This window comes from Meles meles, chromosome 2, assembly GCF_922984935.1.
Source record: "Meles meles chromosome 2, mMelMel3.1 paternal haplotype, whole genome shotgun sequence".
In the NCBI taxonomy this organism is placed as follows: Eukaryota; Metazoa; Chordata; class Mammalia; order Carnivora; family Mustelidae; genus Meles; species Meles meles.
The window spans coordinates 203,731,704-203,803,229 of record NC_060067.1 but is presented as its reverse complement, the minus strand read 5'-3'; the positions used below and the strand labels follow the sequence as shown (position 1 = coordinate 203,803,229).

General features: G+C 45.4%; 1 protein-coding gene and 1 long non-coding RNA gene across 3 annotated transcripts; one reads left to right on the top strand and one right to left on the bottom strand.

The window, feature by feature from the left end:
• Window positions 1-25,368: 25,368 nt before the first annotated feature.
• On the top strand, window positions 25,369-28,315 carry LOC123930131. Its single transcript, XR_006815997.1, has 3 exons — window positions 25,369-25,406; window positions 25,882-25,972; window positions 28,182-28,315. It is a non-coding gene; the product is annotated as an uncharacterized LOC123930131 (long non-coding RNA).
• Window positions 28,316-56,823: 28,508 nt separating this feature from the next.
• Window positions 56,824-69,852, bottom strand: LOC123929136 (beta-defensin 103A-like). Of its 2 annotated transcripts, XM_045984446.1 has the most exons (5): window positions 69,752-69,808; window positions 64,003-64,139; window positions 58,383-58,470; window positions 57,886-58,059; window positions 56,824-57,001 (listed from the first exon to the last, which is right to left on the bottom strand). In XM_045984446.1, the coding sequence occupies exons 4-5, from the start codon at window positions 57,941-57,943 to the stop codon at window positions 56,856-56,858; spliced, it is 204 nt and encodes a 67-aa protein (XP_045840402.1). In that variant the 5' UTR covers window positions 57,944-58,059; window positions 58,383-58,470; window positions 64,003-64,139; window positions 69,752-69,808; the 3' UTR covers window positions 56,824-56,855. The 2 variants fall into 2 exon arrangements, with proteins under 2 accessions (XP_045840402.1, XP_045840395.1); XM_045984439.1 differs by lacking the exon at window positions 64,003-64,139 and having other exon boundaries at window positions 69,752-69,852.
• Window positions 69,853-71,526: the final 1,674 nt, after the last annotated feature.

Here is a 71,526-nt window from a genome sequence, read left to right as displayed (position 1 = left end):
TTTATTTAAGATTTTATTGACTGATTTGAGAGAGAGCACGAGCCAAGGTAGGGGCAGAGGGAGGGGGAGAAGCAGGCTCCCTGCTCAGCAGGGAACCGGACACAGTAGGGGTCGGATCCTAGGACCTCGGGATCATGATCTGTGCAGAGGCATAACCGACTGAGCCACCCAGATGCCCCTGTGCTTGGATAGAGCCGCAAAACTAGAACCCCAGCCCCTGCCCTCAGGGAACTTGGAGCCTGTGGAAGAAAGACCATAAGCAAGGAACTGTGTAAACAGGACTGTTTCAGATGTGCGCCGAGGGTCTCGAAGGAAAGAAACAGAGCAACAGGACACTAAATGCTGGGTGTGCATGCACAGGGCACTTAGGATCCCACGAATTTAAGTCAGCAGGCAGAGAACGCCTTACTAAATGAACAGCTGGCTGGCAGGTTGAGGGAGGGGATGTTTCAGGGGAAACCACTGGGCACAGGTGGCCAAGGACAGGAGTCTTCATTCCACAGCAGGAGATACATACATTTCAGTACCCATTGTGGTCCAGGAACTCCAGTGAAGCCCCGATCCGTCAGCAGAGTCCCAGGCCCTTCTTTCCAACACTACCAGTGGTTTATACCTTGTCCACAGGCTGCTCTCACAGCATGCCCAAACCCGAACCAGCCTCCTACCTCCAAAACCTCCTGCCTCCCTGAAGCCCCAGGCGGATGCTGGCGTGATCACTGCCTGGACAGGGTCACTGTCAATGCCCTTCTCTCTCTCACCTCCACGTTCAAGCCACGGCTGCTTCCTGGTCATCTTGTCTCCCCATAGTTCCAGGATCTGTCCCAGCTTCCCCACCTGTAAGGGACTGACTCTACCACATAGTTTGGAGGTTTGTCTTGTGAGAACTGTGGAGCTCTGTGGCACAGCTCAGGACTGCCTCTGGATCAAAGACTTAAATAATGTTTGTCTCTCACTGTAGAACTTACAAAAAGCATTTGAGGGGTAGGAGGGATGGAGGCGAGGCAGCCTTCCCTGCAAGGATTTTCGGGAGAGACTGTGGTAGTGGTGTTGACCTGCTTCATGAGACCTGGAAAGGAGGCACCTTTAAATAGCACCACCCCTTCACGTCTCACACACACTGTCGGACTACAGACTCTTGCTGAGGAATTTGCTCTTGTCCAAAGCCAGGGCCAGGGCTCTGAGCTGAGTGCTGGGTCCCTAAGTGATGACTTTTGGATTAGCTGGCAGAAACACATAACAAAATCCCAGAGACTGAGGGGTCTTAAAAACCAGAAATTTATTTTCTTGAAGTTCTGGTGGAAGTCTGGGATCATGGTATTGGCAGGGTTGTTTCCTTCTGAGGCCATTGAGGGAAGGATCTATTCCTGCCTCTCTCCTTGGCTTATAGACAGCTCTCTTCCCCCCTGAATCTTCAAATGCTCATCCTTCAGAATGGGTCAGTGTCTTAATCTCCTCCTAGAAAGACCCTAGTCATATTGGATCAGCACCCACCCCGATGGCCTCATTTTAACTTAATTCCCTCTTCAAAGACTCTCAGTAGCCACATTATGACGTCCTGGGGGTTAGGACTTCAACATAGGAATTTGGGAGGAACACGGTGTAGCCCCCAAGCGTCTCCTGCAGGAAAGCTGGGCAACTTTTCCGCAGGGTGTGGCAGGAACAGAGTCCCTGAGGCAGAGCCGTGGGAGGTGAAGACAGAGGTAGTTACGGGCCAGTCCACAGTCCCTGCGGATCGTGGTAGGTACTTGAGATTTTAAGTGGGACGGGAAACCCTTTCAGCGCTTTGAGAAGGAAGTGACATACGATTCTGTGCCCGCTGAGTGAGAAAAGGGACAGCAGTGACCCCAAGAATCAGCTGGGAGAGCAGCCACGGTAATTATGTCAGAGCCAGGTGAGAAGTGACGGTGGCGACAGGAGGTCCAGTTCGGAGTTTATTTTGAAGGGAGCGGCAACAGCGTTTGCCGATGGAGATCGTGGGATGAGAGGAATTAGAAAAATGTTTCTGGTTGCACCCAACTGTGGGAGCCGTGGCTTCATGTTCGGAGATGCGCCCTCTAGAGGAGGGGCAGGCTGCAGGGACGCAGGGTCAGTTCTGGACACGAGGGGTGAGATTCTGGGGACCGTATCCAGGAAAGATGTGCTTGAGTCGGGGCTGGCTGGAGCGGAAGGTGTAGATGTGGAGGTCATTCCGAAGTGGACAGTCCTTAGCACCCGGCATTTGAAAGATTCCTCAGGGAATGAGACGTGTTACAGAAGACGGACACTTGATGATATTTAATCAGTGCCTGAATGCCTTGTGTGGGCTTTGGGGTGAAGAATTTCACACTCGAAGGCACTGTGGAGCCTGGAGAGCGTTGGCAGGCGGTTAGAAGTCCTCAGCGGTTGTCATCTCCGCCCGGTTCCCTGTCCCTGCCCATGGAAACACATACTAACAACTTGCTGGAACTCTCTTTCCACACCGTTCCTGCCCGGCCAAGTCTCATCTAGGTAGACCAAGGGCAGCACCCTAATTCTGAGAATCCTCCGAAAATAGCTCTTCTGGGTGACACTGAGTCCGAGCCCAAACAGCCCACAGACTGACTGCAAAGTGGAGGCAGGCACTTTCCCCATTTTTTTTCCAGTCTGCTTCTTGGTGTCGTAGCCTCCTTCTGTCTCCAAGGGAACATACCGCAGCGACTAGAGGGATTTGTCCCTGTTTGGATTGGAGCAATCTTGTTTGCATCTAAACTCAGTGTAGGTGGGCAGGGAGGAGACTTCTCCCTGACCTTTCCTGGCTCCCTGCCCCCCATCCCCAAGACTTTACGAGAAGTTGCCGGAGCAGAGCATGAACCTACTCATGGGGGAAGACCTCAGGGGTTATCCCGTAGCCCTACTGAGGCTCAGAGAGGGGGGCCAACCTGCCAGATCCATTATGGGGAGCAGGCAGTGAGTGACACGGTCAGCATCCCAGCGCTGTGCATGTGAAGTCGGCTTTGTCATGGACTAACTTTGAGACCCCGGACAAGCCACTTAACCTTACTGCTTCCTCTGTTTACAAATTCTCAGAAGAGGGACAGTGATGGGCCCTTCGCAGGATCAGTGAGGATCGAAAGAGATAATGGCGGGACGTTCTTACCGCAGTCCAGGCATCCAGAGGGCAGCCATGGAGCACGAGGCATCATTTTTAAATGACTTTTGAGGTCTTCCGACTCCAGCTCGGATGCTCTTGCCCACATCATCCTGTTCACACCGTCCTCGGTGGAAATGCTGAGCCAGCTTCTGGGGGTCTTATTTCAATCTATACGTCAAGGCAGGGCTCACCAGACATGTATTCTGGTGGCATGCTGGCCATTGACCCTGCAGGTGGCCGGGCTGGTGCAGATGTCCTACATTGTGGAAAGGACACTCGTCACTTTTCCTTATGACAGAACCATAAACAACGCTTGCTAACGGAAGTCTAGCGTGGGCTCTAGATATTGACTTGGGGCTTTGGGAAGTCCAGCAAAATTCACCTAACTTCAGGGACACATCTTTACTGAAATACCAGACCCTGGGTCACACTAAGAATGATACGGCAGAAAAAAGAGCTATTGTCTCTGCTCTTGGTTGATTCACTATTTGTGTTTGTTTGGGCTTTCCAAAAACCTTAGGGGATCCAATCATTCGGATGTCAAGGATTTTTGGGTAGATGAAAGCCTGTCCCGAAGAATTGAGTTTCGAAGAGTTATCTGAAACATTTTAGTATGGAAAACTCCTGGGTGGATTATGGTTCATGTCAATCTCTTCTTAAATAGACCCCCACTATGCTAATTCAACTTTTTCTTGCACAGTTAAACAATTCATTGTGATTATATTATCGTTCTATCGATGCATTGGGTTCTGTGTCCCTATAAAAACAGGCTCACGAGAAAGTACTTGCCTTTCTGAGTGCTTATGTCCATTCTGCTTATTTTTCTGTTTCCTTCTTCATGACCATGCTTATAGACATCACTTGCTTTAGGTGCTTAAAATCTGCTTAAATGCGCTATAAAGGAGTTTTTGAAATTGTACGTTGTCCAAATTCTCTGTTTCTGTGGTTCCTGATACTTGTGATATTCTGAGAACATTCTATCTTATATCAAAATCACAATTATATTTTAATTGATATCATCTACTCTGTGATAGAGTATATTTTGATATAAGGAATGCATTGGAGATCACGTTTTGTTTTTCCCTGTCAAATGTGTACTCTGTTTCCTTAAACTAGTGATTATCATGTCTGAAATTACCTCCTTCCTTTAAAATGCTAAATTCTCACCTACACGGTTCGATTTCTATTCCTTTTAGTTGAACTAACGTGCTTCTTTCTGCACTGTTCCTCACTGTTTAACTTCTCTACTGTAGCTGTTTTTTTAAAATATATCAGGGCAAATCTCATCACTCTCCTTGTCAGTTGCGCTCCCGGCTGGGGTCAGATGTTTATATAGTTCCCAGTGAACTAAAAGAAACGATACTTGATCTGTTTTTATCAAGTTCATTAGGATTTTGATTGAACTGAATTAAATTTATATATTCAAACAGAGAATAGGCAGCTTATAATACTGTCTTTTATTTATTTTTTTAATATTTTATTTATTTATTTGACAGAGAGAGGTGACAAGTAGGCAGAGAGGCAGGCAGAGAGAGAGGGAGAAACAGGCTCCCCACTGAGCAGAGAGCCCGATGCGGGGCTCGATCCCAGGACTCAGATCGTGACCTGAGCCAAAAGCAGAGGCTTAAACCACTGAGCCACCCAGGCGCCCCATACTGTCTTTTAACATCGAAGATATCATACACCTGACGTGAAAGTGTTCTGTATTCTTCGGAAGACAGTTGTATCCTTTTCTCCATCTAACGTATACAAACATATTTTATGATTTTTCTAGGTGTCTTATGGATTTCGTTGTTGTAGTTACATGTGGTACCATAGTTTGCTTTGAGGTTTTGTTGCTACTGTGACTGGGATCTTTTGCTGTGTATGGAAAGAGGCTACACACACACACACACACAGAGATTTAAATATTTGATTTTTAGAAAAATTTTCAATCTCTGTAGATTCAGACTGGCTAAGTTGGAAAAATTTGGCAAGACCTAGTTTTGGTGGGGGGGCGGAACGTGGAGAAAGGGAAATGTTAATGGTGTCTTGGTGGGACTGTGAGTTAGTACAGATTTTCCTGTGGAGCATTTAACTATATACAGATTTAAAATATATATACTTTTTGACTTAGCAATACCAATTCTAGAAATTCATCCAAAGGAGTTAACTGGACAATTCACAACAAATATGTCCAAATATTCATCATGTTAGTACTCATAACAGTTGAAATTGGAGTCAATGTAAATGTGTGTTATAGGAGATTTCCTAAATAAATCATGATATATTCCGAGGGTGCAATTTCTTGCAGCCAAAGACACGGTAATGTATCCAAATGTATGTGCATATGTTTACCTGTTGTCGTAGAGAATTGTCCTTGCCTGGCTCTTGAATAAATAAAGCAGGTAGTGATCAGCACATATTCCGGGTACCGCTGAGGAAATGTGTGAGGACATTCCGTGTCTGAAAGGATGTTGAACATTTAACTGGGATTTCACGTCACTTACGCTTTTTCCTTATTCCCTGTCCTTTTTTATTTTTTAAAAAAAGCATGAATCATTTGAACTCCCTTCCTCCCCACCACCCCCAGAATTAGGCTGAATCATTGTAAACAACAGTAAAAAATTAAAGAGATGCTAATGTGTCTGAACACAAAGTGCTGGAAAGGAAGCTGTTCAAATAGCACTTGGGTCACAATGGGTAGTCCTAGAGGGCAGTTTTTGCCCTAATTCACAATAGCTATTGTTTAACCCTGGGTTCTAGGAAGTGTGCTGACGACTTTATTTTTTATTTATTTATTTTCTCTTATTTATTAATTTATTAATTTATTATTAGTTTCGATTAGCCAACAGAGAGTACATCATTAGTTTTTGATGCGGGGTTCAGTGATCCGTTAGTTGCGTGTAACGCCCAGTGCTCAGCACATCGCGCGTCCTCGTTGACGACTTTAGATGACTGATCTCATTCAGCCTCACTGCAAATTGTTTACGCCAGCAGGAGCTGGAGGGTGTCACCAACTTGGGAAGAGCGCTGCAGGCACCCAGAGCAACCTTGCCTGAGAGCGGCTCCTTTCAAGGAACGGGGAGGCCTCCCTCCTCCTCCCTGTCCCTTTCCACACCCACTTTCCCTACAGCCCAGCTCTCCTGCTGCTCCTGTCCCCCAAGCAGCCTTCATGTCTAGCGGCAAGAGATTTAGGAAAGCATGTTACAGAGATGAATAAGTTATATGTCCAGTTGACCTGTAAAAAGTCCTAGGAATTGGATACTTGAAAATTTTTTTTTTTGGTTACCATTTTTTTTAAATATTTTATTTATTTGTCAGAGAGAAGGAGAGAGAGAGAGCGCGCACACAGGCAGGCAGAGAGGCAGGCAGAGGTGGAGAGAAAAGCAGGCGGAGGTGGAGAGAGAAGCAGGCTTCCTGCCGAGCAAGGAGGTCATGCGGGACTCCATCCCAGGACCCTGGGATCATGACCCGAGCTGAAGGCAGCGGCTTAACCCACTGAGCCACCCAGGCGTCCCTGGTTACCAATTTTTAAAATTGAAAAATCTATGCAAATACTGCCCGAATAGGCAGAGCAGACCAATCTGGGTTTGAAATATTAAACGTATCCTGGATATAGCCCAGATCCTTCTTTTCATTTTTCCTGTTTGCTGTTTTATGGCTCCTCGTTTTTTGTTTTGTTTTTTATCACAAAAACAATTCACATTTAACATAGGGAAAAAAATCTGAAAATACAGATTACAAGAGAATCCGGAGAATCATGTGTAACCCATCCCTTCCCAGAGGATCAGTATTGACTTATATTACTTATACTATTTCATGAATATTCCTCTGGACCCTCTTCTGTACATATTTACCATATTTCAATAAAATGATGTCTTGCTATTTTTACTGTTTGGGGACCAGTGATAATTTATCTGTTGCATTTTCTGTGTGGATGCTTGGTTTGTGTCCTTTTCTAAAAAATTGCTGTCATTACGCTAGCACAGGGAAGACTGGAAGAAATGAAGAACGAAAGAAGCAAAAGAGCAAAGGGCAAGAAAAAAGAGGAGACCATCTTAGCACTCTGAAAAACGGACAAAAATGGTTACAACCCAGATAAGACTATAAAACTAGTCGGTAGTACACCAAGATTACCAAGCCCGGATAAACCAGGCACTGGGCGTATTTGTTTCTGACAAATTATTTAAACCAGCTCGGTTTTGCTCACATTGTTTCTATCTGTCGGTCCCTACAATATAGGTATTATATACAATATATGTAAACATATGCACGAATATACATGATATATATTTAAGTGCATTATCTTGCTCCGGAAAGTGCAGAGTCTATCTGGCGGGAAGACTTGTTTTCCAGGAGGGGTCCCCCAGCTTCCTAAAGTCAAACCCCCCTCATGTGTAACTGATGAGACCAGGAGCGTCTCCTTTCTCCTGTGGCCCATCCTCTCCCCACTCTGGCCTTTGGTGTGACAGCCAGCGTCGTCTGGTTTGTTTGGTTTTGTGTTTAGCACAATTCTCTGTTCTGGGAAAGTGCGGCCTTCTCCAGGGCGTATGCGCTGAACTCAGTCCGGTTTGGGGGCTCTGGAGAGAGCCGGCTGTGCCCTCTGCGGTGTCCCGAAAGGAAGGACACCCTCCCCTCTTCCCACTCAGGCCTGGCCTCTGAGGAAGGACCCAGAAGAGAAGTAAAAGGCCATTGCCCAGTCTTGCACAGTGCGAGGCAGAGGCTCCCCGCCAGGGAAGGCTGGAGAAGGCAGCGAGGGAGCCCGGAGGCCTGTGAGCCACACGGAAATGCAAACATGGGCATGGCCACATGGGGGGACCTCACAGACGTGAACATCTGTGGCACCCTGAAGGGGAAAATGGCTCATGACCAGCCCTGTGGTGTGTTGGGGGGCATCGAGGGCTCTGGTTGGGCTGTGATGATGCTCACAGAACCGTTTCCAACACGTCTGCCTCACTTTCTCCCGGGGCTTGACTCCCAGCTTCCCAGGGGTGTGGAGAGACGCTGCTAATGGTCACGTGTGGCGCTGGAGTTCCCGGCAGGAGGTCCCAGCAAACACCCTGCCTCCACAGTATCACGATCCGAATTTGGTATCTGGCCACCACCGACAGGAGCAGTGTGCGAAGTAAGGGGGTCTTCCCAGCTCCTTACTGCCTTGGAGAATTCTGGAATCCAGAAAGTTGGAATCTGGTTTCTCGGACATCTAGCAGCAGGCACCTGGCCCCTGGGAGTGGGGCCAGACCTCCCATTTCTGGAGGTGAGCGGGCGGGTGTAGAGAAAGGCTCAGGTTTCAAGACACAGCGGAAAAGATCCAAGAGTGAACTTGAGGGCTGGTTTGGTGGCAAGCATGACGTGACTTTGAGCCCCAAAGATTGGGGTCTGAGGCTTTTGAAAATAACGTTTAGAGGATGTTTTTTATTATAAGGGAAGTAAACACAAAGGCAATAACTTACCCTTAAATCTAACCGTTAGGTAGCTCTGTGGGCGAGTCAAGAAAAAAGGAATCATATATCCCTTCAACAAATGCGTACTGAGTTTCTGGTTTTTTCTATAGTCCAAACACAGTTCTACACACTGGGGATAGAACAGAGGACAAAAATTCCTGTCAGCACAGGGCTTACACAGTGTGGGGGGAGAGAGAGAGATAGGAATAAATACATAGATGACAGGATTCTAAAATAATGTTATGGGATGAATGGTGTCCCCGGAAGGCATGTGTTAAAGTCCTGACCCCCAGGACCTCAGAAAGTGGCTGCATTTGCAGCTGGGCCTTTAAGGGGGCGAGTCAGCTAACATGAGGCAGCAAGACTGGGCCTGACCCAGTTTGGCTGACGGAATGGCGGACATGGGAGACGATACCTCGCACAGAGGGAAGGCCGAGGAGGACACAGAGAAAAGGCAGCCATCTGCAAGACAAGGAGAGCAGCCTCGCGGGAAGCCAGTCTGGTGACACCGTCATTTTGCATTTCTAACTTCCCAAACTGTGAGAAAGAAATTCCTACTGTTTCAGTCACGTGGTCTGTGGTATTTTGTTATGACAACTCTAGAAAACAAATGCAGAGAGTTTGTAGGCTCTTAAGTGCCATACAGCACAGTAAGTCAGGGCCCGCCGCTTGGGGCCAGGCCCATCCATGGGGGAGGGGCATTCCAGGCAGAGGATGGTGCCAAGGCCCTGGGGTGGGAGCAGCCATGAGGCAGCTGAGAGGGTGAGCCTAGCCACATCAGAGTTGTACGTGTGAAGATTTTAGATTTACTCAGAATGAATCCGTTTTCCTAATGAATAAAAATCTTTGGGGTTTTCTTTGTTGGGTTTGTGAGATAGGAAGCTAGCTAGCTAGATGATAGGTTTAGGAAAATTTGACTTCAGGTGATTTGGGGTTTCTCAGTCTGTGAATGTGGAATCCCTCTGAATTTGTTAACATCTTCTTTTAGTCCTCACTGCATTTTAAAAGTTTTATTCACCTAGTTCTTACACATCCATTATTAAGCTTCTAAATATTTTCTGTGCTGATATCGTAAGTAGTATCTTTTCCACTATAAATTTTCTCCCACTATAATTTTGAAGGAATCAGTCGACCTTTCTCTCTTTCGGTTCCATAGTGCAGTGACCTAATTAACAATGTTCGCTTCCTCCCCACTCCCCTTTACTACCCACTTCTAGTTGAGAATATCACTTTTCTTTTACTTCAGTATGTGTTCATTGATTTCTCATGTTTAAATGATTTTTTCTGATTTCCAGCTATGGACGCAGAGGGGGAGAACACCAGGTGGCATTTTCTCCCCTTTCTTGCGGTCATCGGCTAGTAGAATCCCACATTTTGTCTCGGTGATGTTTGTTGGGTTCTGGGTCCGCCATCGCCGAAGGCTCCTTCCAGCCTCCCAGCTCCACACCACCTCCCAACACCTGCGGCCTACAGCAAAGCATTCTTGGCAGTCAGTCCCCCACGTACTTCCCCAAGCCGACCTCCTCACTGGAGCGATACTCCTTCAGGTCTTGCGTGGAAAAATGCCGTCGCATTTATGGGCTCGCATGTCTTGTTCTTGAGGGCTGTGCGGGCACTGCTCATTGTCTTCTAGCGTTGAAGGCTACTTCGTACGGCACGGAACCTTCCCGATAGTATCAGCAACTTGATTGTCTCGCCTGGCCATTTTGAAGATTCTTTACACTAAAAATCCAGAAACTTTATGGAGATATTGGGAAAGAATTTGTTCTTGATTGTTCTGTGCCAAATTTTCTTGGGATACCACTTTGATTTGTAGACTGGAGTCTTCTTAACACCAGAAAATGCTTTTTAAAATTTTATCGTTAAAGCTTTCTCGATGATATTTTAGAGACCCGATTCTGTGAATGGTGGCTTTCTTTTGTCTGCCGTGACTGTCATTCCTTCTGCTCACCCACAGGAACTCTGATGTATTGCCACTACATTTTACCCACTCTTTTCCGTCCTATCTCTGTCCTCTGCTCTGTCTCCAAACCCGTTGGTTCAGTCTCTCCTGTGTGTCTCCATTCTGTCGCGATTATGCTTCCTTCTTTCACTTCCTACCCGGCTCTTTAAGCTCAGCTATCTTATCTCTTCTTATCTCTAAATATCTTTTCTGAGTCTAGGCGTCTCTGACCCGTGCTTGAGCTCTGTTTCAAGACAAGCTCTTGCTTCGCATCGTCATCAACTTAGGCACTCCACTGGGTCAGAATTTTTGTCCATTTCACAGCAATATTTTCAGCTGGGGGTTTCTCGTCTACCAACTGTTTCTCCTGTTCCTCCATCACTTAGAAACATGTTTTTGGGTAATACCTTCGGAGAGCTTCTGTTTGGTTTCTGTTCGGTGATGACTCATCTTTGTCCAGGTGAAAAATCCCTGGACAATCTATTTTTAAGAAGTTTTAGTAGGGAGTGAGTAGACAGAAGTGGGTTTCAGGCTGCTAGGAATCCTCCTGATGAGCCAGGCTTCTAGGTACCGACGCAGTCTTTTAATGGCTAATCGACAGGGTGACATGCCATAAGCCATCTTCCTTCTCATAACCAGACTCAGTACTGTTGCCTTGTGACCTGACTGCTTCCTATGCCTACGGACTCTTGTGTGGTTGCTTTTTCCGTACGTCCTTCCAACTCCCAGAAACTCAGAGCCATCTGGGCTCAGAGACTCTCCTGCTACCCACTCACTCACCTGATCCCACTGTTTTTGATAAGGCACTGTTGGTTTTTCCCTTAGGGTGAAGACATGATTGTGCACAACTCTGCTCGGGCCGCGTTGCCTGGGACCCTCGCACACGGGGAGCCCTTCTCGTCTCCTCCCACTGGGCCCCGTCATGAATGTGATAACACTTCCTTCTTATTTATCCTGTTCTGGAGTAGAAGATATCTACTACTTGTACAGATAATGAAGTTTACACCTTTCCCATCTTTATTTCTTCTTTCTCTCTTTCTTCAGTTTTAGGGAGTTCCTGAGAGAAGAGGAGGAGAATCCCCATCTTCACTTTCCCACTTAAAAAAAAAGTTTCTGGTCACAGTCCTTTACCTGGGCGTCCTGAATCTGTCTTATATACTGCCACCAAGTTATTTCTAAATTGCAGATCTGACAATGTCATCTTCTGGTTTGAAATCCTTCAACATCTTCTCTTTGCTTACAGGACAAACTCAACCATCCAAGATCTGATTCTACATATCCTGTGACATTTCCTTTTTCCTGGGCCTTAGCCGAAGGACATACTTGTGATTTCCCAAATTCACACTTATCTTTGCCCATAGTCTTCCTCTCTCCTGGTCTAGCTTCACCACGGAGCCTGCCTCATAAACGTCAACTCATCTCTTAGGACATAGGTCAAGTGTTAACTCCCTAGCAAGCATTTCCTAGTTTCTCTGCCCCTGCCCCCCACTCCCACCACACAGAAAGAGCAATGACTGTTCCTTCCTGTAAGATCCCTTGGGCTTCTGGTACTTTATAACCATGAACTATTACAGAATTAATTTATTTAATCAAGCCCAAGGCCCCTCATGTTCTGAGATCATATGTTGTTCATTTTGTGCCCTGGTTCTGGATAAGTAACTGGCAAATTGCAGGCGCAGAGCGACTGGTTTTCCCAATGCATGGTGCTGAGCTGAGCATACTGTGTCCTTGGAAATGGGGCGAGGAGAGAGGCGGAAATGGAGAATCAGGTAAGGGCTGGTCACATCCACCTGACTGACTTCTGTCTCTGTAATTCCTCTCACTTGACTGCTGGGTTACTTCTGTGAATGGGCCCAGAAATTCTAACTTTGTCTTCTCATTTTCCAGATGAGATACTAAGGCCCACAGCCAAGAAGCTACCTGCTCAGGGGGTCCCTGCTGCACAGCCCAGATATCCTGACTCTGCTGTTTCTCTTGGTGAATCCAAGCTTGACTCAATAAGGATTTATTTTCTTTAATGAGCATTCTTTTTTTTTAAGATTTTATTTTATTTATTTGAGAGAGCAAGAGAGAGGAGAGTGAGCAAGAACATGAGTCGGGGGGACGGACAGAGGCAGAGGGAGAAGCAGACTCCCTGCTGAGCAGGGAGCCCGATGCGGGGCTCAATCCCAGGACCCCAAGGTCATAACCTGAGCCGAAGGCAGACACCTGACTGACTGAGCCACCCAGGGACTTTATGAGCACTTTTGCATAATACTCCCAAATGATTTCTGTGGTTTTCAACCCAAACTGTTTTTGTCCGTTTATTTCAAGTGTGCGCCCCCGTGCACTGACCCCGTGCACTGACCAAGGCATGGAGGGTAGTAACACTCTCCACAGCTCTCAGGGGGCTGACTTCACCCCCTTCCTGCTTCACCCCTCCTTCGGTGGCTGTAGCTTTGGTCTAGCCACAGTGTGATGCTTTGTTTCAATATCTGTCTCCGGAGGCTTGATTTTGTTTTTTCTGCTCCTGGTGTGTTTCACTATTTGCCTTCAGTTTGCTCCCTTCTGCACAGAGATCTTACATTTCCCGTTTGCTGACAGTCTTAGCCCTAATGAAGTCCCACGACGTCACAGAAGTTTATTTTCCCCGTCTTCTCATATGTTCCGTGTCTCCTAGTTTCTGTCTCTGTTTCCCTTTTTGCAACCTGCTCTCTGCGGCAGCACTCTGGCCCCTGAACCCTTCGTGCCTCCTACATTGGGGTGCCTGCTCAGCTCTGGGTGCAGGCACGGAGCTCTCCCGGGGCCTTCCTGAGAAGCGGGGACACGCTGAGTCTTCTGGCACCTTCGTGGGCTCCTGTCCCCTAAAACCTCTGCTGCTTAGCTGAGCCTCCCCTGGGAAAACCACGTTCACTAATGCTGATAGGAGCACCTGTCGCTAGCCCTTGGCTCCCTGCCAGGAGTGCGCCACTCCTCTGGAAATGACCCCCTCGGTGGTTTCTCCGGTTCACTAGCGCAGTATGATCAGAACAAAGTCAGGCCATTAGGGGAACCTCCAGGAACAAGCCCTGGAGAATGAAGAGGAGCTTGAGGAAGGCACCCAGCTACCCACAGCAGGGAGAGGAGGTGAGTGAGTGCTTGGCAGAGAGCAGAATGGTGAGGACCTGGGACAGGGCTCTGTGTTCAAGGCCAAGTTCCTTTGTTCTCAGGCAGAAGGTCCCATCCATAGGGCAAGAGCTTCCCTCTCACACTTCCCTCTCTTCCCCTGGGTCCACGCATACCTCTCAGAAGTGCCTGGGACCCCCGGTCTCAGACGTGAGAATGGCCGATCTCGGACGTGAAGATGGCGTTTCGGGATGTCACCCGCCCCAATTCTGTGATTTCGTAGATGAGGGATTGGGGCAATAGGACTCGGAAGTCAGAGGCCAAGGCAGAGCCAGAACCAGAGCCTACCATCCCCGATCTGAATGTCCCGCTTATTTCTGGGATGTTCTTGGGACACCTGAGCTACTTCTGCAGAGGAGTTCAGTCTGCATGGAGTGAATTCGCACGACGGCTCTGAGCATGGGTTTGACTCAAAGCTGAGTTCAGTTCCTGCTTGGCCACTGTGGGGCCCTGTTGCCTCATCTCTAGAACTGAGTGACCGTGAGAACCTATCTGTCAGGGTTGCCTCAAGGAGGAAATGCAAGGGTCACGTAGAGCATCTGGCATAACGCTTTGCTTGCGGGGAGGCTAGATGCCTGTTACTCATCACTGGGCACATCGGGTGCTCATTCCCAGATTTACTCTGTGGTAGAAGACCGAAAGCCACCCATCTGCAGGTATAAGATGATGGAGTTCATTTAAACGGACCTAAGGTAAAATATTCGGAGCTTGAAAGGCCACCTGTTTGGATTCTCACTGGAAGCAGGGCATTAGAAAGGATGGGCAGTAATTCCCCTGCCCAAGGAGCGAAGGTCAGAGGCTCCTCAGAGAAGAGAAGGGAAGGCTCAGGAGAGCCTGGTGAACATTGGCAGACAGGTGAAAGTTCAGCCCAGGAAAAAGGTGAATTCCAGGTTTCTGTAGCTTCATGAAACGTGTTTCCTATTCCTACTGAAGCTGAAGTTGTTCTCTGTCTGGTTTGTACTGAAGAGCTCAACACCAAGGAGACAAAGCATAGACAGACCCAGTCATGAGTTTTCAAGATCTCGTGGGCTCTCTAGGAGACATATGGGTCAACAGCTAATAGGACATCCAGCTGGTTCATGATTAGGGAGATGGTTCTATTTTTCTAGTAAGAGACAGAGAAGGGTCATTCAGTGAGACTGGTCTGCTCAGGGTGGTGCTTGTCAGTTCAGACCTCCGTAGGCTCCGTAGGGAGTGGGCTGAGAACAGAGCAGCCAGTATTTTGTTTTCTCTTTGTAGAGAAGAGAACAGAAGTGCTGACCTGGGGCCATCTGTTCTGTGGCCTGACCTTCTGGAAGTCACCTACCCAGAGGAACAGACTCAGGGACCTTATTGCGCCAATACTCGGGGAGAATTTTATGAGATTCACATGATCTCTTTGTCTCTCTCTCTCTCCTTCTCTTTTCCTGTCCTCCTCCCACCCTTCATTTCTACTTCCTTTCCTCAAAAATATCAGTCCCCCTTCTTTTTGACAATTTTTCCTTCCCTTCCCTATATCCTCCAGAGATTTCTCTCAGAGCTTATAAACAGTAATAGCCAAAATTCCTAGACCCAAAGAAGAATTTCCTCTGGATCTCACTTGTCAAGTGGAAATCTTGACATAAACTAACTCATGTCAACTCTGGGCCTTGAGAGAGTGGTGGACTCAGTCTGGGGGTCACAGAAGCCTTGAATGACAGTGCTGTCCTTAAAACCCTCTCACTCTCTTCACTGGTTTCTGATTCCGCAGGGACATCTGGGCTGAAACCACAGCCTGTGCTTAATGCATGAGTTGAAATTCATAGTTAAATCCCGGAAGAAAAATCAAAGGGTTTCATGGAAGAACTCACATATGACAAGAAACTCCTGGGGCATCTTTTTTTTTTTTTTTTAACTTTTAAAATCTATTTTTGAAAAATCTTGTTTGGTTTTTGGGATTAAGGAAGTTGCTCTTTGACCCAAGAAGGGAGGAATCAGAGAACAAGAAAGAAGAAAATGGGGGAAATAAGGCAAAATTTGCATTGTGGTGACTGGGAAGAGTCCTGTGAGATGAGGAGCGTCTCTTGCAGGCTTGGTGGTGACATTATCTTGACCATAGTTGAGCATTAAGGGAGCATATCTCCGTCCCTCTGTTAAGCAAGCAGGCTGGGGAAGGTGATCCGAGGGCTGCACTGATTGTGAGTCTATGTAAGTTAATGAGAGGAGAAAAATGTCAAGTCTATACCTCAGAATCAAGGGGGCTAAATCATAATTATTGCAGGTTTACGATTTTATGCTTGTAAAACCATTGAGAAGGCACCACAAGAAGACCAATCAAAATCCAACCAGTGGGGCAAGGGACAAAATCATTGCGTGCCATCAGTAGCGTATTCTGTGCAAACGGGAACCAATTATAAAATACCAAGTGAGAGATCCCAGAGTCCTGGGATCGAGCCCCGCATCGGGCTCTCTGCTTGGCAGGGAGCCTGCTTCCTCCTCTCTCTCCCTCTGCCTGCCTCTCTGCCTACTTGTGATCTCTGTCTGTCAAATAAATTAAAAAAAAATTTGTTTTAAAAATACCAAGTGAGAAGGAGTGGTAATTATAAAATACCAAGAAGAGTCTTTGTATTTAACTCAAATACAAAGAGAAAGTGTAAACTATCAGAAATGAAGTCCCAAGAAGTGTCCTGGATCTAGATGAAGAAATGTTTGGAAGGACACAAAAAAGGCTATCTTCAAAAAAGGCATAAAGATGGAAGCTGGAACCTTGTTCTTGGAGAGACTCAATCATGTATCATCAGCTTTTCTTAAACAAAACCTGTCATTTCAATGCAGTGTCAATGAACAAAGCAATACACTTGTTTTTAACTTAAGTAGTTAAAAAGTTAGTTTGTAAGACTGACTCATTCAGAGTGACCATGCATCCCTACAAGGACTAGAGAGGAGACTTGGCTTTTTTTTTAAATGCCACGTTAAAACATTTTATTAAGAAGATTATACAGTTGATCCTTGATCCCTGCACCGCTGAAAATCAGCATATAACTTGTTTTCCTTTTCTTTTTGTTAACTTTTTATTTAAATAAAAAAATTAGTTAACACACAGTGTAGTGTTAGTTTCAGGTGTACAATATGGAGATTCAGCACTTTCACACGTCACCTGGTGCTGGTCATGACAGGTGCATGCCTTCAACCCCAGCACCTGTTCCCCCCGTCCCCCACCCACCTCCCCTCTGGGAATTATCAGTGTGTTCTCTAGAGTTGAGTCTATTTCTTGGTTTGCTTCTCTTTCCTTTTTCCTCTGGCTCCATCCACAGCATTGCAATGGCAAGATTTCACTCTTTTTATGTCTGAGTAATATTCCATGGTACTAAATGCCAGTTAACATCACGCAAGCATGGTACAAGAAGAAACACATGGAAGGGGGGACAAGAACAGAATCTACCCCACAGCCTGAGCCTTTCTGGGCACTTGATACCTGGCAAAGTTAGGATTAGGTGCTTTCACTCATATGCAACATGGCCCATCTGCTCTCTCCAGGGTGTCCCGCAGGGTGTCCCATCAGGGTAGGCCTGGCCATCGTCCATCCCTGCCCATCATGTGCGATTTTGTTTCTCTTTTGTGCAAGACTGTGTTTTAAGAGAACAAAGACATAAACTCAGACATGTGCCTTTCTTCCGAGGTAGCACAGGGTTAGAGCGTGGGGGAGTCGCGGTGGGCTCAGAAAATTCATATTTCTAAGTGGGGCATGAACCAGTCTTCATGTCACTCCTGGGAACCCACATCTGTCACAGCTTTTCAGAACAATTTCCATTTCTGAGCCAAAGAACTGAGGATGAAACTGACCGGGAACACAGATATAATTAGGTAAGCATACAGACAAAATACATCTTTAAGAAAAACCAAAGGTGAACAAATTAAAAAATAATCATTGAGAGTAGCCACAATTCTGGCTACTAGATTGGGGCAAAGCAAACAGGAAGCCGGGAACAGTTTTTGCAAGACATGTGATAAAGGATTAATGACTTTAAATAAACAGAGAGTTCTCAGAAATCAGTAAGAACAGATGAATAGGAAAATAGAGAAACAAGTGAACTATAGGAACAGGTACTGAGAGAAAAAATAACCAATGAACATGTTTAACAAATGCCTAACCTCAGAAATAATGTTAAAAAGATATGTTAAAGCAAAGAGGCAATGTTATTACTCACTCATGTGATCTGCAAAGATTGAAGCAATTGATAATGACCAGTACTGATAAGATTATCAAGAGTTAAAAGGTATTTCTACACATTGTCAGTAAGTAGATAAAGTGGTAGAGTAGTGTCTCAAGTGGGCAGGTGGGCGATGCCCATAAAACTTGAAATACTTGGGTAGGTTGATGTTCTGTGTCTAGGAATTTATAATTTTTAAGGGTCCTATGAATTTCTTTTTTTAAAAAAGATTTTATTTTATTTATTTGACAGAGAGAGATCACAAGTAGACAGAGAGGCAGGCAGAGAGAGAGAGAGAGGGAAGCAGGCTCCCTGCTGAGCAGAGAGCCCAATGTGGGACTCGATCCCAGGACCCCGAGATCATGACCTGAGCCGAAGGCAGCGGCTTAACTCACTGAGCCACCCAGGCGCCCCAGGGTCCTATGAATTTCTAAAGACATATGTCTAGTCACACAAATATGTGAAGCCAATGTATTTCAATAGACATTAAAGAGGGCCCAAGATAATATTGAAGTGGGGGAAAAAACTGCAGCAGATCCTGTTATGAAGTATGATCCTATATCTTAAAGTTAGAAATTAATATTTACATGATTTAGTTCACAAGGGAAAAGAACAGAAGTACTCTGAGGTGTAAAGAGTGGTTAAAACTGAAAGTAGTTGGAAGGCAGGGCTATGGGTTGTTTTACCTTCCAGTTTTTACATTTCTCTATTATTTGCAGTTTTCCCATGTGTATTATTTTTTATAACCAGGAACATAATTAATTGAAACGAAATTAAATGATAATACTCAAATCGTAGGAATAATGGGGCCTGTTTTCCCCCTAATTTTTAACCAGTATGAACTCTTTCTTTCCTCAACATGGATTCTCCAGGAGGGTTAGAGCCAAGCCACCGGCATTCTGGATCTTCTGGAAGGAGCCCTGGGCCATCCCGTCGGCTCGCCTCAAACTCTTTTCTGATGAACTTCCTTCCCTGTGAGAAACTCTCTTGATTCTCCTTGTTGTAGCAGCTTGGCTGTCAGCCTTCCCTCTCACCTTCAGGGGCTGTAGCTTCAGCTTTGCCTGGATAGACTCCAGCCTCGCCTGGGGAGGTCAGATAGCAGTGCCTCTAAAAACAGAACTACCGGGGCACCTGGGTGGCTCAGTGGGTTAAAGCTTCTGCCTTCAGCTCAGGTCATGATCCCAGGGTCCTGGGATCGAGCCCTGCATCGGGCTCTCTGTTCCGCAGGGAGCCTGCTTCCTCCTCTCTCTCTACCTGCCTCTCTGCCTACTTCTGATCTCTGCCTGTCAAATAAATAAATAAAATCTTAAAAATAAATAAATAAACAGAAATAGAACTACCCTACCATCCAGTCATTGTACTGCTGGGTATTTACCCCAAAATGCCCAATACTGAAAGGGATACATGCACCCCTATATTTACAGCAGCATTATTTACAATAGCCAAGATATGGAGGGAGCCCAACACATTGAATGGATTTATAAGAAGATATGGCATACATATGGAAAAAATATATATGATATACATATCATGTGCATAATAGAATATTACTCAGCCATAAAAAGAATGAAATCCTGCCATTTGCAAAGACACGGATAGAGCTAGAGAGTACAATGTTAAGTGAAATAAGTCAGTCAGAGAAAGACAAATACCATCTGATTTCACTCATATGTGGGATTTAAGAAACAAAACAATTAAGCAAAGGATAAAAGAGAGAAGAGAGAGAGGCAAACCAAGAAACAGACACTTCACTCTAGAGAACGCACTGATGGTCCCCAGAGGGGAGGTGGGTGGAGAGATGGGGGACACAGGTGCCGGGGATGAAGGCGTGCACCTGCTGTGAGGCGTCCCAGGCGACGTATGGAAGTGTTGAATCTCTATATTGTACACCTGACACTAATACCCCATTGTACGTTAACTAAACTGGAATTACAATTTTAAAAACTTAGTTTTTAAACTAAGTGCCTCAACCCACAGGCTGTGAGAAAAACAGGGCCAGCAGCTGGGGCTCGGGGAGCTGCTGTGGTCCCACCTGCTGACGACAGAGGAGGGGGGCCTCGGGCAGGGCAAGTTCTTCACGACCCCAGTCCCTGGGCTGCCGTGACTTTCTCTGACCCTGACCCTTGGGCCTCTGACTCTGTCCTCTTGCTTCTCACCATCAGGCCTTGGGAAAGCTCAGCTCCGCAGCAATGAACCTCCTCCACGTGGTCCTTCTCACTGCCATTATCATCTTCCAGGTACTGCATGGTAAATACCAGCCACGACGCCCTCCTTTCCCCAAGCCCACCGTAGTCCAAGAGTCAAGCAGCAGGGGCTGCTCAGAGGCCATCTCGACACCCCAAAATAACTTCTTGACAAGGTTAAACATTCCTTGAAGGGGATTTACAACATCCTGTGGAAAGGGCTTGCTAGGTAGTTGTCTTCTGCTCCCTTCCTCCCTGTGGATGAACTGGATGATTAGAGACAATCCACTGAATCACCTGTTGGAGACAGTGATCCTGAACACGGGCCCCGCCTGGGGAACGATTCTGCTCATGTCCCAGTGGTGACCTTGAGTCTCGCTGGGCAAGGCTTTCTTCAGACGGTTCTGTGAGAGCGGGGATGGGTGTCGGGGCATAGGGGCTGGCGGCTTGGTGAGGAGCACCCGGCAGTGGCTCCTTTTACCCTCCAGTTAATGCCCAGGTGGGAACAACTTGTCAGGAAGGACAATTTGTCACCGACGGTGATGCCTTGCAGCAGAATGAGCGTCCCGCTCTTGGAGCCAAGCTGCTGGCTGTCAGTGTTGGACTGGGAGGGACAGGGCTTCCCTCAGCGAGGTCCCCCGCGTTCCTCCCCACACCTTCAGCTTCATTCAAACACCTTTTCATTTTGCAGACAGCACCAGGGGGTTCAATTTTGAAAGACCCTGCTACCTCCGTGGTGGGATCTGCCTGAAGCAAGGGACGCCAGACTGTGAGCCCTTCCGAGGCGCCTGCCGGGCATTCACCGTTTGCTGCAAAGTAAAGAGGAGCTGACGGAGGACGTGGAGCAGCCGAGGGGCCCTGATGCCGGGATTCGAGCACGGTTCCCTTGTCCGAATAAACCAAACAATGTGGAAGTCTCACTAATCAGTTAGTGTGTCATTAGGATCGATTAAAGGAACAGTTGTCTTCCACGGAGGGGTAGTCAGTGAGAGGGAGACAATATAAGAATAAAATTTATATTATGCTTTATATTTTGCAAAGCATTTTCATTCACATAACCTGTCATTCTTAGACTGGTTTATCAGCCTCCCTTGGTGAGTGCAGAAAGGGGACTCCGTTCAGTTAAATAATAAGATGATGCCGTCAGTAAAGGAGCGTGATCGAAGACGTTTCTTTAGGCTGGTCTATAATATCTATCCACGTGGAAGGGAAGTTATGGTTTTCTTTAACAACTGTAGGAAGGCTGGATAGGAAAGGGTCCCCTAGAGTCGGGTGAGGCGATGTGAGGACAGGGCTTGGCCCTGGGATGTGCTCGTGCAGCAAGTAAAGTGCCCAGTGAGAGGCGCTGTTGAGGGAGCCCAGCGTTAGGGGTGTGGTGCAGGTGCACCGAGAGACCATCCAGAGAGGAACCTCAGCGGCAGGTCAGAAGGCTTCCACTGATAGGTGTGATTACTCTGTGTCGTCCTTGTTCACTTTTCTGATTCAGGGCATGACATCTGCTGTCGTGTCCTGAGGAAGTCACCTCTCCACTACGAATGTCCCTGTCCTCCCTCTGCAGAGGGAGCAAACCGAGGCATGGGTGTGGCTTTCTGCTATTTACAAAGCCAATCTGGACATGGTGGGGAGAGGATGCAGGAGGTCACCCAAGGTGACCGGGAAGCTGAAGGATGAAGGGGGCAGATAAGTTTTACCAACATCTTTCCAAAACCTAAAAAGTCACAGGAAAAAGAAAGGAGTGTGAGAGGAATTGTGACGACCAGTAATAAAGAGGACCATCTCTATGACCAGGTCCCCATCAATGAACAACCAAAGAAATTTAGTGCAAGTTTGTCCATGAACAGTGGACTCATTATTACCAGCTGTAAATCAGCCTTTTTAAAGATATCCAGATATGGCTACCAAGGTTAGTCTCTCTGCTGCTCTTCATTGACACTGACTTCCCAAATAGTCTGCCTACAGGGGTTACAGGACTTGAATATTCCTGGTTTGTGATGTTAGTTTTAAACATGATTTATTTGAAGGAGAGAGAGAGGGAGGGAGAGAGAGAGAGAATGAGCAGGGGGAGGGACAGAGGGAGAGGGAGAAGCAGGCTCCCTGCTGAGCAGGGAGCCCAGTGTGGGACTTGATCCCAGAACCCTGGGATTGTGATCTGAGTGGAAGGTAGATACTCAACCAACTGAGTCCCCCAAGTACCCCTGTCTCAGCAAATTTACAATAAACGTACAATATTGTTAGCTCTAGTCATGATGCCCTGTTACCAACTCCGCAGGATTTATCCATCCTGCATTATTGAGACTGTGTCTTATAAACGATATCTCCCTGTTTTCCTCCGTTTCCTAGCACCTGGTGACCACCTTTCTTTCCTGTGTTTCTGTGAGTTACAAGGAGGTGATCACAACTGACGTCTCAAGGTTCTTCTGTTGGTTGGGAGTGAGGATAATGTGTTAACTTGAGACTTTTCTAAGTGTGCATGGTAGAATTCCAAGCACAACCTCCAACACAAAAGAAACCTAGTGTGCAACTTCCAAGCCAGTAGAGGGGGAAAAAATGGGAAAAGAAAACAAAAAAAGCAAGGACTCAATTAACAAAGGCACAAAAGGAAGCAAACAGCATAGAAAAAGGAAACACGTAGTCAGAACAAAATGGTAGCAATAATCCCCATGTATTAGCAATTACAGTAACATAAGCCATGAATAGATGGGAATAATCAGGCTGGGTAAAAGAACTCACTCCAGCTGGATGCTATGGACAAGAGACACAAAGTTTAAGGGCTTGGAAAGGTTAGAAAAAAGGAGGAGAACTAGAGGCGTTGTAACGAAAGGGTAGCATAGTTGTTTATCCAGGAGAATAAACACCCCACCCTGTTGGTGAAGAGAGGGTTACTGCATAATGATAAATATTTCAATTAACTAAAAAGATGTAATCGTTTTAAACTTGTAAGCACTTGGGAACCTGGGTGTCTCAGTCAGTTGAGTGTCTGCCTTCGACTCAGGTCATGACCCTGGGGTTCTAGGATCAAGTCCTGCATCAGGCTCTCTGCTCAGTGGAGAACCTGCTTCTCCCTCTCCCTCTGCCCCTCCCCCCTGCTTGTGCACGCGCGCGCGCGCGCTCTCTCTCTCTCTCGCTTGCTCAAAAAATTTTTAAAAATTGTAAGCACTTTTTAAAAAAATTTTATTTATCTATTTGACAGAGATCACAAGTAGGCAGAGAGGCAGGCAGAGAGAGAGGAGGAAGCAGGCTCCCCGCTGAGCAGAGAGCTGGATGTGGGGCTTGATCCGAGGACCCTGAGATCATGATCTAAGCCGAAGGCAGAGGCTTTAACCCACTGAGCCACCCAGGCACCCCCCAAAATTGTAAGCACTTTCAAAAGTGCTTAACTTACAAAGTGCTTTCAAAATATGTAAGCAAAAACTCATAGAGCTACAGGTAAATTCATGAATACAGGTAAGATTTTCAGCCGTACCATCCATCATACAGATGTTAAATACTTTGTATATGGTGTGTGTCTTAGTTTGTTTGGGCTGCTGTAACGCACACCATAGACTGGGAGGAGGCTATAAATAATAGTGTATGTATCTATTTCTCACCTTTCTGGAGTCTGGAAGCCCAAGACCAGGGGCTAGAAGATTTCATGGGCGAGAGACCATTTCTTGGTTCATAGGCTATGGACTTTTTTAATTTTTATTATTCTGTTCAGTTAGCCACCATACGGTACATCATTAGATTTTGATGAAGTGTTCAATGATTCATTAGTTGTGTATAACGCCCAATGCTCCTCACCACACGTGCCCTCCTGAATATCCATCACCCAGTTACGCTATCACTCTATCTGCCCTCCCTTCTGAAACCTTCAGTTTTTTTTTCCTGGAGTCCAGAGTCTCTCATGGCTCATCTCCCTCTCTGATGTCTTCACTTGCAGTTGTCCCTCCCTTCCCCTGTGCTCCTCTGCACTATTCCTCATGTTCCACATATGAGTGAAACCATATGATAATTGTCTTTCTCTGCTTGACTATATCACTTACCACAATATCCACCAGTTCCATCCATGTTGATGCAAATGGTGGGTATTCATCTTTTCTGAGGGCTGAGTAATATTCCATTGTGTATATGGGCACATCTTCTTTACCCATTCCTCTGTTGAAGGGCATCTCAGCTCCTTCCATAGTTTGGATGTTGTGGACATTGCTGCTATGTATGGCGAATTTTTACACTGGCTGGGGTAATATCATAAAAACTTTTATTTTTAAGCCCTAATGTCTAAATTATCACTAGCCCATGGGAAGTGATGATTAGTTCATTTATTATTCTTTTTTAAAATATTTTATTTATTTATTTGACAAAGAGAGATCACAAGTAGACAGAGAGGCAGGCAGAGAGAGAGAGAGGGAAGCAGGCTCGCTGCTGAGCAGAGAACCCGATGCAGGACTCGATCCCAGGACCCTGAGATCATGACCTGAGCCAAAGGCAGTGGCTTAACCCACTGAGCCACCCAGGCACCCCCCATTTATTATTATTTTAAAATGAAAAATTTTTACTGGATTCGAAGAGCCAATCTTTATGTAAAGAGACTAGTGGACAATCTCACAGTAGGAAAGAATTCGGAATCTGGACCCAGACTTCTGATTCTGATTTTCATTTCACCACATACAAACTCTATCACTACACTAAATATCTCTAGTCTTATTTTCCTCATGTGTACATTTAGGGCTCCTGTTAGGACCTGCATAAAGTGAGGCTACTTTGCTTCTGGCAGCAGGAAGGCGATAATAATCTCCTTCAGTACACTCTTCCCTTTTGGTTCTACTTACGTATATGAGTGTAAGGCAAGCTATCGACCATTATCTAGGGAGAAGAGGGAAAGGTATGAAAATCCTTGAGTCAGCCACTCCTGAGGACACTTGTTGTAGACAATGGTTCATCCAGAATCAGGGGGAATCATTGTTTTTTGAGGAATGCAAGATTTCCTGGGTGAGGATTTCCTGAGCTCTGTGAGATTCTGGGTCAAGGTCAGGGTCAGCTAGCCAAACCCCGGTAACAGAGAAGAGAAATGGCAGGTGAAGTAAAATGTGAGAGGTAAGTTGCCCTAAATCCCCTGCCTCAAAACAAGGGCCTAATTTGAGAAGAGAACAACTGGTTCTTCCTCAGGCTTCGGTTAAGAAGGAAATCCCCTCCGCTTTCACCTACACCAGAAACTATGTTTTCTCGGCAGGACGAGAGCCGAGGACACGAGGTTGTCTCAGTCATGAGACACCACTGTGGCCGGGACAGGGACCTGAATCAGCAGGGTCATTGCTGGAACAGGAGAATTTCCCTGGTCAGACGAGGCAGGGACAGACCTTATTAAGAACACATGAAATGGCTAAGCTCAGACGAGATTTCAGACGTCTGGAGATCAGAACGACCACCTCTTCACGGGGAACAGGGACTTGGGAGGTGAGTCCTAAGAGGTAGGTGATGGTTTCCGTTTTATGAAGCACTGGAGAGATGACTGGAAAAACACAAGTCCTGGTGTGACTGTAATTGTCCTCGAGTTGCAGGAGCAGATTATTCTCGTTCCCTGAGAATAACTGAGAAAAAAGGTCCTACCAACCATCCCAGGTTTTTCATAGAGTAAATGTTCCATGAATCCTAGTCATTATCATGTCACTACCATTACTGTTCTTCCTGGGGCCTTGATTTGTTAAATGCTAACAAAAGAAATGACCCCAGCCCTGTACCAAACGTCGCTAATCGCTGTCCTTGTTTATTTTCCGGCATTCATTGTCCACTCTACGTGTCAGTCAGTGCTCTGATCACAATGGACATTCTCGGCCGTGTTTAGTCACCTCGTTCAAACTTATAAAAGAGGAGGCTCTAAACGACTTTTTATTCAATGCTGTTACACAGCTGCTTGTCTTCTCTTTTCAAGGGACTTCGAGGAGTTCTCCACAGACTCGGCGCCATGAAGCTCTTTCTCCTTCTCATCTTCGTCGTCTTCTTCATCTCTCAAGTAATGCCAGGTAAACCCTCCTTGGCATCTCCTTAAACCAGCACCTGTTTCCTTGTCCAATCTGGTGACATTCCTACAAATATGCCTCCTTCCTTGACGCTTCCACCTGCTGAGGTGTGTTTGAACTAACGTTCGCCATCCTCATTCTCCAGATACCCTGTGTAGTGACGGGCTATAAGAGCAGGAAAGGGGGAACCTTAGAGGGCTTCCGGAAGGAGGCAATTCATGCATTTAGAACCATGGCATTTTAGAAGAAACTTGAAGGTGTTCTCTGCTCCACATCTTGATCAAGGGGTGACAAAAAGAAAGGGAGAGAGGGACACGGGGCCCTCGTTGCCTGCCTGGTGTTCATTCCCAACGTCACAGAAACACTGAGTATCAGTGAACAGCTCAGAGGCTTTACAGAGAACTACAGTTACTTGGATTTGGGAGGAGAAATTTGGCTTGCATGGGTGACACCATGAGGGTCTGGCAGGTGACTGAGTTTGACCCTTGCTTCCCCCGGAAAGTCAGCCATTCTCCCTTGTCCCCATATCGTGCTTGTGCTCACCCACGATTCCTCCACCTCTGCTTTTCTCCTCCTCTAATATTCTATCTTTATATAAATAAATTCACCCAATCAAATAGTCCATTCCTGGGTCTCATTGCTTCGGGCTCCTGTGTCTTGTAGAATACCACTTCACAGAACTGACTGATGACAAGCCAAGGGGACTGGAGCTGGGTCGAGCAGCATGTCCCCAGCCACCATCCTCCTCCTTTCTGCTTTGGGTCAAGAAGAGTCTGTTCACTGTGGACCCACAGGGCATGAGGACTGGTTTTGTTGCGTCACTCAGAGTAATGGCCCAACTTCAGTTTCCTCACCGGGTTGATTTCTCACCCAAGAGCTGAGAAGAGTAGATTAGGTTGGGCTGTGAGAGAATGTGTTTGGGGAGAATCACAGGGCTGCTCGCACCATGACTCTTGGTGACAGAGCGAGGGCAGAGATACTGATGTTCTCAGGGATGGGCAGCCCCAACGTCAGAGCTGCTTGCTATGGTCACAGCTGCTATGATGAAAACAGGGTGTACAGGGGCCTTTCATGATAGCCTTGACCATGTGGTGTGAAGATAGGGTGTAAGAGCCTACCATAAGCTGAAGTTTATGAAGATTCCCTGCTAAAAGCCCCGTTCTAACTACTTGCCCCAGTAGAAGGAGGCAGGTTGAAGAAAATGTAAACAGAGCTGAGGCCCACGAATGGGGTAAAGTAAGGGAGTGAACCTACCTTCCAGCCTCGAGTTGTTCCACAAAGGGTATGTATGGCCCTCTCACTAGTCTGAGGCCCCATGACGTCTGCATCTTGGTCCAGAGTTGGTAACTTCTGCAGATGACCCACGGTGGGCAGGCTGGGTTATAGGGAGCACGGAGGCCCATCTTTCTCCGGGCTGAGTGTAGGCTTTCTTTCTCCCACCTTCTAAGAGGCAGGAAAAGAAGCCTTCTTCAAGGCCTGGCTTTGAGTCAGGTAGGATTTCCCCCCACTCTTTTGGAAAGCTTTCTTATCTCAGCCAGTACCCCTGATTATTGTGACTCTTTTTTCTTTAGGGACTTAAATTTAGATCTTTAATCTTTTTGTTTTAAAGACATAGCTGATAAGCCCTGAAGCCTGGGATTCTAAGCCTGGGAATTAGGGGGGAACTTCAGGGAACTGGTGACATTCCTTAAATGTTTGGGGGCACACTGTGTGAGTACACTTTTGTATTTGACCAAGAATGTCTGTAGATCTTCCTTCCCCAGACTGTGGGCTGCAGGATCATCTTATTCTCAGCAGAATCCTGTCCCAGGAAGATAAAAACCAGTTTTAATGTGTTGCTTCCAAAGGATGTTGACAATCCCATCATCAGTCTCTAGGAGGCACACTTGCCACTCTGAGGTATATCAACCCAAGAGAAGTATTTGAAGTCTTTGATTTCAGCCTCCAAATAACATCATAAATTTCTGTTTTTAACAAGATTTAAAGACTGGCATTGTCTTCCTGTTTAACAAGCAAGCAGGAGCAACAAGGCAGGGAGGAGGAACGTAGGACTCTGTATGTTCTTGAGTAATGACGGTTGGAGGTTCCTGGCCAGACTGAATTGTTGCTTCCCCTCTATGGGGAGCTTGAGGCTTTCTTCCAAAAATAAATAGTTTTTGCTCTTTCTACAGGTTATAGGCATGGTGACATGTATCATTTTTGTGACTCACAGACAAGTGTGTGCCTGAGGAGGAAAAGGAACTGTGTGATTCGCATGCCAGGGACATGCCCCGGAAGGAGCTTCTGCTGCATAAGGATGAAGTGAACGGAAGAATTCATGTTTAATGAATCTACCCTGAATTAAGTAAACTGAAGAAGTCACACTTCATGTACCTACCCTTAATTAAATTGGAAGGCTGAGGCCTCATGATACCATTTTCTTCATTCAGAGATTCATTTATTTTGCTGGTAATCTCTCAAGCATCAGCTATGTGCTGGGAACTGAAATGGTATATGGGGAACTGGGGATATGGGTTCAAGGTATGTTCTGCTAATGAAACTCACAGACGTGGAAATCATATCCACCTTGGGGGTTCAAAGATTATTCCCAGTGAATACCATGTATGAGCAGAATCTTTAAAAAATGGGTAGGAATTAGTGAGGGGTAGTTAAAGGGGAGGTGGTGTGGGTTTCAGTGTGAAGAGAGCGAGGTCGCTATCACACACACGGGCTCGTCTCTTGGTAGGGGGTAGTTCCAGAACCAGAATGTGATGAAAGGAAAGTAGGGAAGATATGGCCAATAAATGGAAGATGCTTAAGAAATTTTACTTTATTTTTGAAATTTACGGAAACATAAAAAAATTTTAAATAGAGGTGGAGAAGGGGGATTGATTTACACCCATATGGCCCCATGGTTATTTACTTTATGTTTGGGTTGTAATTCAACACTTTATTTTTTTTTAATATTTATTTATTTGACAGAGAGAGATCACAAGTAAATAGGCAGGCAGAGAGAGAGAGAGGGAAGCAGGCTCCCTGCCGAGCAGAGAGCCCGATGCGGGGCTCGATCCCAGGACCCTGAGATCTGACCTGAGCCGAAGGCAGCGGCTTAACCCACTGAGCCACCCAGGCGCCCCATCAACACTTTATTTTTTTAATGAAGTTGTTTCCAGTTGGTCGTTGAGATCTCTCAGGTCTCTCTTGGGTCCTCTCAACGTGCTTCATTTTTCTGAGCTCTTTGTTATTTTCGGACACTATAAGATACTCCAGCCTCATTTCGCCTTTTCTCAGCCCCAGTCTTAGAGTGAGTTAGTTCCTCAAGGATCCTTGGTTCCATCTACCGCAAATGGTATTTGGAAACAGAGATCTGAGGGGCACCTGGCAGGCTTAGTTGGTAGAGCAGGCAACCTTAGATCTCAGGGTCACGAGTTCAAGTCTCACATTGAGTGTGAAGGCTACTTAAAAAGGACAGTTAAAAAAAAAAAAAGAAACAGAGATCTGAGTACTCGATGTGCTCCACTGATTCTCATTTCTCTCAGTGGCTGCACTTAGGAAACATGTTTGGATTCATTTATATACACACCTGTACATATTTCTATCTCTCTATCTCTGTATATATTTTAAAAACCCATGTTCTTCCCTAGTGTCTTCAACTTCAACTTCTCATCTCTCTCTTTCCTTATTTATAATCTTTTCTTCTCCATCAGTGAAAAAATGGCTCTTATAGTGCATTTTCTCCTTTGTTCAACTCTGATATATACAAATGGTTTTAGAATTACTAATCCAAACCCCTGTGAGAAACAGATATAACAACCAGAGTCCGGTCCTTGCGTGAGGATTTTCCCTCTTTGGTCTTGGGTTATCAGGTCAAAAACAGTTTCTCAAAGTTAGCTTTGTCTTTAGTGTGTGTTTCAGTGTGAAGAGAGCAAGGTCACTATCACACACACAGGCCCGTCTCTCAGTACTGCGTAGTTCCAGAACCAGAATGTGATGAAATGAAAATAGAGAAGGTATGGCCAATAAATGGTACCGCTCCTTATTGTCATTCCCTCTTATGACCCCTAACCCATGGTCACCACTGATCTGGCTTCTAACCCTATAGTTTTGCTTTTCGTGAATGCTGCATTGATGGGCTCAAGTAACCTGTAGTCCTTATAGCTGGTGTCTTTTACTCAGCAGAAGACCTTTGAGATCCATTCATGTTACTAGACTCAGTCATTCCTTCTTATTGTGGCATCAATTCCATTATGTGATGTGCCACAGTTAATTCACTAGTAAAACACCAGGACATCCGTGTTGTTAACTATTTTTGGCAAACATAAATTAAGCTGCTATGAACATTTGCATACTTCTTTAGAATGGGAATGTAAGTTTCCATTTCCCTGAGAAAATACCCCAGAGTGGAATTAATGAGTGATATGACAAACATATGTTCAACTTTGTAAGGAACAACAAAATGGGGGGTCTGGGTGGCTCAGTTGGTTAAGCATCTGCCTTCGGCTCAGGTCATGATCTTGGGGTCCTGGGATCGAGCCCCGCGTTGGACTCACCACTCAGCGGGGGGCCTGCTTCTCCCTCTACCCATTCTCCCTGCCACCCCCCCTGCTTGTGCCCTCTCTCTTTGAAAAATAAATAAATAAAGTTTTTTTTAAAGAAACCACCAAATTAGCTTCCGAAGTAGACTTACAACTTCGCATCTCCAGCAGCAGTGTTCAAGAGTTTGATTTGTTACCAAAAGGAAGTCCCTAAGAGAAAAGATGACTGTTTTGAAAAGAGAATGAGTTCCTGCTGAAGATGGCATTTCCACTCCCAATCAGCAGGCTTCTGCCACACAATCCAAATATTTTTTTAATATTTTTTTAAGGTGTTATTTATTTATTTGACAGAAATCACAAGTAGGCAGAGAGGCAGGCAGAGAGAGAGAAGGAAGCAGGCTCCCTGCTGAGCAGAGAGCCTGATGCGGGGCTCGATCCCAGGACCCTGGGATCATGACCTGAGCCAAAGGCAGAGGCTTTAACCCACTGAGCCACCCAGGCACCCCCACAATCCAAATCTTATCTCTGCGGAAAACTATCCCTTGGGTTATGAGGCAATGCTTCTAAAGGAATCTGCTATTTGGAAAGGCATCTTTGGAGAGAGAGAAATAATCACTACCTTGATAAGTCTTGGTTCTCTGTGAAACAGTGGGTTGTTTCTGTAATCTCTGAGATCCGATTCTATGGCTTGATGTCAGGGTACCAACTTGGAGCTTTCTGCACCTTTTGGCCCTTCTGGTCAATTTGTTTCCCTGGCTCTTCAATAATCAACAAGGAGCCATTGCTTAGTAGCCAACAGTCATTAAGGGAGTATGATAATGAGAGCAAAATCTCAGTGAGTTTTCTCACATATTGTCAACACACACACACATGCACGAGCACGCACATGCATGCACACACATACGCACACACCCCTCAAGCTCTAATCCCCGATATGTCCATTGACAGACATATATGAACAGGTCACAGGGGGCTTGCAGAACCATTTGAATAGTTACAGGTGCAGAAGCAGTGACATAGAAAAGGACAGGCTTTGTCCAATCAGGGAATTAGCGGTGGGTACCAAGCTCAGAACTCCAGCCCCACACACCCCTCCCCTCCCCGAGTTCAACCTTGCCCTCAGAAAGACCCGAGGCAGGATGCACGTGAGTGGTGACGGGTTTATTCCGCAGAATTCAGCAAGCGTGAGGCTGCCATGCTGCCCTGAGGAGTCACGGAGGGGCGGATGCTAGAGACGACAACAATGTTTGTTCCGACTTCTGCACTCCGCGGGCAGGATGGAGCATCCGTGGGTCTTTTGGTGCTTGCAGACACCGCCCATTTTTTCACATTCAAGGTATTTCCCCCTTTTCTCGTGCCCTGTAAAGAAAGGAGAAGGGACAAAACAATATAAAACCATAAAGCGTTTCAACCAAAGCTACCAGAATTCATCTTGTATGGACAAAACTGGCCTTCTACCCATCCTGCTGTGACCCATCAGCTTAGAATGGTTTTTACTTGTTTTTTAATTGTAGAAAAAGCTTCAAAAGAAACAAAATATTTGGTAACGTGTGAAAATTATATGAAATTCAAATTCTAGTGTCCATAAATAGTTTTCTAAAAAGACATTCACCCTCGTTCATTTATATATTGTCTATCGTTGCTTCTCACGAGGGTCATGACAGAACTTGTGGCCCAGAAAGCCTAAAATATGAGCTGGTCCTTTGCCAAAAAATCCTTTATTGACCTCTGCACTGTAGTGTCTTTCTTTCTGAGAAGGAACTGTAGACTGGAGAAAGCAAGTGACTTGGTTCTGCTACAAGATTAGGGACATACTCTGCATGTTCTTCATAAAAGCTTCCCAGCGCCCCTTCCTCTTTTTCAAAAGGGCAAAATCTTACAAGCATGCAGCCCAAGCTAGACAACAAGCATTGGACACTAAGTGGGCATTCTTGCTCCCGAGTACCCCCCACCATGTCCCATGTCATCAGAGCTCTTTCAGACACTGTGACATTTACAGTGCCACATGGTCCAGAGCAAGCTCTGGTCTTCTCGGGCTCCTGTGAGTTAAGCTGGAAAGAATGTGGTATGTGATCAAGTCACTTGACTAGAGAAATTCAGGAAGGGACTTGAGAGTCGTGAGAACATGAACGATGCCTAAAATTAAGAGAACATCTTAGAAGGAGAATGATAAGCAGTCACGAGGAAACTGAATAAGAAGAGTTTCCAGCCCCTTCCACAGACTGGTTATTGTGGCCATCGCTGCTATGAACACTGGGGTGCATATGGCCCTTCTTTTCACTGAATCTGTATCTTTGGGGTAATTACCCAGGAGTGCAATTGCTAGGTCATAGGGTAGCTCTGTTTTTAACTTTTTGAGGAAACTCCACACTGTTTTCTAAAGTGGCTGTACCTTGTATTCCCACCAGCAGTGTAAGAGGGTTCCCCTTTCTCTACATCCTCACCAACATTCATATGTGGAACATAAGGAATAGCACGGAGGACATTAGGAGAAGGAAGAGGAAAATGGGAGTGGGGGCGGAATCAGTGAGGGATACGAGCCATGAGAGACTAAGGACTCCAGGAAACAATCCGAGGGTTTTGGGGGGGTGGGGTAGGGGATGTGGTAGTCCCGTGATGGGTATTAAGGAGGACACGTGTTGTAATGAGCACTGGGTGTTATACGCAAATAACGAATCACTGAACACTGTATCAAAAATTAATGATGTACTGTATGGTGACTAACATAACATAATAAAAAAAAAAAAGGAAGAGTTTCCAACAGAGGATTTGGCTTTTAAAAGTACCACGTTGTGATGGAAAGCATACTCGGCTGGGAATTAGACCTGTTTTCTGCTTTCTGCCAGGACCATAGTTTTCCTCTGGAAGTCACAAAATCTCCCAATTTTTCATAAGAAGACAAGATAAGAATACTTTTATATATATGTAATTATAAATTATATATGTAATACATATACTTATAAATGTGAATGAATATATGTGAATAGGTTGCATCAATCTGTTTCTAATTGATAACGTTCATATAAATATGAACATATATTCATGTATATTCACATTGATGTCTCTATGTCTATATCCAAATGTCTACGCCCATTAGGCTGGTCCTTTCTTTCAGCTGTGATATCACTCAGTTGCTGTATTCTCCAGGGCATCGCTGGATCATGAGTCAATGTGGCTCTATTCCTCCCCACGGCCATCTGTCATAGCATCCTACTAGGAGGAGCTGCAGCTTACCTGATGACACCTGGACAAGACACACGAGTAGGAGAAACAGAAGGAATAGCAGCCTCATGGTGGGAAGTCAATTCTTGGGAATATAGGAGGAACTCCCGAAGCCCGAGGGTGGCTCTTTCCTCGGTGCACATCAGTGGGGGCAGGTGATCTGTGGAAAGAGGAAAAAACTCAGCTAGAGAGGAAAAGCTTCTATTCCCAGTCAAGACGCTCGTTCCATGAGGGCCTGGGTGTGACTGGAGAGTGTCTCATCTATGGACACGTGGTTACAGATCCAATTCTTCCCGTCACAAAGGAAGACCTTTACAATAAGTCAGCACTTTCTAGTTTTCACTTCTGCTTATGACTCTGAGGCTTGGTGCCTTTTGCACAGAATTATTTGAGCAAATCATATATCTATCCATTCACTTTCATGGTGTGTCTACACCTGACAACTTCCCCTTTAGGAATATCAAGAGAAGTCCCCTTTTCAGAAGTTAAAAAAAGAGGAGGAAAAAAAAAAAAGGAAAAAAGGGGGGGGATGAATTTTGTAAATGGAAATGATCTTCTCTGCTTTTTCACTCCCAACAATTTGTTTCCTCCACTACCCATTTAAAAGACAGAATTGATTCATTCTAGGCAAGCTTTTACAATGCCATAGATCAAACCTGGTAAGACTTTAGAGGCCAAAGTATTTCCTAATACAGAAATTGCCTCAGAGCGTCCCTGTGGGAAGGGAGTTAGGTAGCAGCGAAGTATACAAGGTAAAACACTGAAATTCCTCTCCATCTCTTTCCTCTCTCCTTCCCAGCCTTTCTTTGTTTTGTTTGTTTGTTTTTCACCATAACGTGTATTTCTAAAATAACAAGTCTTGTTGTATTACCTCCCATTCTCACCAACTGGATCAGTGCCCTGCCATAGAGAGCGGAACCAAGCATTTGTTTAAATTAATGTACGCTTGTGTGGACAAATGAATACATAGATGCATGAATAACAGGAAGGAAGGAGAAAATTAATGAGGGAGGGAGGCAGGATGGACGGACGGATGAAAGAGAAGGGGACGCAGAGAACTAGACTTCTCTACTTATCTAAAACTAGTCACAAACGTCAGGGAGTCAAAAGATAGATGGCTACTGAGAGCAGATATCAAAGAAATCATCCAAACTCAGAAGTAAGCAGTGATCTCTTGGGGAATAGAGACAAAAGGAATTTCACTTAATATTTAAAGAGCTTTGGGGTCAGACAGACGTCAGTTCAAAGTCTGCTCGGCCACTCATTAGCTGAGTGATCTTGAAATAACCTTTCAAGCTTCAGTTTCTCCTTCTGTACACTTGATGATGGATAGAGTACCATTCTCCTAGCCCCTCAATAGAAAAAGGATCTTAAGCCAGCAGATAACCAATACCTCTCTGTGCCGAGAGTCATGTTTTAATGAGGATCACTGCCAGGGTTCCATCCTACGGTGTGAGGAGAATTTTTTTAGGATTCCAGAAATTACACAAGATGTTATTTCTTCCATCAACATCTGTGATGTTTCAGAGAAATGCTGTAATTTAAAAACTCCAATATAGCTATTGTGCTTTTGTTGAGCCCATGGAACTAGAAGTTTGTGGTGAAACTCGGGCCACTTTTGGCATGGAAAAAAGACAATCTTAAAAAAGAACCTAGAATTTTAAGTACATGCACACAATTCCCCCTTGGATTTCCCTTATTAAACACAGCTATTGCTTAATAAGCTTGCATAATTTAATAAAATAACATTAAGCTTCTTTGGACCTTCATTCCAGTAACAGAGAATGGGACAACTTTTTCTGGAATATGTATTATGTGCTAGGAATCTTAGAAATGATATCTTAGTTCTTACAACAGCCATGTGAGATAGATATCTTCTTTAAGCAAACAAAACAAATGCAGTTTGGGCAGCTAGCGATAGAGCCTGGATTTGTACCCTTTGAACTTACTTTATAGTCTTCCCTGAGGAAGAAAACATGATGGCATTTGCCAGATGAAGGAATGTAGCTGCAGTGAGATACACAAGTGTGAGTGCGCGTGAGCCTGTGTGCTTGTGTGTGTTCGAGAGAGAAGAGCGGAGGTTGGCGGGGGGGGGGGGAGCATGAGCGAGGGGTTCTGATTCAAGGTTTTCTAAATTACCCTCTTCTATCAACAAGGAAAGTGTGACACAGATCAGGCTGGTGCTCCCTGACTTAGTTGACCAAGTAATTCATCATCCAAACTGGGACACTTTTGAGAATGCAAGGGACATATTACTAAATTATGCTGGAACAACAGGCATATAAACCGGGGATGTCTCAGGCCACCTGAGGTATTGCTACCCTTTCTCTAAGAAAACATCTTTTTTTAAAAATTTTTTATTTATTTCTTATTTTTTATAAACATATAATGTATTTTTATCCCCAGGGGTACAGGTCTGTGAATCGCCAGGTTTACACACTTCACAGCACTCACGATAGCACATACCCTCCCCAATGTCCATAACCCTCCTCCCCCTCTCCCAAACCCCCCTCCCCCCAGCAACCCTCAGTTTGTTTTGTGAGATTAAGAGTCACTTATGGTTTGTCTCCCTCCCAATCCCGTCTTGTTTCATTTATTCTTCTCCTATCCCCCTACCCCCCATGTTGCTTCTCCACGTCCTCATATCAGGTCGATGGAACTAGAGGGTTTCATGCTTAGAGAAAACATCTTTTTTAATACGCACACTTTTCTTTGCTGAAGATCAGGAAAGGCCTCCAAGCTGATGGTCCTCCTACAAGGCTCTTTCCTCACTGCTCTGGAATGACCAAGAGCACATCACCTGGCCACAAGGGGCTCCTAGGTCATGGCAACTGTTCATCACCTTGGCTTATCTGTGCAACTCAGCCTTTGCCCATTTTCCTCTCTCAGCTCAAAGGCGAGGGGAGGATGAACCTTGGAATAGATAGCACCCGCTCCATACATTTGGAAGTAACGACACCAACTTAATTAGTAAGCTCTTCTGATTTTATACCAAGGTGAAACACACTTCTAACCAGGTACCATTCATAATCCTATGCTAGTATAGATAACATTATCACAGATAATTATTAATCTGGGAGGAGATCTTAGAGGGCTCCCTTGCTTCCCGTTCTCAGTGGTACAAATTGACTAACCATTTGTAACCCTCATCACACTAAAATCACGTCAAATTCTTTTTGGAGAAGTGTCAGGGTCTCAACGAATGACTTCTTTAATATTTTGATCGAGGCATAACCTAAGGCTCTGGTGAGGACCCATTAGCTTGCCTTATCCTAGAGTGTCTCAACTGAGCTCATCCCTCAACTCCTGTCCTCATCCAAGTAGCCTTCACTGCCCCACCTCTCTTCCATCTGAAAGAACTAAATCTGTTTCTGACATTTTGTGTTTGTCCAGAAACAACTTAGTGATAAAATGGTTCTGCTTTCGAATCTCAAGATCTGCATTTGAACCTTTCACTAAGTAGAGATCTATTTCAGTTTAGCAATATTGACCTAAAAATAGAGTAAGTGTTTGTAGTAATCTGTTTAAATAAGTCACATTTAATTCTACAGAGACACTCTGAGGGTTTTACTTCCTTGGCCCCAGGAACATTACTTTCATAATAATACTAATAATTGCAATAATAATAGAAGAAAAAAAGAAAGTATAGACCGAAAGTTTTTGCCCAATCTCCTATACTTGTATACTGAAAGCTATCCTTTGTATCAATTCCCTAAATATTGTGCATATATTCCCATTCCTTCTTCAACCATTGATAGCTCTCTCCTGAAAACCCACCTTGCAGTTGGTTCCTCCACAGTTCAGAGGCTGTCTGCTGCCTTTCCTTCCAGCACCTGGGAACAACTGCTCATTGCCACATAATTAGGGGTCACATCAACAATGGGCAGAGGGAGGGCTGAGGGAGGTCACATAGGATGCATTATGATCCTTGACTGACAGGAGTCATTTTGGTGAAAAGAGAGGGATGAGCCAGATCTGAGTGGTATCAAATCCCCAGAGAAGGAGAAGAGGATGTGGGAACTGTCCAGGCACTCCTTCCAAAGGGTTTGCAGAGAAACTAAGCAAAGGCAAAGCAAGAGCTTGGAGGGACATAGTGTCAAAGAGAATGTGTGTGTTTGTTTTCAATTTTTATAGATTCAGGAGAGGGGGCAATGAGGAAAGCAGAGGAGAATATTGTTCGTGAGTAAGCAACAGGAAGGAGAAGCGGAACCCAAGTGGAAAGGTTGGTCTTAGACAGAGCACAAGCCTATTAATTCATGATTACTATAGAAGAGCCACCCTCCTTGCTACTGAAATCAGAAAAGTATTCCTCCCGTATGAGAATCATAATAAGACACATGAGAACGTCATGACCATAAAACATAAATAGATTTTACAGGGTAAAACTTAAAAGTTTAGAAAAAATTAAAATCTAGTAGCGAAGATGATAAAAGTACAGTAAACAGTAGAACCAAATCACATTTAAAATCAGATGAAGGCTAATTGATCATAAAACAGGTTAAAAATAAAGAATAAAGAGACATGAGTCATCTGAGGTATTACATCAAGATAAACAGGACCAAGGAGATGAAAAGGACGACAAACTTGGGGCTGTTAGTTAATGAATAGGAATTCAGAACGAGGAGCAAAAATGAAAAATTTGAACTAAAAGAACTTAGAATAAAGATTTTGGGAGCCAAGGAAAAGCTTGAATGTCAAGAAACATAGAAAACACTGAAGTTTTGCTTTAAGAGCCTGGGCTAAGGAAAGCTGCTGAAGCATTTTAGAAAGATTAAAGTTTGAAAGTACGATTTGTAAGATCCCTTTCACGTTATCACAAAAGAATTTTCGTGCGGAAAAGGAAGAGATTGATAAAGCTTAACGTGGCCCCTCAGACGAAGAGGCCCTGGGGGACAAGGAGTGGGATTCTGAGGGTGTGATTTCACTCCCTCTCACATGAGTCTTGAGGGGCAGGTGACAGACGGACGCTCGGAGGGAGGGGACATTGGCAGAGGCACCTCAGGCTTTTGTGTGAATAAATATAAAAATGTGTACAATCTTTTCAACAATAGAGGCAACCTTCCATTATTTTGTCTGTGGCTCATTAAATGAATCCAGGTTTTGGATCTCTGGTGGTAGTCCTTATATGCTCATAACATAAAACTTTTAAGTAGAAAAATAAGACATCGTAGTTTAAGACCCAAATATCTTAACAACAACAACAAAGTGCCACAGGAAACAGAGTGGAGATTTAGCACTGAGAATCCAAACCCTTTATTCAAGGAAGCTCCTTTCCAAATAGGGAAAGAAAGATGATCATTTATAAATGCTGAGGAAGCGTAAGTATTGAAGGCAGAAATGCCGACCTTTCTCCAAAATACTGAGTTCCATTTTCTCTACGTCATGTACCTCTGCCTCACTGCTTTGTCTCACTGAGAGAGAATCACAATGGGACCAGTGGGACCAGAGCTCTCCCACAGGACTTGGTAATGACGGGAATGATCTCTGTCTCTGATGCCCAACATGGCAGCCATTGACCACATGGGACCATTGAGAACTTGAGCAGGTATGACTGAGGATGTGAATTTTAAATTCTATTAACTTTGAAATAACTAAAATTTGTATCCAATAAATAGCTGCCTCTTGCTAATACCTATGGTATCAGTGCAGGCTTAGATGCAAAGCAATATAATGCTGATCTCAAGATTAGACCTCCTCTGGCAAGCAGCCATCTCTTCTCCATTCTTGCTGCCTGTTGGGAGTGCCTGGACCAGTGTTGCCTCTTTGTGTTTGTGAAGGAATGAGTTTATGGTGGCTGTTTTCAATTTGTGTTTATTAACTCTGTTGAGTTCAAGTTCTCTTTAGTTTGTAAATTCCTCCCTTTGCTTGAGAGGTGACAGACTCATAGCATGTCACAGCTGGAAGTCCCTTTAAAGGACTTCCAGTTCAGGAAAAATCGAAGAACTTGGTCATTTGGCTACAATGACTGGATCTTTCAGGAGCGCTGTGTTGAGAAAGATTCTGAGGCCACGTCAAGGCATCTCAGCATGGAAGGAAGAATGTCACCATGGATACAATACATGGTTGGGAGGTGGGTGTGCAGAGGGAAAGGTAGGGGTGTTCCCGTTATCTATTTCTCCAGAATAAATCATCCCCAAACCTAACTCTTTTTTTTAAAAAAACATATACTGTATTATTTGCCCCAGGGATACAGGTCTGTGAATCATCAGGTTTAAACATTTCATGGCACTGGCCATAGCACATACCCTCCCCAATGTCCATAACCCAGCCAACCCTATCCCTACCGCCACACCCTCAAGCAGCCCTCAGTTTGTTTCAAGAGATTAAGAGTCTTTTATGGTTTGTCTCCCTCCTGATCCCATTTTGTTTCATTTTTCTCCTTCCCTACCACAACCCCCTGCCCTGCATCTCAAATTCCTCATATCAGAGAGATCATATAATAATTGTCTTTCTCTGATTGAGTTATTTTGCTCAGCATAGTACCCTCAGCTTCCAGCCATGTCATTGCAAATGGCAAGATTTCGTTTCTTTTGATGGCTGCATAGTATTCCATTGTGTACATATACCATATATACCACATCTTCTTTCGCCTTTCATCTGTTGATGGACATCTAGGTTGTTTCCATAGTTTGGCTATTGTGGACATTGCTGCTATAAACATTGAGGTGCACATGTCCCTTCCTCAAATTTTTGAGGAACCTCCATACTGTTTTCCACAGTGGCTGTACCAGTTTGCATTCCCACCAAGAGTGTAGGAGGGTTCCCCTTTCTCTGCATCCTTGCCAACATCTGGCTTGTTAATTTTAGCCATTCTGACTGGTGTGAGGTCGTATCTCATTGTGGTGGTTTTGATTTGTATCTCCCTGAGGCCGAGTGATGTGGAGCATTTTCTCATGTGTCTGTTGGCCATCTGGATGTCTTCTTTGCAGAAATGTCTGTTCATGTCTTCTCCCCATTTCTTGATTGGATTATTTGTTCTTTGGGTGTTGAGTTTGATAAGTTCTTTATAGATTTTGGATACTAGCCCTTTATCTGATATGTCATTTGCAAATATCTTATCCCATTCTTTTGGTTATGTTGACTGTTCCCTTTGCTGTGCAAAAGTCTTTGATTTTGATAAAGTCCCAATAGTTTATTTTTGCCCTTGCTTCCCTTGCATTTGGCGAAGTTTCTAGGAAGAAGTTGCTGTAGCTGAGGTCAAAGAGGTTGCTGCATGTGTCCTCCTCAAGGATTTTGGTGGATTCTTATCTCACACTGAGGTCTTTCATCCATTTTGAGTCTATTTTTGAGTGTGGTGTAAGGAAATGGCCCAGTTTCACTATTCTGCATGCGGCCATCCAATTTTCCCAACACTATTTGTTGAAGAGACTATCTTTTTTTCCACTGGACATTCTTTCCTACTTTGTTGATGATTAGTTGACCGTAGACTTGAGGGTCTATTTCTGGGCTCTCTATTCTGTTCCATTGACCTTTGTGTCTGTTTTTGTCCCAGTACCATACTGTCTTGATGATGACAGCTTTGTAATAGAGCTTGAAGTCTTGAATTGTGATGCCGCCAACTTTGATTTTCTCTTTCAACATTTCTCTGGCTATTTGGGGTCTTTTCTGGTCCCATATAAATTTTAGGATTATTTGTTCCACTTCTTTGAAAAAAATCAATGGTATTTTAATAGGGATTGTGTTAAATGTGTAGATTGCTTTAGGTAGCATAGGCATTTTCACAATATTTGTTCTTCCAATCCATGAGCATGGAACATTTTTCCATTTCTTTGTGTCTTCCTCAATTCCTCTCATGAGTACTTTAGAGTGTTCTGAGTACAGATTCTTTGCCTCTTTGGTTAGGTTTATTCCTAGGTATCTTACGGTTTTAGGTGCAATTATAAATGGGATCGACTCCTTAACTTCTCTTTCTTCTCTCTTGTTGTTGGTGCATAGAAATGCTACTGATTTCTGTGCATTGATTTTATATCTTAACATTTCACTGAATTCCTGTGCGAGTTCTAGCAGTTTTGGACTGGAGTCTTTTGGGTTTTCCACAGAAAGTATCATATCACCTGCAAAGTATGAGAGTTTGACTTCTTCTTTGACGATCCAGATGCCTTTAATTTCTTTTTGTTGTCTGATTGCTGAGGCTAGGACTTCTAGTATTATGTTGAATAGCAGTAGTGATAGTGGACATCCCTACCATGTTCCTCACCTTAGGGGAAAAGTTCTCAGTTTTTCCCCATTGAGAATGGTATTCACTGTGGGATTTTCATAGAAGGCTTTGAGATATTGAGGCATATACGCTCTCTCCCTACACTTTGAAGAGTTTTGATTAAGAAAGGATGCTATACTTTGTCAGATGCTTTTTCAGCATCTATTGAGAGTTATCATATGGTTCTTCTTCTTTCTTTTATTAATGTATTGTATCACATTGATTGACTTGCAGATGTTGAACCAACCTTGCAGCCCAGGAAGAAATCCCATTTGGTTGTGATAAATAATCCCCTTAATGTATTGTTGGATCCTATTGGCTAGTATTTTGGTGAGGATTTTTGCATTTGTGTTCATCAAAGATATTGGTCTGCAATTCTTCTTTTTGATGTGGTCTTTGTCTGTTTTTGGGGTCAAGGAATGCTGGGCTCATAAAATGAGTTTGGAAGTTTTCTTTAATTTCTATTTTTTGGAACAGTTTCAGGAGAATAGGAATTAATTCTTCTTTAAATGTTTGGTAGAATTCCCCTAGGAATCCCTCTGGTCCTGGGCTCTTGTTTGTTGGGAGATTTTTGATGACTGCATCAATTTCCTTACTGGTTATGGCTCTATTCAGGTTTTCTATTTCTTCCATTTCTTCCTGGTTCAGTTTTGGTAGTTTATATGTCTCTAGGAATGCATCCATTTCTTCCAGATTGTCAAATTTGCTGGTGTATAGTTGCTCATAATATGTTCTTATAATTTTTATTTCTTTGGTGTTGGTTGTGATCTCTCCTCTTTCATTCATTATTTTATTAACGGGTCCTTTCTCTTTTCTTTTTGATAAGTCTGGCCAGGGGCTTATCAATTTTATTAATTCTTTCAGAGAAACAGCTCCTAGTTTTATTGATTTGTTCCACTATTCTTCTGGTTTCTATTTCATTGACTTCTGCTCTGATCTTTGTGATTTCTCTTCTCCTGTTGGGTTTAGGCTTTCTTTGTTGTTCTTTCTCCAGCTCCTTTAGGTGTAGGGTTAGGTTGTGTATTTGAGACACTTCTTGTTTCTTGAGAAAGGCTTGTACCACTATATATTTTCCTCTCAGGACCGCCTTTGCTGTGTCCCACAGATTTTGAACAGTTGTGTTTTCATTTCCATTTGTTTCCACGAATTTTTTCAATTCATCTTTAATTTCCTGGTTGACCCATTCATTCTTTAGTAGGATGCGCTTTAGCCTCCATGTATTTGAGTTCTTTCCAACCTTCCTCTTGTGACTGAGTTTTCATTTCAGAGCATCATGGTCTGAAAATATGCAGGGAATGATCCCAATCTTTTGGTACTGGTTGAGACCTGATTTGTGACCCAGGATATGATCTATTCTGGACAATGTTCCATGTGCACTAGAGAAGAATGTGTATTCTGTTGCTTTGGGATGGAATGTTCTGAATATATCTGTGTTGTCCATCTGGTCCACTGTGTCATTTAAGGTCTTTATTTCCTTATTGATCTTCTGCTTAGATGATCTGTCCATTTCAGTGAGGGGGGTGTTATAGTCCCCTACTATTATTATATTATTGTGGATGTGTTTCTTTGATTTTGTTATTCATTGGTTTATATAGTTGACTGCTCCCATGTTAGGGGCATAGATATTTAAAACTGTTAGATCTTCTTGTCAGACAGAGCCTTTAAAAATGATACAGTGTCCTCCCTCATCTCTTATTATAGTCTTTGGCTTAAAATCTAATTTATCTGATATAAGGATTGCCACCCCAGCTTTCTTTTGATATCCATTAACATGGTAAATTATTTTCCACCCCCTAACTTTAAATCTGGAGGTGCCTTTGGGTCTAAAAGGAGTTTCTTGTAGACAGCATATTGATGGGTCTTGGCTTGTTTTTGTTTTTTTTTTTTATACATTCTGATACCTTGTCTTTTGATTGGTGCATTTAGCCCATTTACATTTGGGGTAACTATTGAAATATATGACTTTAGTGCCATTGTATTGCCTGTAAGGAGACTGTTACTGTATATTGTCTCTGTTCCTTTCTGGTTTCTTACTTTTAGGCTCTCTCTTTGCTTAGAAGACCCTTTCAATATTTCCTGTAGGGCCAGTTTGGTGTTTGTAAATTCTTTTAATTTTTGTTTGTCCTGGAAGCTTTTTGTATCTCCTTTTATTTTCAATTACAGCCTAGCTGGATATCATATTTTTGGCTACATATTTTTCTCACTTAGTGTTCTGAATATATCACTCCAGTCCTTTCTGGCCTGTCAGGACTCTGTGGATAGGTCTGCTGCCAATCTAATATTTCTACCATTGTATGTTACAGACGTCTTGTCTCAAGCTGCTTTGGGGATTTTCTATTTGTCATTAAGACTTGGAGGGGCTCTCAGCTTGGGGTTACATTAAACTGTGATCTGAGGCACAGTTGGGCCACTGTTCTTTGAGCAGGGGCCCCACAAGTGGCAGATCCAGTGAGACCCCTTCCTTCCTCCTCTGGGAGGAGTGCGTGGCAGGGGTGCATGGCAGGAATCTGCTGAGTTTGGAGACTCCAAATGGGGCTGTGTGCCAGCGATGGAAACACATGGTCCCAGGCCAGGTGAGCTCAGAGTGCAGCCAGAGACCAGGGAGATGGGAGGGATTGCCTGCTTTTCTCTGAGAGTGCACTGAAGAGTGTGGCCCTGAGCTATCAGCTCCTATGGGGCTGGAGATTGGGAGGCCACCATTTTCATTCCTGGCTCCATCTCTGCAGCCAGCTTCCCTGCTCCAATAACTGGGAGCTCTGACACCCTCAGACACCCCAGGTCTTTCTGTGACCCCACAGGTCCTGAGACCAAACTATCCCCACGAGGGCCCCACCCCCTGCTTAGTCTCTGGAGCTATGTCCCTCAGTGGATCAGACTCTTAAAAGTTGTGATTTTGTGCTCCACTGCTCCACTGCTTGCCAGGAGCCAGCCCCTCCCCCTATGGTCTATCTTCAGATTCACTTCTCTGCACATCCTACTTCCAGAAACTGGTCACTTTTCTGTTCCTAGAGTTGCTGCTCTTCTTCTCTTCTATTTCCTGTTGCGTTTGTAGGTGCTCAGAATGGCTTGATAACTGTCTAACTGCACTCCTCTAGCTGAACTCCTGCAACCTGATGATATTTCAGTCTCTTATTCCTCTGCCATCTTGTTCTCAAATCCCCAAACCTAGCTATTTTAAAAAACTATTATTTTATTATTATCACTCATGGGTTTCTAAAGAGAAATTGGGATCCACTGGGTGTCTGGAGCTCAGAGATGCTCATGAGTTTGCCGTCAGATGGGGCTGGATCCATCTCAGGGCTCACACACACCCCTGGACCTGGGCTGGGAGGCTCCTTGCAGGGGCTGGAGCAACATCTGTTTGTCCATGGACTCTTCCAGGCTGCAATTTCAGAGCCCTCAGCCTTCTCACACGTGGCCTCTGGGCTGCCATGGTATGTGTCCTGAGAAAGGGACAGCGGGTGTGGCTCTGTGACCTTGGTAGCCCCTCAGCATCACTCGGATGGCTCTTCAGCTGTTGTGGTCACAAAGGCCTGCTGGAGTTCCAGGGGAGGGGGACGCAAACTGCTCCTCTTGGTGGGAGACCTGCTTGGCTCTGGAAGAACTTGTTTGGAAAAGACAACCTTCCACACGCAGAAGCTGATTGGAGGCACATGTGACAGATAACGACTCAGTTTTTAAAATGAAACCCAAAGGGGTTAACTGACTCTCCCAAATCATTCAAGACCAGCTCCCCACCCCCAGCAAGAATCTGGATGGAATTGGGTTTCACCTGGAATAAAGATGACAGGGCTGCTGAAGAACGTGGCCTGCCTGGCTTCTGGAACACCTGAAGCCTCACCCCTCCCCTCCCCTCCCCTCTCCTGTCCTCCTCTCCCCATAGCCTCCTGGGGCTGTGGGCTGTGACTTCCTGCAGGAACAGGATAGGGAATGCTCCATCTTCTGTTCACTCCCTTAAACAACACTCTGTTCTACAGATGGGAGGCCAAAGTCATCCTTCCCATGGAGTCCAGTGAGGATTTTCTTCATCCCTGGCCAATTCTCTAGGAGGAAACTGAGCAGTCTCCATAAGAAAGAATTGGCTGTCGTCTTTAAAACCAATGTTTTTTGTTTATAATGAATGTGTGTTTTCCCTTTAAAACCAATGTATCTTTTTCCTTTCGTCTCTATATTTGTGACAACGTTATGGGCTATTTATAGTTTTATCCATTTAAAAGATGAGGAGGGAGAGCTTTAAAGGTTTTAAATCAGTCATTCATTGTTTTACTCCTTTATCTGACCAAAGTCGTCGTCGTGATGATAATGATAATACAATACCTACAATTCATTGATCCCTTTCTCAGTGCCCAGAACAGTGCTTAGCCTTTCCCAAACAACATCCCAGCAAGTCCGTGAACTGGCTTGAAAGCAGACCCGCCAACCTCCCGGGAATCAGCCTTTCTGTTTATATCCAAATCACACACCTGCAGCTCCGTGCCTCCGACGTGCAGGTAGGTAAGTCCCTTTCTGATATTTCTTAGCCTCTCCAAGTGCACTTGTGCTCACCTGACATCATATCCACACCACAGCTGCCCACGTCTCCAGCCACCCCTGGGTCCCTACTCTGTGTTCCTGCCACAGCGTCCTCCTGCTTCTCACACTCAGTGTGATGCAATCCCTGGTTCCTCAGCTGAGATCTCACACCCAAAAAGCCATTATATGAGACAAGGTTTTGTGGGTATTGGAAACCATGGAAGGGCGGGCGGGGTGTGTGAGTCGCTGCACAGAGAAGAAAATGAATTAGTAATAGACAGGACAGCCGTCCACTGCCACCAACTCCTCCAGACTCTCCCTCTGGCATCCCTTCTCCTGTTGTGCCCTGCAGGGCATCAAATATGCCATCCCAAATATGCCACTTAGACATACAGATTAGTTTGAGCTGAAGACAATTGAGAAATAGGGAGGCAAAACAAAAAACAAACAAAACAAAAAACAGAACATCTCTCTGCTCTCCCTTACCATCTTCCCAAAAGCAAGCCTAGACTCTTCATCACTGAGGATTCTAGACTTTTACCAGCCCAGAGACACCAGGAGAGGAATCTACATAACAAACCTTGGTAACATAATGCTTGTCCTCCATGAGTCACGCCTTCTCGTTATCTTCCCACAGTTGCTGCCTCTAAAGGCCTAAACTCCTTTTCCTTTCTCTTGTGACTTCTCTGCATTTACTGCTCTATGCTATGATGCTCTATAAGCCCCAAGTTCTAACCTCCCCTCAGAGTTACTCATCACTGGATTTCTCCCACATGTATGTGCACAGAACATGTTAATAAGTTACATTTTTCTCACATCAGTCTCTCCATCAGTTTAATGTCCAGGGTCCCGGCTAAGAACACAGGAAGGTAGAGAAAAAGGTGTTTTTTCCTCTAAACCCCTCATGGGTCTGAGTCCCTCGTGGTGGAGTCCCTGAGTCTTCTCATGAAAAACTAATCTTTTACTTTCAAAAACATAGATCCACTTAGCACTTGATTTCCTTTACCTCTGTATTATGTATATCTCCAAAAGCTTTGTTTTCAAAACCAAAATGTCTATGGTGTTTGCTTAAACAATAGACAAATTTTCCCCAGTAAAAGTCAATCATTTACCTGTTACCCAGGAGTGAGGGAAATTGCTAAAATTCAACATTTCCCCCCTTTTAACCCATTATAGAGCAATTATTTTTCTATAATATATGTGAGGAAATAAATATTAGAGTCTAATCTTAACCTAGTTCGTAAAACTCTCAGGAACACCATACAACCAGAAATACAGGAAACTGGTTCCCTGATTCTGACCAGTGATTTAATGGGGTTTACATTTCGTAAACATATCTTAGGGGAATAGCCTCTCTCTCCACCATGGTCTTAGCGGTTGGCTTTCTTTACTTCTGCTTCTGTTTTCTGCAGCACTTTTGTGTAGGGAATAAACACCTGCCAATCTCTTCCCAGTTATGGAGGCATCTGAGTGGAAAACAGAAGCCCCTACTCATGAGACAAGAAAAAGGAAGCAGCACTCTTCCAGAGAAACCTGAAAAGAAAGGAGAGGATTAAAACTTGTTCATACACCATTTCAGGAAGACTCCAAGCACAAGTCATCACCCCTTCATAAATCCTTGAAGGGGCGCCTGGGTGGCTCAGTCAGTTGAGCATCTGACTCTTGGTTTTGCCTCAGGTCATGATCTTGGGGTGCTGAAATCAAGCCCTTTCCCTTCTCCCTCTCCCTCTATCCCTTTCCCAGCTAGTGCACTCTCTCTAAAATAAATAAATCTTTAAAAACATCCTTGGGGGAAGAGCTTCTTTCTCGAGAACAGGGCTCTATGGCCACAATGATTTTGACATGGGTGTAACTTCTTGTAGATAATTTCCTGATGCAGGGGCTGGCTCTGCTGGGTCATGGATGCTTGTTCTTGAAGAACCGGATTGCTGGACATTGACTTGTGACAGACTGACTTGGACCACTGGATGTTTTCAGGTGGAGGTCTGTTGAGGATTTTTTTCTTGGGGTGGAGACACACCACTGAATTACACACACTGAAATTCAGTAGTTACCAAACACAGAGAAAGCAAGCTGGAGGCCATTTGTTTGCCTTTCTTTTTCCTAAATAATTTGGTTCATTGAGTCTTTGAGCTTAGGTGAGGAGAGATGCAATGAAAGTGTAATTATTGCTTTTCTCGAATTCCTTCTTTCTCTCTTCTTCCTCCCTCTCTTCCTTTCTCCTTCCCTCTTTTCTTCCCTCCCTTCCCTCCTTCCTTCCTCCCTTTATCTTTTTCAGTTCCCTTCCTTTTTTTTTTTTTTTTACTTTGATAACTATAAATGTCAGGACAGAGTAAAGGAAAGGGGAACAACCAAGTGAATGATGCTGAAGTTCCCCTTTGCTCAAAAGGATATGATGGAGAACAATAAATTCCGGAGGATTTCCTGTGGGGAGAGAGTATCTGGGGACACATACGGTGAACGTTTCCTAAGTGTATGATGGGAGTTTCTCTAGACAGCCAATCTAAGATATATACCCTTATATCTAAGGATATAAAGGACAGCCTGGATTTCTATCCTTAGAATAAAATGAGTTCTCTTTATATTTAGGAAGGCACGGTCCTTGGTCTTTAAGCACAGGCCCTTCAATCTTGCTATAAAATAGCAGTGGGACGTTACCCAGTGATTTTGTCTGTTAGGCTGGGTTGAGAACACATGAATCTCTGAGAACTCCCTGAAGGTCTTCTGCATATTTCATGGTAAAGGAAGAGTGTTTGTTTTGAACGGTTGTTTCAAATAATCTATTTAACCTAGAGAAAAATTGGTGAGAAATTTTAGTGTGCCCTCAAATTATTTCAAGCCTCTTAATTCTGGGGTCTATGTTACCTGGTGTGGGCGATGAGAATAAAATTGGCAATATGAAGAAAAGATAATGGATCTTCATGGTTGACAAACTCAGGGACCAGCCAAGGATGAAGAGCAAGGTGATTTTCTTTCAATTTTTATAAAGATTAAGGGAACATGGTTATTGGCAGAAGTGATGTTCGCAATTCTAGCAAAATTACACAATGATGAAAGGGCAGCATCTTTCCTTCTGGCTCTCCTGTCTCACTCTTAGAACATAAAACACGTCCCCTGAGCTAGACGCAAAAGGCATAGGGCCATGTGCCTCAGAAATTGCTATCCTGCTTCCATGTGGGATGTAGAAAGTATACCCACAAACGGATTCTTTCTGGCAGTGGATCTGGGTGGTGTGGAGCTAGGCTGGGTCTTTCTCCATTTAGTAGCAATCCTAGGACACATAGCCTGGGTTTAATCTGTTCTCACTGTGGTTATTTTAGGCTCCCAGTTTTTTGTTCTCCTCCCCAAGGGACAGGAGGCAGAATGAGGTCAGAACGGTTTTCAATTCAGTATACATGGGGCATATTCAACCCTGCCCATGAATCCGGACTTGGTCAGACCAAGAATCTCTATGCGTACTCTTGGGAGTTTGAGCAGTACAAAATCAGTTAACTTTTAGAGCTGAGAGAAGGGAGGAAAAGTAGGTTACCTTCAACAGGTAAAGGACCCTGCAACACCTGAATTTTCATATACTATTAATTTCATGTGACTAGCTTCTTAAATTCACCACTAACTACCATAGAGATGATGAGTTAAGGTGATATCTTATTTCTCCTCTTCAGAAAAAGAGACTGTTGGACCAAAGTAACTGGATTGTGACCTTCTTGGAGTCTATGACACTTTCTATGCAAATGAGGATTCTAGGAATGTGCCTTTGTGACTTCAGGTTATTCCTGGAGTCTGATCAGTCATGTCCAGATCCCAGGGGACATTTGAAGGTGTGGCGGCCACACAGTGTTTTATGCAACAGCAGTTTGTTTTTCTTAGAGTAGCCCTTTGGGGGTATGTGATGAATTAATAATTATACCTCCAATCATAAGAATAAAGTTTCAGTAGTGTAAATTTATTCCTTGTCACTTCTACTGAGGAATGTTTTTTTTGGGGGGAGGGGTCTTCTTGGATATGTGAACACAGGACACAGACAGCATGCCCTCCCCCTCTGCCCAAGGCAGCACCTTTTCCAACTAAATCTACACTGTAAGTCTGAAACAGGTCCTTTTTGTAACTGTGAGCCCAGGGTCTCTACTAAGGGAAGGATATTTGACATATGAACCATAAATATTTTTAGGAAAAAAGAAACATAAAGTAAAATGTTGAGTTTTTGTCATTTTTTTTCTCCACTAAACAATGCAGTTTTGGATCTTTTGTGTGGTTAATTTTATGCTCAAGTCCTGATTTTAAACTATTGTTTCATTTTTCTTAAAGCTTTTATTTATTTGAGAGACAGAGAGTGGGAAAGAGCATGAGAGGAGAAAAGGTCAGAGGGAGAAGCAGACGCCCCATGGAGGCTGGGACCCCGATGCAGGACTCAGTCCCGGGATTCCAGTATCATGATCTGAGCTGAAGGCAGTCACTTAACCAACTGAGCCACCCAGGCATCCCTATTGTTTCATTTTTTTACTAGCATGTGAGCACAGCCACACATAAACTCCTGTTCTTAAAACAAATGATAGCATCCCTCGTATTTTTCTTAAAAGCTAAAAATAAGATTAAAAAAAGGCAAAAGACATCAGAAATCCAAACACTGTGTCAGAAGAACAACGTGTGTCAGTGTCCCCTTGAGTAAACCTGCAAGGGCTTCTCTTCCCAAGGCTGCGTTCATGTCCGTAAGTCCTGAGTCTATCAATTATTTGGAGAGAATTTTCGGACAGAGACTGGTGCTGGTCCCAGGGGGTGGTTCCTGTTGCAAAAGCAGTCAGTCAAGGTTCTGATCCATGGCTGGGATGGGTTTGGCGAGGACTTCATAGCAGGCCAGCTCCTCTCAGAGAGAGGAAATCCCCCCGAAGTTCTGCTGAGTCAGTCTCCACCATAGGCCAGTGGTTTCAGAATCAGAAACAGTCAGCAGGTGGTTATTTGTATGATTTTGTTTTCCAGAAAATTCAGTTGATGAGGTTTTGGGGCTGAGATGGGAGGAAAAGTTGCAGCTAAAATTCTAGGAATGGTTTAGCAAGAACCTAATAGGTAAGTAACTGATCATGGAAAACGACCTTGGTTAAGAAACCCGTTGTGGGATGAGCCCTGGGTGTTATAAGGAATCGTTGACCACTACATCAAAAACTAACAGTGTACTATATGTCAGGTAACTGAACATATTAACAGTTAATTAATTAATTAAAAAAGAAAAGCAACCTGTTGTAATAATGTTTCTAGTATCTGAGTGATCTCAGGTGGGGTGTGGGTCTCATGCTTTCTCTACCCTGTCTCTCACGGAGTCCCTCCTTCCTTTGTCTCTCTCTTGCCTTGCCTTCCTCCCCCTCTGCCTGCTGTGAAGTGTGGGGACACAGCCATAACCGACGTTGCTAAGATATGGACTATTCGACACAATTTCTTGTAGGGGGGCGCCTGGGTGGCTCAGTGGGTTAAAGCCTCTGCCTTTGGCTCAGGTCATGACCCCAGGGTCCTGAGATGGAGGCCCGCATCCAGCTCTCTGCTCGGCAGGGAGTCTGCTCTCCTCCTCTCTCTCTCCCTGCCTCTCTGCCTACTTGTGATCTCTGTCTGTCAAATAAATAAATAAAATCTTTAAAAAAATAATTTCTTGTAGGTAACCAGTCTGCTCTGGGCTCGACTTCCTATTTTCTCTCCTTCCTTCCTTCATCCCTTTAATTCTGTGTTCATAACATCAAGGATATAACAGAAATTAGGCATCCAGTTTGAAACACTGCTTTCGATGGGCTGCCTCCCGGCGGGGACCCAAAGCAGAGCCCTAGGCAGGGGCTGGGGGTTGGTGTCCTCCAGGCCCCTGGACCTGCAAGCACACAGCCTTTCCAAATACAGCCTGGGCCGCTTTGTTCTCTAGGGCACTCTCGGTGACCCAGAGGCTCATCCTTTATGCATAAAGATTTATAAAGCAGCATTCTGCATGTCTGGCCTTGGCTGAAATCAAATTTCTTGCTTTTATTAAAAAAGAAAAGTCATCTAGCAGCAGCTTGCAGTTAAGCGGCAGCCTGAGCAGGAATGGTGAGCAGAGGAGAAAAGCAAGCTACTTGGCTCCTTCCCTTCCCCTTGGCTTAGAAAATGTTCTGTGCCTGGGTGGCTCAGTCGGTTAAGCATCTGCCTTTGGCTCCAGTCACGATCCCAGAGCTCCCGGATCTAGCCCTGCATCTTTGGGCTTCCTGCTCAGTGGGGAGTCTGCTTCTCCCTCTCCCTCCGCTAGTCCCCCTGCTAGCGCTTGCACTCTCTCTTTTTCTAACGTGCTCTCAAATAAGTGTAATCTTTAAAAAAATTGTATATATTTAAGGTATACAGTTATTGGGTATGTACCCATAGTGACATGATTACTGTAGTGAAGATAATTAACATATCTCCCCACATCATTACCATCCCTTGTGTGTGTGGTGAGAGCACCTGAAATCTACTCTCCTAGCAAATTCTAAGGTTCGATACCGTATTCCTAACTACAGTCATACGCTGGACACGAGATCGCTAGACTTCCTCATCTCACCTTACTACCACTCTGTATCCTTTGACCAGCATCTCCCCATTTCCCTCAGCAACCTGCCCCTGGTAACCAGCATCTGACTCTCTGCTTTTAGTGTTCAACTCTTGTAGATTCCACGTATCAGTGACGGCATGTAGTCCTTTTTTCTTTCCTCTGTGTCTGTCTTATTCTACTTAGCATAATGCCCTCAGTGCTGTCCATGTGGCTGCAAATGACAGGATTTCCTTCCTTCTAATGGCTGACTAATAGTCCATCGCGCGTATAGCATACTTCTTTATCTGTCCGTCCACTGACGGACACATAGGTTGTTTCCATATCTTGGCTGTTGTGGATAATGCTACAGTGAGCATGGGTGTGCAGACAGCTCTGCAGGGTTCTGGTTCTGTTTCCCTGAGTACAGACTCAGAGGGGGATTGCTAAATCACCTCGTCTTTCTTTCTTTCTTTTTGAGAAATCTGCTTACTGTTTTCCATAGTGGACATATCTATTTACATTCCTATTAATAATGTATTGGAGTTCCCTTTCCTCAACATCTTATCAACATCTGTTTTACTTATTTTTTTTATGCTAACCATCCCAGCAGGTGTGAGGTGGTACCTCATTGCGGTTTTGATTTGTATTTCCGGATGATGAGTGATGGTGAGCATCTTTTCATGTGCCTGTTGACCACACAGAGCCAAGGAAAAAACGAAATGCAAAAGCAACCTATAGATTGGGAGAAAATGTTCACAAACCATGTCTCTGATAAGGGGCTAAGATACAAAATATGTGGGGAAAACATAGGACTCCATAGTAAAACAGCATACAACTTGATTTGAACATGGACCAAGGACCTGAATACATATTCTCCAAAGACAAGGTGTACAAAGACCAGTTGAAATTTCAATACTGGTTGCGTTGAATGTGTAGTTGTCTTTGGTAGCACATCTTAAACTTCAGAGAAAAAATAGTGGGAAGGCATGGCCTGACCTTGCAGGAGATAATGGAGAGTGTGTGAATTACCGTCACCTTATGCAGCCTCTTTGTCTACATCACCCTAAGATGTATAAATGTTCTTATTTTCCTGACTGCCAAAAGGGTGTGGGTATATCTGAAGCATCTTGTGACTTCTTTCTTTTTTTTTTTTCTTGTTCCCCTCTCACAAACCTAATTAGAGCTCTAGCAATGTCATATCCTCTCAAAGATGACTACAAGACCATTTTCTTTTTATTCACTTTAATCCTTCCTACTTTGGGTTCGCTTCCCCTTATTCTAGTTCCTCAGGGTAGAAATTTACATTGTTGATTTGTGAGCTTTACCCGTGTCAATCTTAAAAGCATTCGATGTTATACATTTCTCTCTAAGCACTGCTTAAATTGCATTCCCACAAATTTTGGCATGCTGTTTTCATTTTTGAGAGGTTTAAAATATTTGCTAACTTCTCATAGGATTTCTTCTCATACCCACTAGAAGCATGTTGATTAATTTCCACATATTTGGGGATTTTTCCAGATATCTTTCTGTAATTCATATCTTTGAAAAATTCCACTGTGGACAGACACTGTATATCTGGGTATGATACACAGTGATTAATTTCAATTTTTCTTCATTTTTTGAGACTTGTTGTATAGCCCAATAGAGCTATATTGCATAATATTTCAATGGGTTCTGTAATTATTGGGTAGAGTGTCCTATAAATTTCATCAGGTCACACACTGATGATACTGTTACACACGTCTTCCATATTATTCCTGATGTTTTCTCTGCTTTTGCTTTTCGTTATGAGTGAAGAGTGGTAATATCTAATTGTAATTATTTATGTATCTGTTTCTCTTCTCATTTCTACCAGTTTTCCTTTAAGACTTTAGGACTTTGTTATTAAGAGCATTCTAATTTAATATGAACATATGTTCTTGGTGAATGAACTACTTTATAACTGGGGAAAATATCCCTTTTTATCTCTCGTAATACTCCTTCTAAAATATACTCTGATTTATAGGCAATTAGCCAGCATGGCCAATTGTATTTTCTTTAGATCAAAATTCCCTTAGCACATCTGTTTCCAGTCTTTTATTTTTAATCTATCTTTGCCTTTCCATTTGATACCCCAAGTGGGTTTCTTATAGACAGCGTGTATCTTATTTTTTAAGAAGCTGACAATCTCTCCCTTTGAGATAGTATCTTAGCTGTACACTTTACTCCAGGCTGCAGAGCCAAATTTCCATCTGGCATTATTTTTCTTCTGACTGGAGAATTTTTTTTTTTTAATAGTGCAGGTTTTCTGGGAAGGAATTTTCTTCGCTTTTTGTTGTTGTGGTTTAAAAAGTTTTCCCTTATTTTTTAAAAATTGACTATTTTTTAGAGCCGTTTTTGGTACACAACCACACTGAGCAGAAGATGCGGAGATTTCCCACATGTCTTTACACAGGGACGGCCTCCCTCAGGGTCCACAGCCTCCCGGGGGTCCACAGCCTCCCAGCGGGTATGTTGATTACAGCTGACGCACCTGCACTGACGCACCATGACCTAAAGTAGTTGCGGAACCGTTCACTCGAGCTCCACAGCCCAGCTACTCGTGCAATCCCTTCCTGAGGACGCTCTCTGCGCTGCTGTGGGAAGGCACGTGTTCCGCCTGGTATGTGTTCCTGGAATTGTCCATCCAGTCCCTTCGGCGTGTTGTTGTTTTGCTCTGGGCTTGCCAAGTTTCACCCCAGGCGTGCTCAGACCAGCACCAGGCCAAGATTCCAGGGAGCCCTCTGCTGCCCGTGGAGCTTCACCCCCATCCAGATGCCCCCCTTCTGGTTTTCCGCGCCGAGCACGGGGGGCTTGTGCTGCCTGAACTCAGAAGGATTGCTGGTCGGCCTGGGTTCTCCCCTGTGCTTTGGTCTGGGGTCTGCTTCCCAAAACAAGGGGTCTCCCTCATGCCCCGCCGCCCACCCCCTCCTGCAGCCGCAGCCCCGCATGCTGACTGTGCAGAGTCTGGAAGAGTTGTCTCCCATCTCTGTCTGCTTCCCTAGTTGCATCCCGTCGGAGGCCAGGTCCCACAGCAGTTCATGCTTTTTTGATGGAAAGTGGGATCGAGGCTCTTTTCTTTGGGAATCTGCTCCCTTCTTCTGACAGCCCGGTTCTCTTGCTTTTCCGTAGGGCTGATGTGAGGAAGATGCGTATCCCACGCAGCTCCTGGAATCCTTCCTTATCAACATTGAGAGGCCACTGACTAGTTAAACTGCAGGGCCTTAGACCACGGGGATGAAACAGGTTCTGAGCAGCTTTTGTGCTCAAGACACTTTCCTAGGCCATCCAGAAATGATTAAGAAAAAGTCTTTGCCCTTAAAAATGATGCAACCAGATAGGGAGATTGGAAATAAGCAAGTGGTACAATGCAGAGCTCAAACAGAATTTAAAGAAGAGGCTTTCAGTCCGAACCCTGCAGTATGCCAGAGGAAAGCTCATATTCTTTTGGGAAAGCAGCTCTCTCTGTAAGGAGGTGGTCACATTTGCTATGGTCCCTGGTGGGTGGGCTACAGTTTGGAGATGAAGCTGGGAAGGTGATTATAGGCCTGCTGGCAGGTCAGCTGGAACAGAGGTATGGGTGATAGGAAAGTTAAGGGAACAGGGAGGCCAATCTTATTGGGGAACATAATTTGCAAAAGAGGAGTCAAATCTGATAAAGCTTGGAAAATAAGTTTAGACCTTTTTGAGGATTCCTCCAGAGATTATCCTGCATTTGAATTAAAGGTGAGTCCACGAAGGCTTTCTAACTTACCAGTCTGGTAACAACTACCACAATAACCAGAATTTAAAAAGGACAATCAAGCTTCTCTTTCTTTTGAAAAAAAAAATTTTTTAATTTGATTTTTCTTCTGTAAACTTCCAGGAGGTATTTTCACACTTTACAATGTCCCCAGTCAGCATTTCCGGATTTTATTTCTTTCTTCGGCAGCATTTTCGGCCCGAGGAAGAACAGCGGCCTATCTGCTCCTCCTTTGGCAGACAGCTAAGCAGAGCACACCGCCCGCTCCTTATTCGGCAATAATACCTCTGCAGGGTATTTATAATTCCTCCGTTTCCTGCAGGGACAAAATAGAACACAGGGGAAGGCTTTAGTCCAAGTGCAAGGCTTTTGGAATTCCCCAAATAACCGATCTGTTGCCTTTCTTTTATTTTTCCCCTGTCCCCTTTCCTGAATTGGAAAGTGAATTCAGTTACAGTCCTAGTTGTATGCCTCATAGGGTTGAACACATACATACAGTGCTTTAAATCAAGAAACGAGAAAACACATTGGAAAGATACTGGTTTGAATTTGGTAGATACCAATTTGTAATTTCCTTTATAAATAAAATATTATTCTAATCACTATCCCCAGGGAATTGTTTGTTTTTCTTTTATTTTAGGGTGTCTTCTTTCTTTTTAAATCACCTTTTCCTTTTTTTGGAAAACGAGAAGTAAAGTAGAGGAAGGATTAAGCAACCAACTGACCTGTGCTTCTGTGGGTCACAGCTCAGCTGTGGACCGAGGTGGCCGTGGGGGAGGGATGCGGCTGGGCTTGCAGGGGGCTGGGGCTGCAGGGGCCCCCTGAGGTTTGCAGCCCCCTAAAGACTCCACTTACAACCCCTAAATCTAGTAAGTAGGAGTCTGTGCTTCTGATCTCAGATTAAATCCATCTTTCCTGCTGGGGTTAAAGTTTTTGTATCACTTTCTTTATGTCTCGCGAGCAGGTAAGGTTCGTCCCTGTCCATGAAGGGCTGGTCTTTGTGAGCTATTTAGTCTCTGAAAAGGTCGGGGAAACGGCTTCAAGATTCTTGATGAGTCTCACCAGAAAAAAGAAACTGGTGATGTCTGTTCCCATACAACAAATCTACCTGGTCTGAAGTTTCCGAGGAATGGAAACAGACTGACTCTGAACGACATACTTGCAATTCCTTCAACCCTCTCACCTCCCAACCCATCTCACCTGGAACAGGCATCAAAAACAGAAAGGGCAACAGGAGAAGAAGGTAATAGATCCTCATGGCCGACCGACTTCGTGGCGCGCTCAGACTGGGTGGCAAGGTGTGTTTGCCTGCTTTATAAGGACTGTAGGACACGCCACACAGCCATAGGGACAGGTAAGCAGCAACTGCAATTCCTGTAATGGCACAATGATGACAATATGACGTGTTTCTCGATGCTTCATGCCAGTGTCTCTTACCACACAGACCACGCCCTCTCACCCCGAGTTAATTGCAGACCTAAAGGGTGAAGCAAGCCTGATGTGAGCACGCAGCTATTCTGATGCCCTCTGGGTTCCAGAAGTGCCTCCGGGTCTGGCCGGGAGCTAGCTACAGGTGTAGGTGGCAAAGACCCTCTCCTCTCGGGAGCATTCCCAGAGCATATAGTTGGGAGCTGCCGTGCCCCACTGGGATACTTCTAAGCTATCTTCCTGAAGTCCTAGAAGATTCTGGAGCTCACCTGGGACCGTAGCAGTCCAACTTTGGACATATTCAGAATCTAGGTGCAAGCTCAGGCTGGGTCACACCTTGAGGCTGCACAGGTATGCCTGAAATTGAGATAAAATGGGATCAGCTTCTAGACAATAAGAAAGGGAGGAAAAATGGGCTACTTTCCAGAGTCCCTTACTCTGTGCTCTTTGGTGTGCAATATGGGCTGTAACTTGGGTGAAACAGGGTTTACACTTCATCATTGTCTAAAAACTGTCCGATTCGTGAGTCAAGGTGTCTCATCCTCCTTCATCAGAGAAGGAGAATGCTGGGATGATGTATTTGGTGGGCCGGCACCTCTTCCTTCTTGATGACACTCCCTATACAAATAAGGGGCTTAGGAAGGTGCATTTAAGACTTTTGGTTACTCATGTCTTGGGAGCATTCAAGGAAGTCCAGAGATCAGGTGATTTCCACTGGATATAGATTCAAAGTTTTAAGAACCAGCTTTAAAAAAAATATTGGACATAAATGTTAAGGAATGCATTAGTGGTTTATATTTGTCAATAGGCTATTTAATTGGGAGCTGAAGTCACCATGACATTGTCTGGCTGTTGTGTTGTGTGAACGCAGTTACAACGGACCCTCCGGGGTCCAGGTATATTAATTCTAGGAGTGCGTGTTCGGGTCCCGGCGCACCCGTTGGATTCTGTAAGCCATCTCTGAACAGCTCCCATAGAGAGACAAGTGCCATATGCTCGGGGTCAGAGGGATGGAAGGGAGCGAGATGCAAAGAGTGACCAGTTCAAGTTCTTTCTCTCAGAGAGCATCTGTGTGGGTAAAGGCAGACGTGCGTGCAGTCAAAGCCACAGAGGGGGGCATTTCGACAAGTGTCACAGTACGGGTTCTAGCACAAGGCTATAGAAATGGAGAAGAAATGTAATTCACAGCGGAAGGCAGGTTTAGATGATTTAAGAAGGGTTTCAAGTGGTAGACACGTCTTTTTTTTTTTAATCAAAATTCTCTCAGAAGTTCAGGATTTAAGACAAAGGGGGTATTATTTTATTTATTTATTTACTTATTTAGAGAGAGGCTTGAGGAGGGGCAGAGGGAGAGGGAGAGAAAGAATCCTAAGCAGGCTCCATGCCCAGCGTGGAATACCACGGGGGGCTCGATCTCACGACCCTGAGATCATGACCTGAGCCGAAATCAAGAGTCGGATGCTCAACCAGTGAGCCACCCAGATGCCCCCAAGCAGGTATTTTTAAGTGGGGAAGGAAGTGAGTGTGGGGCGGGACGGGTGTCAGGTGCACAGACAGCCTTGCTTGGTCTTACGCAGGCTAGGAGAGAGGGCGGGGTGAGCGTTGCAGGAACGTACAGCTCGTTCTCAGCCCAGATGCAGGGCTGGTCTTAGGGGAATGATTCATTTTCCACATGGAAGACAGACCCCCGGTGACCTCTTGGTGTAACTGGTTCCTTCAAAGCCTGGAAGGCATTTCCAAGGCAATGCCACTATTTTATAAGAGGGAATAAAAGCTATTTTCCTCACCAGCTAATTTGGAAGCTGGCATTCGGGGACTGGGCTCTGGCCACGGCACCCCCCTCACTCCAAAATGAATTTTGAGGGACACGCTGAAAAGGTTTATATATGTTAGGGATGTTGTGGTAAAAATTCAAATAATAGAGAAGAGGTAGACCCTGTTTTTCACTTTTCCTCTACCTGGGGGAAGCCCTGGTAACTGGGGTTTGCCTTCTTGGCTTATTATACCCTTTTTTTTTTTTTTTTTTTTTTTAAATATCAGGAATACTTCAAGCCTCTTCAGTCCTAGTTGTCACCCAACCTCCAGCTGCGAGTGAAGACGCCGCCACGGTGTTGGATGCACTGGGAAGACCTGGCCCCGCTCCCTGGCCCTGGAGCCTTGAGTCCCGGAGCCTGGACCTGCAGACCGAGCTTGGAACCGCAGACCCCACACCCCGATGCCCTGGCATCCAGATTCTCTCTCAGCTCTAAAGCGCTTTCCCGATGCTGAGAAGGTCGGGGAGGAGTGATGTCAATTATTTAACTTTTCTGTTAGACTTTCCGCTCATGTGTTTGTTTGTTTTTTTTAATTCATTTTGCAAATATGGAACAGAGATTTGGTTGATACAAGTTTTGGGTCCGGGGCAGCCCTATGTGGAGGGCAGACCACTAGGACACTGGCTTAGGGACCAAAGTTAGCCGTTTAACTCTCAACCCCAACTCCTATTATCTGAGTTTCCTGCAGGAAGTTCCTTAGCTCCCTGAGCATCCGAGCCCTCAGCAGTAAGCCCGCAGGGGAGGCCCTCGGAGGGAATGCCGTGAAATGGACTGACAACTGTAAATTACCACATGACCCGAGTATCACCCGTGGGGCCCTCAGGAAACCCAACCAAGGAGGGGAAGGTGATCCTCAGGAAGCTTAAATATGATGGCCTCGGCTCCCAGCAGAGAAATCCGGGAGGTGTGTTCCTTTCTTTTATCTTATCACCATCCAAACGTGGCCCAGCCACTCTCCTTTATGGCCGTTTTGACCTTGTCCTGCCCACTGCTGGATGAGTTACGCAGGCAAAGGGAGGCCTGATCCCGGTCTTACGGTGGAGGACACTGAGATGTAGGTTGAGTGACTTGCCCTCCTAGGCCACCCAGACTGTCAGTGGCCGCACTATGAACTACAGGGAATTGTGTACATTTTTCAGGAGCCCCTGCTCTCCACGAGCCATAAAGACGGGTCACAGGGATGCCTTCACAGAAGGTGGGAGGGCAGGAGGTGGCGAGAAGTCACGGTATTCCTCTGCTCTTCCTCAGAAGGCATCTCTTCTGGGCCTCCAATTCCTGCCAGAAGCCCACTTCATTCATGGTCCTGGCTTCCACCAGGCAGGTCCGCCATGACCTGTTAGGAGCTCCACATCTTGGGCTTTGGAAATATTACCTCCTTCCTCCTTCGGTCCCTCTGGCCTTAGGGACAGGATTGCCTTTCGACTGCAGCCAATTCTGAGGTGACTCACTATACATTTGGCTTGTCAGCTCTCTTAGATAACCATCCGTATTAAATTCTCCCCATTGACGTTCTTAAATTTATTTCAGTTTCTCTGGTTGGACTTTGACGGTCTTCAAAGTCCATGCTCTAAACCATCACAGTATCGTAGTCCTGTCCCTTCCTCTCCTTAAGATGTCACTGCATTGTCACCAGCTAGAATAATGCTTTGCTCTACAAGGACCTCCTGAATGTCCCATCAGCATCTCAAGATTTAGCAGGAAGTGGGATCTTTGAGGCGGTGGCGGGGGGTTGAAAGTCAATGCCAACTTACCGTGGCCTTTTGTTACCTGCTTCCACTGCAGGTGTATGCGAGGTGGTTTCTAGCGTTCTGATTTATTACTGCTATTTTAGCTAAATTATTTTTCCACAAAATAATGTAAACAAGGAAACAGGAAAAAGAAAACCTTCCTTCAACTATGTAACCATAGATTACCTTTTCTTCTAGAAAGGTAAAAACCTGTAGACCTCTAGCTGGGACCATTCATGGAGGTACTTTGTTTTGCCAGGGAATTAGGCCCCCAGGGAGGTTTTAATGCCCAGCTGAGCAGTTTGGCTCATCGCTGAGCAGGTCGTCCCATTGGCCCTGCTTTGTGCCTTGATATGTTTGCTGAGCTCCCAAGAGCATCTGAGCTAGGCCTTCCCCTGCTCTAAAAGGTACTGTCTCCTCTCCAAACCCAAGTCAGACAGGTACTTCTCGAGGTCAGGAGGTGGGGCTACGAGAAGCAGAGGCTTCACTGCACACAGGTCAACTGAGTTGTCTGTCTTCACGGAACCATGCCGTGTGGACAAATACTTCATATCATCCTCAGCTAGCAAGCTTTCTTGGCAGTTTTGTGTCTTGCAAGCATGAACAAATGTTGTTGTCCCTTTAGCTTCCTGCAAATGCCCCTGTATTGTAAACACTTGATTGGCTGTCGTGCTCTATCCACTGTACAAAAAAAGGAGGGATATATCTATGGAAAGGCAAGGGAGGTATGCAAGGAAGGGATAAAGGCTGGGCTTGAGGGACCTACTAGGAGTCACACGATGCCGTTGGGTTGATGGGGTGCCACAGAGAGTCAGACACCACTCTTCTCCCCAGGAGCCACCACAGAGGTGGCAAGGCATCGACCAGGTTAGGGAGCAGTGAGTCGTCTAGTCTGGTCAAAGTCAAGTGGATGAGCGTGTTGGGCAGGTTTGCTTTTAATTTGGTAGACAGGCCATGGATTCATGAGAAACTGGATCTAAGATTTAAATTCTCTAACTGGATAACCGCCTGCTGACAGCTCCTTCCAGAAATGCTGAGAAGGGGGATGCCTGGGTGGCTCAGTTGGTTAAGAGTCTGTTTTCAGCTCAAGTCATGATCCCAGAGTCCTGGGATCGAGTCCTGTATCGGGCTCCCTGCTCAGCAAGGAGCCTGCTTCTCCCTCTGCCTGCTGCTTTCTCTCTCTCTCTCTCTTTCTGACAAATAAATACATAAAATTAAAAAAAAAGAAACACTGAAGGGAAGGTTTGAGAATGCTGGGCATACACTTGGATAACTCTTTCCCAGATCCTGGTGTTTTAAAGACATTTACGTCATATCCTCCTGCAGATGGTGTCAGTGACGGCTCTGGGAGCCAAGCCACTGTGAGGCGAGTGCTCATGACAGGGACCTGGGCCGGGTCGCCTGCTCCTCTACCCATCAAGAGCAGTGTGATTCTCGAGCAGCCAGACACAGTCCAGAGGAAGAAGTTCTCAGGAGAGGCATGGCCTGTTTTCTCTGCCTGGGGCTGTGATGTGAGGAACAAAGGCAGAAGGGAATGGAGATAAAATTAAATTTCCTTATAACCTGCAGCCCACTGACAAAGCCTTGAGGTCGGCAGAGAATGACATTCCTCAGGAACCCCCAACGGTCTTTTTTTCTTTTTTTAAAGATTTTATTTATTTATTTGAGAGAGAGACAGAGATAGCATGAGCAGGAGGAGGGGAAGAGGGAGAAGCAGGCTCCCCACTGAGCAGGGAGCTCGATGCAGGACTCGATCCCAGGATACTGAGATCATGACCTGAGCTGAAGTCAGACATTTAACTGATGGAGTCACCCAGGCGTCCCTCAGGACCTCCCAACTGTCTCAACAACCTTGCAAGAGGGAAAAACAACCATAGCTTAATACTAGCTAGGCCTCCAGGATCTGCGAATCTTCTAACATATGAAAAATTCTGTTGGGAACTTCCTTGTCCTCCCCCAACTCCCAAGTACATCATCTGCCACCCCTCACAACCCCGTGCAGCGCGCAGCAGCTCTCCCTGCCCGCAGGTCCTGTCCCCAGGCTTTGATAAAACCCCGTGCTTTTGCACCAAGAATTCTGTCTTGGTGTCAGCTCCGAACCCCAACATTTCCCTGTCAGCTGTGCCAAAACTCAGAGATTTTTGACTGACTCAGAGACAGTGGGGAGGGCAACTGAGCTTGTCACCGTTTCTGTGGCCTCACATAGGGACTCACTGAGACCCTGTGCATTGTCCATATACTGAAATCACCCTACACCGCCATGTGTACTCATTTCTTTGTATGCAGAATAAATTACTTTGAAGGGATGGTGTCCGTTTTCTAAGGTCTCCACACCCACCAGGTTTTACCTTCACACAGCTGTTCCCCACTCTTCCCAAACAGGATGCTCTAATCCAGCTGGACTCCGGGACTGCCCCACCACGGCCTGTGGCCAGGGGCACAGATTTGACTCTTGGGTCTAGCAGACACAGGGATTCACGTAGCTCTGGGCGAGGGAGAATAAAAGAAAGCGATTCCATCTCCGGATTCTGCACCAGCTCTCTGCAGAGAGCTCGGCCTGAAAGAATGCAGCTTTTCCGGGGGAGGAGGGTGGGCGAGAGCGACTCTTCCTCGTATGACTCTTTGCAGCTGAGAAAACGTGAGGATGGCCTTTCTGAGTAAGAAGACACCCGATGGTTCCGAAGGTACAGTCTGAGTGACAGATGTGCAAGTCCTAGACAAGGGCTCTAAAAATTGATTCCTTCTCTCACTGAGCGCTTCAGCTTCGGGGGATGGGAGGGAACAGGTTCCAACCCTCTCCCCACTGGGTCACCATGTTCCAGACTCTCCCTCGAATTTCTGTTATTTGCACCTATTCTGGCTTCTTCCTCTCGTTCAGGAGGAAGTTTTTCTGCTTCCGTGCCTCTCTTCTCTATGCTCTTTAAACTCTGCCTTTTTAACCACATACCATTACATAACCCCTCTCCTACTCCTTTTTCCCACTGGGTCCTTCACTGTGGTCCACATTCACACTCAATTTTTTATTTAAAATGAACCTGCACTTGACCCTTCTTTTCTCCTGAAACCATGACATCACCCTTTTCTTTTGTTCGTTACCAAATTTCTCAAAAGAGTGGTCTGGGCTCATGTGACCTCTGATGCCCTCAACGCCTTGCTCCCAGTTGATTGCTTCCTGGCATCTGTCTCAAGAAACTCCTTTCAGGTGGAATGAAGTGTGATTGGTGCCAGCACTTACCCGAGTACTGAGCAGAGAGAATGAAGGTGCCGATACCATCAGGCACGGAAGGGAGACCCGCTCTGGAGAGAGTCAGGCTGACGATGGGACCCTTCTAGCAGGCTAAAACTAGTTCAGGAATTTGAAACCTTAGCAATGATGTGATGCTGCGTGCCTTTCCCAGAAACTAAAATCACACCGAACACGGTAGAAGATGAATCTCCCGACTCCCGAGGGCAAAATCAAGAAGGGATGTAGTACACGAAAGTTCATATATAAGGCCACCTTACCATCCTCCTACCCCTCTGACAGCAGTATTTTCTTTCCAAATGGAATGGTATGTGTATGATGCATTACTTTCTGTTTATGTTTTTGCGCTCGAATCAGATTCTTTAACTGCATTTCATGCTCAGCCTCAGTGAAAACTCATCCTATAGCAACACCTGCCAACAGCCTACACAGCCTGCTGGCTGCTTCCTTGGGAAGGATATTCAGAGTGTAGGTGGCTCTCAGAACTCATCAGTGGGCTGGGGGCTGGGGTAGAGGAAGAATGTACCCGAAGACAAGACATGGAACCCCAGGGAAACATTTTAAAAACACAGGACATGTGCCACTCTTCCGTAATCAGAACTGAAACTTGAAATAAATCCATCAGCTACTGTTGCACGAGGCAGTGGGAAAGGCTCAGATGTTTCCCACACAATGACCGGCTTCTACGGAACTGTTAGTATGTACTGAGCACACGTACATGTGGTTGGCACGTTAGTGCACTTTTGTGACAAAAAGGTGTGAGGTCACTATTATAATCTAGACTTTAAGGACGAGGAAATTGAGGCTAAGAGGAATGAAGTGACTTGGTAAAAGTCAAGTTTGGAGCCCAGACAGGTTCACAGATTACACTGAATTAGGATTAGGCCACTTTACCACCTCAGGTCTCAATAACTGTTTTGTTTGTTTGTTTCATTTTTATTTAAATTCCAGTTAGTTGACATACAGGGTAATATTAGTTTCAAGTGTACAATTTAGTGATCCAACATTTACACATAACTATGCTTCATACCCATTTTTTGGCCAAAGGTTTCGTAAGTGGGGTTTCCAGTGGAAAGATATATGACGCTATGCGGTGGGAAAGAAAGCAACAGGACTGGGGGACATGAAGCCATATCTCAGTCACTCAACCCAGACCTCAGAGCTGCATCCGTTTTGAGAACTCTCAGATAAGGGCCTCATGGAAGGGGTCACCGTGGCATGTAGGATGCCAGAGCATCAAGAGAAATGCAAGCAAACGATGAATTTGGTATCTCTATGTCAACCTCCTCTTCCGCATCTCAAAAAAGAAGTTTTGGGGATCGCGTACATCAGGAAGCAGGAAACGTTTTTCTGTAAAGGACTATACAGTAAAAAGAAAATGAGGTTTTGCTGATCATACAGTTTCTGTTGCAACTACTCAGCTCTGTGTGGGTGTGCCAAAGTGGTCATAAGCAATATGCAACAAACGGACATGGCTTTGTTTCAATAAAACTTTATTGGTAAAAATAGGTAGCAGCTGGCTATAGCCAGTGCCTCCTGGCTTGCAGACCCCTGGCCTGCATTTGTGAGACAAGGAGAGAGGAGGCAGCCTCTAAAAGGCTTCTGATGAGCCTCACTTTCTAGTACGCAGGCCCTTGGGTCATCCCCTCCTTTTCCTTGTGGGCTCACCTCATTGATACATTTCCAACACATAGAATCCCACTTCTGGGATTAGGTTATAAAGACCATGGATTCCATTTGGGGTGTCCCTCTACTCTGACTTGCTGACTTTAAGGGAAGCCAGATGCCATATTTACGGCTGCCCTATAGAGAGGCCCATTTGGCAAGGAACTGAGGGAAACTTCTGGTCAACCCAGTGAGGAACATAAGTGAACCTTAATCTAACAGCTTTCAAGAAATCTACTTCTGCCAAGGACTGCATGAGTGAGCTTCACAAAGCACATCGTTCTCTGCTGAGCTTTCGGTTGAACTGCAGCCCTGGCTAACAGCTTGACCGGAACATCATGAGTGCCTTGATCCAGAAGCACCCAGTCAAGCTGTGGGTGGTTCCCATAACCCACAGAAACCCACAGATACTCCACATTTGTTGTTGTGCCATGGGTAACCACCACAGTGAGGTATAGCATAAAGCACAAGACATCTGGAGGCCCATCTTCTGGAGCCAGGGTTCACGTGGACGTAGGTTAGCTGCTTACCCATCTGGACCTTCCATTTCCCCTCTGCCTGCCAAAGGGAGGAGGGGTCATGCATTTCCGAGGTTCTTACAAATCTAAATCCTCATAGTTCATTGAATGGAGTCACAGCGACACCTAAAGAATTGGAAACCCATGGGTGAAATTGAGCCTCCCAACTGATTTTGCTGTCACTTGCCAACATTTAAAGGAGAAAAGATTATGTATTAAAATCCATATCTCTGGCTTCTTCAGAAAAGTGTGATGATTTAACCACTAGGGCCCACACTCATACATGTGAATTCCAAGGTGTTGCCAAAGATCTCTGCCCCTTTACCTAGAATACAAACCCCCTAAACCAGAACCCCCATTCACTATCTTTCACTGGCTTGTCTCACTTCTTCAAAATGCCTGGCTCTGATGGGCTTTCAGGGGTCCCTTACGCTATGTCTGATCTTGCTTTGGGATCTTTCCTGTAACAGAGCAAAGGTTAGATCTTGAGTCTAGGGCATCGGCCCATTTTGGCTCCACAGGCCCTTTGTGAAATGCTGGCTGCGTCGTATGAACTGTACCCACACATTCTGCTGCATGGACTTCGGGAAAGCCCCGGCTCAGAGCCTGGCCAGGAGGTGTACGTGGTTTGTAACAACACCTGCATTCTTCCTTCTCTCTGCCACACATCTGGAAGACCTCTCCTTCCTCCCACAACCTTTACAGAAAAACACACTTCAGCACTCCCCTGCGCACACATATACCCGCACACACGCCCACACCCAATTACAGAACTCACGTAGATCAGAGAGAAGCTACACTTCCTTATATTCTCTCTGCTCCTGACCTGTCAGGGCTCAGACAACTTTCCATTTTCCCACCAGGTGCAGGTCCTCGCTGCTCCCCTCACCTGTTGGAATCTATCTCTAACACAACCCCTGTGACTCCTCCTTCCATTGCCCCATCCGCTTCCTTCCTCTCCACTCTTACAGTCACTGTACACATCGTTTCTATTTGTCTGTGTTGCCTGCATTTGGAGTCTCATTCTTTTGGGTGCCAGGCATTATCAGCTTGTGAAAAATACAGTCTATCTATGATAGGGATATATGCACATGCCGATTTAAACTACCATGACTCAAAATTCATCTTGTGTTGAGGGCATACTTGTGTTTCGTTATAAGCATTTCACAAGATGTCTGTTTTAGGAAGCACTCCGGCTTTGGGCCAAGTCCTGGCTTTAGCACGCTACTTAGGTACACACGTGCATAGTTCACAACACCTGCTCAGATCTGCACACCCAGCCATGGAACATGTCCTGCTGAGGACAACCTATAAAACCAGGGGTTAGGTGGGATTAACAAAAATATCTACATGTTGTCACATGTGGTACACATTTTAGAAAAATAATCTTGATCATGGCCTGAATTTTAATTCTTCTGGAGACTGACTGTTGGGGACCACCTCCCACCCCCCGCCACTGTGTTCATAGTGCTGTGAACAAGAGATACTCGGCGGCGGCCAGGACGAGCGGGGCGGGGCGCTGCTTTCCAAAGGGGCAAGATTTACTTCTGTCCAGTTGGTTCCCTGTAGCCTCTTGGGAACTAGATTTTCTTCAAGAGAATGGGTGCTCAGTGTCACAGGCTGCCTTGTTCAGGCCCGTGAAGTGTCTACTGGATGCCCCATTTTACTGACTTTGAGTGTTTACCTCTTCCTTGGAGAGATGCGGAAGCTCTGAGTATCAGCCTGCAGACCCACTACAAAGCTACGCCCACTTCCTCAACAAGCAAGAACTATTACGTGTACCCAAATATTTCGTCTTCATTTCAGTCTAACTGGAATGGCCTGTCTTTCCCTGGAACCGTCCCCTAACATCTGTACTTTTTCCTGGTCTCTCGGCGTTGCTGCTGTGTGTGGGCTGAGCTCCGTCCTTCCTTCTCTGTCCTGCTCTTGCCTTCTCTCTGCCTCTTGTCATCACTGTCTGTGTTCCTGTGTCTGTCATTATCCGTCTCTTATGGTGTTCTCTGGTTTTCATCACTGAATGTGTGTGTGTGAGTGTGTGTGAGCATGTGTACACGCATGCCCATGCACAGACACACTGCCTGGGGGTCTCTCTACCTCTGCCTTTGAGGACGGTGCAGCGGTCTCTGGTCTCAGAGTCTCTCCACACCAGAGGTCTCTTCCTGACTGGCGGTGTTCCAGCCCCCAAGACCACCCTCTGTAGCCAGCCGGGGGGATTTTCAAGCAGCCTCTTCCGGCCACCGGGTGCCTCCAAGGCTCACATGGGAAAGCAGGGCCAGGACAGACACAGCTGTTTCTGTCAGCAAGCCCAGCCACAGAGCTCTGTAGTGACATCCGTTGAAGGTCATGGGGAATAAGATAACAGAGATATGAACCAACCTTCATTTTTTTTTTTTTTTAATTCCTCAAGCTCTATCCTTCTTCCACAGAAGCCTGAGCTCAGAGAAGGTTACAGGCACTTTTCATCCTTTGGAGACAGTCTCCTACAAAGAGAAAAGCCCCCTTTTCTAGTGTGCGACATCTATTTCTATTTTTACTTCTACACGGGCAAATAAACGAGGTGGCTATTCGTTTTCCTACCCCCTCTTTTATTTTTTGTCCTTTGAAGGTCCCAACTTCCCCAGTCCACCGTCCTCACCTCCAGGAGGACGTGGTCATTTGATTGGATCCTACCTGGAAAGAATCCAGCCTCTCCGCTGGGATATGAAGGGAAGGGAGACGCTCCTTAATGATCCCGGGGAGCCTCAAGGAGCAGCAGGACAGAAACCAAATGCTACTTTGTTGAACAATGGTGTCCTGACTCTCCCGGAAGTGAGAAACATCTTAGCAATTAGGGAACTGTTCCCTTCCTCACTCTGAGTGAAGCCTGTCGTCTTCAAAACCCAGTGTCTGTCCTGGGGAGGTGCACCTCTAACACGGCCAGGAGCTGGAGAGAGAGCTGTGCGCCATCACCTTACAGTCACTCCGGAAGCCAGCCTGAGGCATGGGACCACCCACACCATCCTTAGAAAGACCAGCCCCTCCCAGCCTAACGTTCCCTGGAGTGTGAGTGTCCCCAAACACCCCTGGTTGTCCTGCTGCCGTCCAGCTTGTTCAAGTGAATGGAAAGAGGTGGGGGAGGGAAGAGGGACACCCCCCACTATAGCGGGGGTGGGGAGAGCATGGGGGTGGGCTGGAGAAGGACCATCTGGGCGCAGGAGACCAAGGCTGGAGTGGGACAAACACTCCAGAGTACAGCTTTCTAAAGGATCTAAGCCAAGGGAATTTCCTTCTAGAATGTGGGGAATACATTAATTTGCCAGACTTTAATTTTTTACCTTTCTTTTGATAAGGTGTCCAGAAACATCAGTAAAATATTCCGTCCCTGCAAGGTCCGTTGCAAGAGTGTTAGGGAGTTTGCAGGACTGTTGGGGAAGGGGACATCACCTGCTGCGTGGAGGTAGGGCAGCAGGGGCCACAGCTGGGAGGGCTCGGCCATGGTTCTCAGCTCTGAACGCACAATAGCTTCCCTTGGTACCTTCACGGAAACAACTAAGGAGCCCATCAGATCCCTGCCGGTGGTGCCTGGGGCATAATGAGGAAGTGTGAAAAGCTCCCAACCAGGCATGAGGCATCGTGAACCACAGCTCTAGAGGAAGATGATTTCTAAAGGGTGAGGACACTCCCCTGGCTTAGAGACAGACCTCACCGTCTGTGCTCCTCCAGGTTCCTCCCTGTGGCAAGACAGTGACAACGATCCAGTGAAAAGTGCAGCTTTTCCAGTTCCTTCGGTCATGCACGCCTGTGGCAGGTGCCACACCCGGCATCAGGCATCACCTGAACACCCAGTTCTGTGAGTCACTGTGACTCTGCTCTCAGTCGGGCAGGCAGGCAAGAACTCCAGGGAGCACTCGGCTGCCTCCCGCACGGCCGGGTCTGCTGGGAAAGGGCTGGGCCTCTGCTCCCTCACCCCGTGGGTGCGAGTGCCTCCCTGGTGCCTCAGTTGCCCTCCTGCCTTTCTTCCAGTTGTTCTGGCCTTCGGCGGGCTTTGCTCCAGCGGAGGGGCTTGTGTAGAGAGACAGCTCCTCACACAGCAAGAGGGATGGAGAGGCACGGCCAGGCTGAGAAGCCTTCCTCGCAGGGGACTTGAGCTCCAGCTGCATTCCTGCCTCTAGCTGCGAGCGCCCACCCTGGGCCACGCTGGGGAGAGTCTGATGGTCTCATTGGTGGCTGCTGGCCCACCTCAGCGGCAGGGGTGGGGCCAGGGGGATGCGGGAGTGGGACAGAGTTTCTGAGCCTCCCTACATTCTAGTAAGAGCTGGTCTCATCACCCTTGCGGATGCCATGAAGAGGACTCATTAACTTCCTTCCTTCATTTCTTCCTCTTCCCTTCCTCCCCGGACACTCACTCTTGCACTCGTCATTTCCTGTCACCATGTTCTCTCTGGTTTGGGAGCTGACCTCCATCC

Excerpts from the sequence above, each read along its gene's own strand:
- LOC123929136 (XM_045984439.1), bottom strand. The coding sequence starts at position 57,943 with ATGAGGATCTATTACCTTCTTCTCCTGTTGCCCTTTCTGTTTTTGATG. Across the intron at positions 57,002-57,885 it reads GTTTTTGATGCCTGTTCCAG|GAAACGGAGGAATTATAAAT; the intron begins GTGAGATGGGTT and ends TTGTCCCTGCAG.